Genomic DNA, 65752 nt, shown 5'->3' with positions numbered 1-65752 from the left:
CAAATCTAATTCAGCACAAATAATAATTACTTGAGCTTGCATAATGCTAGTGGCATGATGCGGTGCGGTTCAAAATAGAACATTAGGGTTTGGAGCCGTGTGAATAGCGGTAAACAGTTGATCAAATTGTGGCTCCTGGATTGGTAGGTTGAATACTCCAACACCACCAATTGCTGCAACTGCATTTTGGTATTGAATGATCAGAGTATCATTCACATCAATCAAAATGAACCGCTTCAATGGAAATCTATCGGCTAACACATGAGTTGTTAAAACACCGAGTGGACCAGATCCTATACAACATATGCGAGTCAATTCATCTATTCCAGGCACCTGCAATAAGATAATAAGAGGATTTATCGACTACCTTTCATAGAAGCATCTCACATGAGTATTTATTGAAATCTATACTATAGTGCTCTGTGCTCCGAAAGTAAACTAAATCAGCAGAATCTAAACGGCTAACATCTTCTCTTGGAAGATGTAATGATAACATGGCAGCCAGACGGTTGACACAATTGTCATTCGGCCTGTTGCGCCAGGGTTCGTGGATCTGCCGAATAGTTCCATCTGCAGGCGGTCCAGTTCGGTGAAATCATCATCGCCGATGCTTGACATGGATGGGTCTAGCTTCCTGACATAGCGAGGCCCCCCGAAGTAATTAGGGTGGCTCTCATCCGAAGGAGCTCGCACCCAAATCCATTGCGCCCTCCAATGTTTATCCGAGGTGTCGTTCGGATAAGAGGTCAGATAACCTCTTTCGTCTTCTATGTGCCACCAGCCTCGGCCGTGTATTCTGCTGGACTGGGTGTTCAGCGACAGCTTGTATGCACCGAAAACAATGAACGCTCGGCTGCGGCCCATAGAAGATACACACCTAGAGATAGGTCATGATTCTCTTGATGCTGACAGGGGTTAATTGGGCCAATGAAATATTGTACCCATTCAGGACGTTGATGACGAAGGGGTGCACTGGAAATCGCAGCCCGAACTGCAGCTGCCGAACATAGACCCCAATATAACCAGGAGGGGCCCGATAGATCCTCTCCAGCACTGTGGGCATTCGGCACCAATACCCATCGGCTTCCATTATGCCGTAGTAGACCTCCAACTGCTCGGCAAAGTGGTACCGAGCATCATTTGCAAGCCACCATTCGGCTGGCTCGGTCTTCAACAGACCAGAGTTCTCGTATTCATCGGTCCATTCCCTCTCTTCAGGGGTCAAGGGCCGAGATCTGGTAGGAGCCCTTTAGCTTGAAGTACTTGCTTCGGCTGGCTCCCTAGGAGGGGCGCTGTGTAGCGGAATAACCCTTAATCCTTCTCCCCTCGAGGATGAACCAACCTCAATTCGGGCGTTTGGGTTTCGGCCGCTCAAAAACGGCATTACTGGCAGAGGACGGTTCCTCCTCAGAACTAATTGCGGCACTTCCTCCTCAATAGTCTCGTCTTCAGGCTCCATTGGCCTTTTGCCAGGGTTGCCGGCCATTTCTAGGTCGACGGCGACGCGAAAAAAGTGGGAAAAAGGGGAATAGCTTAAAAGAAGGGGAAATCCGAATGAAATTCGGAGGAAATTACCTTTATCTGACTCGGAATTCGTCGATTTAGTGGTTCGGAGCAACGAATTCTGCTGAAAAGCTTCGGAAAAGGCGGAAATGGGTGGAAGAGAAAAAGAGCTTGCGCGAGTTCGCTGGAAAAGTGAGAGTGAAATGCGAAGAGTGTTTGATTTGGGAATGCCGGAAATGATTATGAAAAATACAAATTAAATACTTGGTGCAAAAACCCACTCACTTAATGTCAGTTTACAAACTATTCAAATTCTTCCCAAACCAATTGCAAAACCGCCAAAACTTAATTTTCCACTAAGTCCACTCCACTTCCCCACTAACATTAGTTAACCGTCATTAAGGTTAATTAATCATCATTAACGGTTATATTAACTGTACTGAATTATCAAAAACATTTAAATTATTTTCATTTATTTTCCTCCAAATCCTTCAGCTGCTGAAACCCGACCCGTTATCCTCACAAATCGGGTCTGGGGGGCAAGTTATTTAGGGTCCAAAATACTTATATTCGGGCCCAGTCATAATGAAAATAATAAAAGCCCAATAGGCAAGGTACAACCCTCCATGCATTTGCCAAGTCAATTATAGCAAGGCCTAATAAAATGGCAGCCCATTTGGTTGATCAAGCCCAATCTAACTAATGGAATAAAGGTATAAAAGCTTTCATTTCAATACAATTACATACCTTCACATTAAATGTCTTAAGCAACAAATACTCTTGCATAGCTTTTCTCTAATACTTTTGCATCCGTACTGACTTCGACATCGGAGGGGCCTTCCTCGGCACACCCACCGAGGCTAGTTTACGTTTGCATTGCTGTGCAGGAAATCCCCAATTCAGTTGTCACTCGAATTGGGCTTCATCTCCACTCATCCGAAGGGCCAGCCGAAGGCCCATTGTTTTCTGACCGAAACAAATATGTTGTAGATGGTCACCCATCACATCATCCAATTTATTCCCATCTAGAGGGGGAAAAAAGGAAAAGTCGATTACGAGTTTCCTAGAAATAGCATGTCGACGAACCATTTTTACTGCTTTCTCCCAATCTGATAAGTCGATGTTTGCTAAAGCTCCGATCCTTCTAGTTTTCTTCTCCAAATCTAATTCAGCACAAATAATAATTACTTGAGCTTGCATAATGCTAGTGGCATGATGCGGTGCGGTTCGTAATAGAACATTCGGGTTTGGAGCCGTGTGAATAGCGGTAAACAGTTGATCAAATTGTGGCTCCTGGATTGGTAGGTTGAATACTCCAACACCACCAATTGCTGCAACTGCATTTTGGTATTGAATGATCAGAGTATCATTCACATCAATCAAAATGAACCGCTTCAATGGAAATCTATCGGCTAACACATGAGTTGTTAAAACACCGAGTGGACCAGATCCTATACAACATATGCGAGTCAATTCATCTATTCCAGGCACCTGCAATAAGATAATAAGAGGATTTAGATCGACTACCTTTCATAGAAGCATCTTACATGACTTCCACATTTTTACAGTGGGATTAAAAATTATTACCAACAATAATATTCATACCCACCGGATACAAAACATAAATTTAGAATGATAATTCATGCAATAGTCATACAGAAAGAAAAAAAATTATACCTTAGTTGCATCGGCTAATATGTTGGCATCCATTGTTTCTGACTTTAGAGTCTGATGGAGTTGGCTTCTAACACAACAGGTGGTGCCTATTGCGTTCGTGGTGGTGCTTCAGGATTCCACTGTGCTTCGTCCAAGATCAGAACGAGCTTGCCTAGAAGCTATCGTTTTGGGTCGAAGCACTAAAAAAAAAGGATTGGCACTACAAAAACCAAAATATACATAAAAATCAATTCAATTAAATATTACTCAATAAAATCTAAAATTTTCAGGAACAATTAAACAAAACAAATTGAAAGTAAACAATGTAGAAATAAAATCGAGGATAAAGTAGAGCCGACAATCAGGTTGAGTTCGGGTTCGATTTTGATTCGGGTCATACTTAAACGGGTTGAAAACCCCAAACCACAACCTATAAACAGGTTCAAAAATATGAACCCTGAGATCGACCCAAACCCGACATGTTCAACCTATTTATTAAAAATCTTGCTATAAACGGGTCAACCTGATCTGCTCAACCCGTTTATTTTGCAAACAGGTTGATAAACGGGTCAACCTGATCCGCTTAACCCGTTTATAAAAAGTTTGATATTTGCTTAAGTTCAAGTTGGCACTTCGGTAGCACAAAAGACTTGTTGTCCCATGTTTGCTGTTCAAACAGTCAAGTAAAATCTAAAGAAACTCCAAGTTAAACAATTATTACATCCAACTAAGTAGCCACTTAAATACATCCAAAGTTCAAAAGTAAAACACTTGAAAATGTTACAATATCAACAACAACATTAATAACAGTAGCTACAACATCAACAACAATAACACCAATAGCAACAAAAATAAAAACAAGAACGACAACAACAGCAAAAATACCAAAAACAGCAGCAACTACAACTTGTATCCTACAATAACACCAACAACAACAGCAGCATCAACAACACCAACAACAATAACAACATCAAAAACACCAACAACAATAAAGTGGCAACAACAACAACAAGAAGACAGCAATCAACATTTCACAACGATTGTTTCAACTAACACCAAAGAAGAAACAAAATATTAACTTCCTTAAGTTATTACCTCTTACCTTAAGTTCAACATTTTTTTTTGAGAGGAAAGTTATTACCTTAAGTTATTCTAACTTAGACTTATTATTACTCAATTGATTAACTTATGGTTCATACTTAGAATTTAAAAGAAATTGAGTCCTTAAAATTTATGTCCATGAGTATTTCTAAGTCTAATTAGTTCTAATTAAGTCATAGGATAATTGAATTGCAAATTTGAAGTCCAATTGTCATTTTATTTCAATTTTAAGTTGCCGAAAATTCGTCGGAAAATGTTCAAATTCGTCGTCAGAAATCAGTTGAACTAGTCAACTTCCGGGACGCTTTTCCGGGGCCTCAGGCGTCCAAATCCCGATCCGAAAAGTGCCATGGACTCCCTGCAATATCCTCTATCCATCCATGTAGAAAACAGTCCATCCAATACATAACCAATTCAGTACGAGCGTCCAAAGATAGCAAGTCACACAGAAATGTCGGAATTTTGAAAGTGCTCTAAAAATTCTGAAAAATTTACACCAACAGAATAAGCCATACAAATAGCTCATACTCCAAAAATCAGTCGAAAATTTCAAGTAGAACACCTTCAATTAATTATTCCAAGTCACTGAAATTAACAAATTATACAACCAATATACTTAACTTAGCAATTACAGATATACAAATCCATAGATAGTACATGTATCTAGTTTATGCTGGAAATTAATTAATTGAGGAAGGAAAGGAGGAAGAAGGGGAAGGAGAAGGCAGAGGAGAGCGAGGACGGCGTGAGGTGGTGTGATGGAATCCAGCAGCTGACAGCTTGAATAATTAATTTTAGCAATATAATTTATAACCAGCTCAACTTCCAATTGAGGAAATGAGAGTTGGATTAATCAATCCAGTGATAATCCAGATGAATGAAGGGAAATCACGAGGATATTGACTAATATTAAGCAATATAAAACTTGATCAGAAGATAAAGAGAGAGAAAGAGCAGAATAGAGGAGGAAGATGGTGTATTTTCATTACTGACTTGGCCGTTGTAATTGTTGCAAATCTTCCTTCCTCTTCTTCATTCTTTATGAAACCCGAGAGGAGAGAGAGAGTTTGGTTTTGTTGAGGGTTTTTGTGAGGAGAGAGAAATTGGGTTTTGTTTCCTACGTATATATGCCAAGGTTCTCAAAGCTTAATTAATACAAACTTAACTAACTAACTAGATTAACTTAACTAATTAAATGAATTTAGGAAGTTTTCAAATATGACAATTACTAATTATAGTAGTTACTATAGAAATAAGCTTTAAAAAATAAAGCTTATCATTTAAAATAGAAATCAAAATAATTTATGCTTAACATATTAATTAAAACAAAGCTTATAAAACAATTATTTAATATATATATATATATATATATAATTAAAATAATAAAAATAATAAGGGTTCAATTAAAATAATAATAATATTAAGAATAATTAATAACATTAGAATAATTTAATTACCATGTTTAGGTAATTAAATCGGCTCAAAAATTTTGGCCTGTTACAAAATTGAAATAAAATTCGACAAAATATATTATGTTGAGTAACACGAGGAAATTGTATGAAGTCGTAAAACAATTCAAACACCAACAACAGCAGAAATAACGAAAAAAATAAAGAAAATTGAAATAAAAACATACCTGAGCAGAGATGTGAGAGAAGAGGGCAGAGTCGGAGAGTGACGGAGAGCCGAAGAAGGACGGAGAGGGGCGGAGAGTTGGATAGGGCGAGAGGGAGATGAGACTTGGAGAGAGAGTGAGAAAACAAATAACAGACAGCAAGTGCAAGAGGCAAGAGGAGGACAAATGAAAATTTGAAAGCGAAAAACATAAGTTTTTACATTACGGTTAAATGGTCAATTTCGGGTTAATCCGACTTGAACCTAACACAATTAGTTAAATAAATTAGGCGGGTTATGATTTTCAACTTTAACCTTTTATAGCCTTTGTCAGGCAGTCAATTTGGGCAAGCAATAAATTTGAGGAGCTCTTGTTCAAGAGTTAAAAACTTTATTTTTTTTTCTTAGTTTGAATGAATGACGAGAGCTACAAATGTAGGAAGGGACATTCTTAAATTTTCAAGCACTATTGCACTAAGCTGTAAGCTATACACAAGACACATGACATACATAGTGCAGATGAACTGAAGATTTGGAATTTGAACAAGCTAATGTAAGTTAGGAACTAGTTGAAATCAGTACAACATCACAAGCAAAATCAAATAAACTAATTGATACCACTTACAATCACATGTTTTAGTAAACTAGCTGCTTAAAATGTGAGATTCAATATTATCTACTAATTTAACAACAATATCAATGGGATACAAATTGAATAACCCATCACCAAGGACTGCAGGCAGTATGTTCTCTAAGGCTTCTAAGTGGTGTCCATCTCGCATACATACACAAAACTAAGGTCGCATCATTGGATCAGAATGCACAATTGCCTAAGCATTATTTGAGAAACGGGACTCCAGCCTGCAAATTTGCTTAACTCGTGAAATGTGCCTGCAACCTGAAAACCAACCAAATAAATGAAAATTCCAGGGGAAACAATAGTGTACTAGAGTGGGAAATGATAGTAAACAGATGAAAACATGCCTGGTTGCGCATTTATAATATATTGTTTCTGGGGAATAATAGGTGCGTTGGTTTTCAATATTCTCCAGGAATCAGCAACAAACATCGCAAATGTAATACATCTGAATCCACGCTCTTTGACATTGTTTTCAGACCTGCACCATAAAATTTGTGATTCTAGCATCTCATTAAAACCTTCATATAACATCATAATTAAAATCCACCAGTTGTGCTGTGAGCAAGCTCAAAGTTGAAGGAAGGAACATGAAGCATTTGTAATGAAGTAATTCCACTTTGGTTCAAACATGCAAGTATTCAAGTACGCAAGTGAAAATTACTGGACAACCAAAAGAAAGGGATGGGGGAAAATTTATTGGGGATGGGAGATAGAGAAGAGGAAAATAAAAGGAAAAAAAAGGCAAAAATCCTCCTTGTATAAGCTGGTATACCCCAAAAAACGATATTCCACTAGTGTTCAGTCACTCAAGCGTAAATCACAGCTACCATTACAGACATACTCCAAACTTGGGCAAAAAATAGTGTCTTTATAAATGCCAAAAAACAGACTATTATGATGTTGACGCCAAAAGAAATTTGAACTTCACAGAAATTACATTTACCCATAGGATTCTTGATGATATCGTAATAATCAGGCACGTCTCATCCATCAACTGGTTTCTTAAATGGCCATGCATCGGAATGGTCTTGCATAGACTACTTTAAGGAGAGTAGAAACATATCATCACTAACTACTCAGCGCTTCAGCTTTAATCAACCATTAAAAAATGTAAACCAGGGAGGGGGCATTACACCACAATCAGAACAAGGTTTAAGTAGCTGGTTCCTAAAATGGTCAAGTATCAGGATGGTCACGCATATAACTGCTCAAAGAGGAGACACATTTTCTTACGTAAGAGGCTTTAGCATTATTTAAGTATTAAAAGAGCAAATCATGGCAGGGTGTTGCAACACCATCATAGCAGGATTCACTGATGCTTTGAAATTTTGAATGATCCAATAGCTTTTTAGGTTTCTAAACAAATATTTATAATCCATGGGCAGATGGAATATGTGAAACCAGATGTGCAAAAGACAAGTAGAGCACACAACTGACTAAAAAAGAAAATAATGACTAGCTAGGACAATTATTGCACCCAAGCCAGCTTAGCAAGCCCCTGGCTAATCTTGGTTAATGGTTCTCTTGAGCTCATCACCTCGACCCTCAAGCTTTATTGAGCCCAAGTCTAGTTAGGTGTTTTTCACTAGTTTTATAACTTCTATCATAGTTTCTTTATTGTCAATAGTGTTTTAAAGCAGTTTTCATTTACTTAATGTAACATATTCTTTTATGAAATCTTATACACCCCCCCCCCCAAAAAAAAAAAAAAAAACAAAAACAAAAAAACAAAATGTAGTCAAGCCATTGGTGTCCAAGTCAAGCACATGCTTAAGCATGGTGTAGCTTCAAGACAACTCGAGCTTTAATTTTGCTTTTCGTTCCAAGCAAGAGCTTGACTCTTGTTCAGCTCCACCACTACAGAAAGCCTTTGGAAAGGCACACGCAGTACGCCTTGCACTGGTGCCCAAATACTCAGAAGGATCCTGGGGACGGCGTTTTCCTTGAGGAGCACAAAAGCGCACTGCAGCACACCGAAGCACAGTAGCTAGAGCCTAGAGTCCATGGTCCGCAATCACTTTTTCCACATAGAACCTTTGATATGAAGAATTGTGCCTCACTCCTTTTCTTTGCGCCTAAGCTCAAGGACCACTATCACCTTAGTGCACTAGCCGTTTCATACACTGCTAAAAAGCAAGGGAAAAAATCAAAGATGTGCAAAAGCAGGAGAACCAACCTTCAAGAGTGTGCTCATGAACATAGTCAGAGATTTCTGATATGAGGCACTGTCCCCCGGTGCAATTGACGGTTTAAACCTTGAATATCCATATTGATCAGGTGTCCACCCAGCCTCTTCTACTTTTCAGGTGTCCACCCAGCCTCTCCTATAGTCAGACATTATATTACCCTTTCTCATAATTTATGGTATGTGTAACATGAGTAAGTACAAAAGAAATCTTCTAAAAGTTGCAATAACTATCAAGAAAAGGCATGTTGGAAAACAAGGAGAGACAGAGATAAAACAATAGGTTATAAGCCAATGCTTTCTTCAAACATTTAGATGAGAACATGTTACTTAGATATTTTCTATACATTCACAAGTAAAGATAAATGTACACAATACATTAAACCTATCGTCTAGCCCTAATGAAAACAACCAAGTGTACTGATACCTACGTTAACCTTTAAATTTGTATCCTTAGCTTTCATTACTTGGAAGATCACGCTCAATGCTGATGATTTTAATGCATAAATCAAGAATTACCATAACGCTCGTGATTTTAATACATAAATACCGCAAATTCAGCAATTGAATTTTGCATGAATCTCAAGCAAATGCGGATATATCAATTAACAAGACTTTTTAATACCTTTTGCTCTTTTACTTCACTTTATTTTCATAGCAAGCATATACTTATGCCGTTGAAAGCTATGAAAAATACTAATGTATTTATTTATTATCACTTTCGCAAACAATAACAGTATATTTAGGCTAACTAAAAAAAATGATATTGTAGAAATAGGGCTGATATGCGCTCGACCCAACAACTAGTTTGTTTATAAAGTTATAACTTATAAGTTGTGAATAGGGGTGGCAATGGATCGGAGGTGGGTCGGGTGATGCTTCATCAGCCTCCATCCGCTTATGTTCCATCCGTCATCTGACCCATTCATCATGCACCCGATTTATCCTCCATTCACGTCCGCTTTACTTATCATTCACATATGAATCAGGGTCCATCATAAAGACATAATGTTTTAATGACATTTAGTAGGAACAAGTATAAATTGGATTCATAAGAAATACATTACTGGTACATTAAACATTTATATAGATATATCAAGTGAATAATAGAGGTATAATTCGAATTGAAATATAAAAATCTTATATTAACATTGACAAGAAGGATAAAAAAATACGGAATTCTGAAAAGAGGAAAGAGAATTTGGAAGAGATTTCGTAGCTGATGAACTATGAGTCAAGATATAGCACAACTAAATCCAAGTTTAATTACGAAATTCAATGAACATCTAAAAAAAATAAAATTCAAATTGATCCAAAATTTACTGAATTGAAGATTGACATGGACAAAAAACTAAGAGAAAGAGATTGGAGGCCAATTTAAAATACCATACCTAGTTAATCAAGAGTGACAACAACCAAATTACACTAGAGATCCACGCTACCAGTTGATAAATAACTCGAAAATCATCTTTTATTTTGCTGAATTGGGATAAAAAAGGTCATTCTCAGCCATGGGCATACACATGGCATACATGTGATATATATACGTGGGATGAGTGAAAATGGTTGGGCGCTGGCCGCCATGTTGAACTTCATCGTGAAGCTCAAAAAGGGGAGAAAGAAATCGGGAGAGAGAGAAGATGTGAGATTTTTTGGGTTATTCATGTGGTAGGTTGGAAGAAGGGAAGCTAGTGCGTATAAAATTACCAAATATGCCATTATTTACATGGGTTTTTTGTTTTTTTTATCTGATAGATTAAGTTAATTGAAGGGATATAAATGCTTCTCACCCTTCTCACCATAAGTGTGCTTGTCATATGAGCCTAAATCGAAGGGTCGGGATTCGTTGAGAAGGGTTCTTAATATGTGAAGCGAGAGAAACCTAGATATATCAAGTGTGCAATGTAAATACATTAGTTTAAACTACAAATGCATTGATGTTATTCTACTATGACATCAAACTTTTATCATTTTTAAGTATCCTAGATACATGGAGTAACCACTACAAGACTGTTTTGTGTGGTTTACGTATTTTTGTTTTAAATTTTCTAAGAAACAGAAAACTGGAATAAAAATTCAATTACAAACGAGCCCTTAGATTTACCAGGTTGTTTGTTTAGAAATGAGAAAGAAAATCCCAATTAAAACCATCACAATCACTGCCCTTCAGCGCAGCCCCTCCCTTCCCCTCTTCCTCCGGCTGCTGCCCCTATAGGCCCTACTCTTCTCTGTCACTGCAGCCGTAGTTTATCCTCCCTTATTCTATCTTTTTTTTTTTTTTTTTTTTTTTTTTTTTTTTTTTATAAAAAATCTATCTTAGATCTAGAATTTTTGTGGGTGGTGGGTGGAGATTCTTGTTGGTTGGTTGGGTTTTCAGGGGTGGGGTGGGGTTTTCGTAAGTGGAAGTGAGTTTTTCAGGTGGGTGGAGATAAGGTTTTGTGGTTAGAATGGGGTGGGGTTCTCGGTGGCTGGAGTGGATGATGTTTTCGGTGGTTGGTGGCTTAGAGAAAGGGAAACGGGGGGGTGGGATGGGGTATCAAAATAGAGGAGTTTGGGGGGTATGGAGAAAGGGAATGATTAAATGACTTTGCAAACAACAAAGAATAGAATTAGACACGTTGATTCTCTTTCCATTTCCTGAATACCCCATACCAAACGCCCCCTAAGTTCATAAAACAAATGTTTTGTATACATCAATCCATGAACCTTTCGTGTACCCATCGGACAGCAGCCCTTTCGGGGGTAGGTCGAAGCCAGAGGCTCCCTTCTTTTGGTCGTTGCAAATAATACATTAAACAAACATTTATGTATATTATGAAAATCATTAAAAATACATTAAAGAATCAAGAAGTCATTCTAACTTATTAGACCAAATCCTCAAATTCAATACCAGTATACCTTAAGAAAATCACTGAAAATTTTAAAAGAAAATAATTTAACACAGACAATTAAATACAAAAAAAGCTCAAGATAGCACATTGTTCAAATGCAAGTTCTATTTCCTTGATCTTCAACTTGCTAAGTTCCTCCATACATTTCAAACACTTCAACACTCCACAAACAGAAATCACAAACAATAAAGCTAGGTCTCTTGGGCAATTTGGGTTGTAAAGCGGGGGGATTGAAGAGTTGTAAAGCGAGTACTTCCACTCATGGGAAAACTGCTCAGTTAGTTGGGTTGGGGAAGGCAATTACGGGAGGAACAAAAAGAAGCAAAGGAACAAGAACATTGTGCTAATTTGGGCCGTTGAATTTTTATCCAAGGGACACAATGGCCCAAGTATTTAATCGAGTGTGAGAATTTAGCTAAGGCCTTGTTTAGTTCACCTTATTTTTACTTATTTCAGAAAAAATAAGTTCAGATCAGAAAAAATAAGTTCAGATCAGAACATCGTTTTATGTGCGGTTTTTTATCGCTAAATATTCTTAATTTCGTAATGAAAAAATTTGTGAAAATTACATATTAATAAACTACACATTATTACGAATCTAACAAGATCCCACTTGATATATTTTTTCCTTATAGATTATCGTACACTTAAGGTCAAAGTTTGGTCAAATCAGACAATCAGATCAGATCAGAAAAAATAAGTTCAGATCAGATCAGATCAGAAAAAATAAGTTCAGATCAGATCAAATCAGCATAAATAAGGTGAACCAAACAAGGCCTAACATATTATAGTTCTCTATTGCTTGAAACTTTAGGTATAGAGAAATGCAACTCACTTTTGATCCAGCTCATTGATAATGGTTCTCGTGGTTATAAATTCACTTTATATGAAGTTTGATCATTGAGATGGACATTTTTGTGTTCCTATACTGACTGAAGTTTAAATTTTTATATGAATATTTTCCTGGTTTTTTTAATTAATTCATATGGCAGTTTGTGCAGTTCAAATACTCGGTGAAAGGATACTTGTAATTTACTTTGTCTTTTGATATGCATCACATTGTTTGATTTATTCTGTCTTTTGATATGCGTCACACTGTTTGATTTATTCTGTATTTTGTACCTTTTTGAATTAAGTTCTTCAGAATCCCTCGTTCAACAATTATATGGTGATCATCGTGACTTTAAGTTTTGACATTGCAGGTTACCTTCACTTAGGAGTCTGTTGAACTCGCACTTGGGGACGTACGACTTCAACTCTTTCTTTTTCTTCTGGGACGGCTGACTAGAATTGTCCGCCACCTAGACTTCTTTTCTTTTCTTGCTCTCTTCTTTTTTGGCCGACTGAGCTAACCGACTCTCTTTTTTGTCGGACTTTTTAGGGTCCGACGTCTGCTTGATGGCACAAAGCTCCGTCGCCTATATATAGGCTTCGACTTCCATCAGAGCTTCTTGGAGGGTAGCCACCCTCTTTCTAACTAAGTCGACTTTGAAAGTCGACCCGTCTTTCAGACCCTTGAAGAAGTCTGTGTAGGCCACTTCGTCAGACAGCCCCTGGATCTGAATTCTCATTAGATTGAACCGCCTGACACAGGACCTTAGCTCTTCTCTATCTCCCTGCTCAAATCAAGACTTGTATTTTTGGATGGGATGTTCATAGAGAAGTTGGATGCGAACAAGTATGCAAGCGTCTTGAAGTTATTGATGCAACCGGCTGACAGATTGCCAAACCATCGTTGGACTATGCCCTTCAACGTCGCCCGGAAACATCGACACCAAGTGGCGTCATACAACCCCTTCTTAACCAAGTGGCGTCATCGACACCATGAGGTTGGTATAAGCCATTAGGTGGTCTTTTGGGTTAGTGGTACCGTCATAGGTACCAACCAACACATTCTTAACCTTGGCCGGCTGAGCCGCCTCGGTTATCTCCCTGGAAAACGCAGACGGTTGTTCCCCAAAGTTTAGTAGCCGGAGCTGCTAGTCCATAGGCTGGACATTCAGTGCCGCCTGACCCCCGAAGGGTCGGCTGCATGTATGGTGATCCATATGGCATGTATGGCTGTTGGGGGCACATACGGAGCCGGCTGGATAATCTGAGAGCCAGTTCGTGCGGATATGCTGCGTGATTGATTCTCTCGGTTTATTTCCGAATACTTCATTGAAGTATTCTGGAAACTATCTGGGTAAGTCGACGTTGAGGCCGACTCAGACAACTATTGACTTCTCTTCTGCTGGATTAACATCCGGGCATCTGAGTAAGTCCTTTTTTATCCATCCGGCTGAACTTGCCGGATGGCCTTCCTTTTCCCTAATTTAGGGAAACGAAGTTTTGAAAGGTCGATCATGGGCCCATCCGCCCCCTTTGGTTTAGGGTGAAGAGTAGGCACACGATCCTTAACGTGCTTCTTCCCTGAGGGAGAAGGCTTCTTGGCCGACTAACCCTTGTTGGTGTCAGTTGACTTGTTAATTAGGTCCTTGATTTCCCCTTTGAAACTCTTCATGAGTTTCATGAGTTTGTCTCTAGTAACGGGAGCAGCACCCTCCGCCGCCTGGGGTAGCCCAGCCGACTTGACGGTTGGGTTGGTTGGACCAGCTTTGTCTTTGCCCCGTTCCCTTGTTTCCTTGGAACGGGTGCGTCTTGTTCTGAATGACCCGTCTGGGGCCACATAGGTGTTGACCTCAAGGTCGTCACTACTATCTTGGTCCGTGTGAACATCAGCTTCGGCTGCAGGCCGTTTTCCCTCAGCAGGCGGTACAGACTCTGATGCCATCTTAGAAGTACTCTCCCCACAAACGGCGCCAAATGTTTCGGGGTTTTTGGAGTCCCTCGGGAGAGTTACAATTCCAAGAATGCGCGTCGACTGTCCGTACCTGCAAAACCACGGAAACTCCGGTTGGGTGGAGTTTCGCCTCCAACGATCAAGTTAGAACGTGTCCGGATGTATGAAAGTGCGGAATGTAAAGGTTTTTCAATTCTCTCGGATTTTTAGAGAATTTTGCAATTAATATTGCTCGGGTTTTTTGTGTGTATATTTTATGAATGAATGTCCAATAAATGAGGATTTTCCTCTATTTATAGTGAGAGGGGATCCGTTCCCCTTTTATGGGTTGGAGTGCCACGTGTCCCTAGAGGATTGGTTTTCTCATAACCTCTCTGATGTTGACACGTGTCAGCACACGATTAGTCCACGTGGACTGGGTATTTTTACCCTAAACACTATATAGTTGTATGCTGCAAAGAGGATTCCTTGGCACTTTAGTGATTCAATGTTGCTGTTGGTTGCTTATTGAGCATTATGGTTGCTTTAAAATCCGAAAACTCGACTACCTGGATCTTTGATTTTGAGCCTGATTTTGTTTTTGTTACATTTTTTGTAAGGATTTAAAGAGTATGGTGGTGTTGTCTTGGCAGCTGCAGCCAGGGCTGTTTGATCCAAGGCTGCAGCTGCCTCGGCTGTAGCAGCCTGGGAAGCAGCAGCAGCCAATGCTTAAAAATGCAAATGTCAAGGTTTGGTTACATGCAAGTGTTTTTCCTTTTGCACTCTTAATCTTGTGAGCATAGTGCAATGAGCAAAAGCTTTCTTCTATGTCTCATCATACAGAATTCCTACAAAACATGATGCTGACATCTTTCTCATATATTTGTTCATTACTACATTTGCATTACAAGTGTTGTTTTTATTAATTTAGGTTTGTCTTAGTGAGCTTGTAAAGATTGTCTTATCTAGTTTTTACCCTCCTTTCTTCATATGTGATAATTGTGAAGTGACATACGATTCTAATCCTACTACATACATGTACCAATTGATCAGGTTGAATTTTGAAGATGTACGAGCAGTGTTCTTTTGTGTGGTTACTGCTTATCCATGTCCATTAAATCAGTTATTTTAATTGTGTTTAATGAATGAGAGAAAAAACTTGACTTTGTTATTTGTAGTAGTTATGCAGCAATAATGGCCTTGAACTAATTGTAATATTTTTTTTCTACTAGCGTCCTCAAACAATGTTATTTGGTAGTTCAATACTACTATATGATTATATGATAAAATAAATCAACCTAGTTTATTTTTATAATTTTCAACTATTTTTCTTTTGTAATTCTTAGTTAAACCTTGTGTAATAGTTAAGTAATTATAATGACTAAAGAGTACTATGCCTCAAATTACAGGTTGTTAATGCAGAATAATGGTATTCAAATACAGAGTAACAAATACACTCCCTAAAATAACAATATTAAACTCCCGAATAAAAGTAGTTGTCTCAAATCTATACTTAGTATTTAATAACTCAAACCGAGAAAAACACATGTCCCCATCCTATTACAGTTCCCAATCTTTTTTTTCAAACTAATGTATCACATGGCTTCTTATATTTTTAATTTTTTATTACACTATTTTTCTTAACCTTTTCACTAAACACTTCATCTTCATCTTCCCTCATCAATTCAACCTTTCTCTTTTCCCTCTTTTATTTTACTCCTTCCACCTTCTTTTTTTCAAGTCTAATTTAGAAAAAAAGTCTCAAATTTAATTTTTTTAATTCATGTTTTCAATTACACATTGCACCCATATATAATGATTTATTTTATTGGTATTTCCTCACTCATCTCTCAATGCAATTTTCTATGAACAACTCGTGCATTGCACAGGCTAGAAGGCTAGTTATATGTAAAATCCTACTCCCTCCGTTTCCAAAAGTTCTTCCCTTTTTTTATTGTGCGCGTTTTCCAATGCAAGAATTTGACCATAAATATCAATAGTTCCACATTAATTAATAAAAAGGAAATAATTAAATATTACTCGTAATATAATACTCAATAAAGCGAACAAACAAAGACTCAGCTTGATTATGTTATGTTGTATAGATAAAGAATAATTGTGAAGATTCAATCATCTTTTTTATTTTTTTGAATAGGAGTTGCTATCAACTTATGAATAGTATTAAGATTTCAAATGAAAAGAACAAAAAGGAACGGTGAAAGTACTATATAGTTCAATACTACTACATGATAGGAGATTCTATTTTTTTTCCCATGATTGTTAAATAATTATAATGAATAAAGAGTAAGATGCCTCAATTATAGTATGCTAATGCAGAAAAGTTGTATTAAAATACAATGTAACAGTATATTCCGTCAAATAATAGTTTGCATAATCTTAACTAATACTAAAGTAGCAGCCGTTGATGTCATTTTTTCCCAAAACTGTACACGTAGCGCTACCTCATGAAAAATTTTTCCGCTCAAATGTTAAGCCCGTCTATCTATATACCTAAATTATATTAGAACTTTTTTTTAGGGAATTTTCCCTCCTAAACTCTATAATGTTCGTTTAAATTTTTGAAAAATTATTAAGGTGTCTAGAAACTTTATACTTTAATTATTTATTATTATGATGGACTTTTATATCACATTTTTCATGAGACTTCTATATTTAATTTCAATTACCCTCATTAAAAACCGAACATGGCTCGGGTATTACCTAGTAAAACAATAAAAGTAGTCTCAAATTGTTGGTAAATCCCACAAGTTTCGAACACTGAACCTCATAAATATAAGATCATACTTTTTACCATCTTAATATCTTATAGCCAATACTATAATTTATGTTCTACATATACTCATTCTTCTTCACTCATATTTTCCAAGTAAGTAAGCAAAAAATATATAAAATAATTATATAGCTTGGAAAAAATGAGTAAAGAAGAATAACCTCAACAATTTCAAGACAAAGAAGAGTAATTCTCTTTAAATCCTATTTTTTTAACATTATATCTTAAAGTAACAATTCAGTGCAACATCCATTTTACACACTATCAGTTTGTTTTAAAACCGATGCTTAATGAGTATTATTTTTATTTCACCAATATTGATGGAAATCTCTCTTTGTTGTCAAACTTAATTCGGTGGATATTCCACATAATTTCCAATAAACTTGATAAAAACATGTAGAATATTCCACAATTATACAATTAACTTGTAATAATACATAGTTCCAAATCATCTTAATGATAAAATATAAAGCGTATCTCAAATTACAGTATGTTGAAGCACAATAATAGTTTTAAAATGCTTAATAACAGTTCCAAATATAGCCTCAAATTTCATTTTTATTTTCTACTCACTTTGTTCTTTATTCTATTTTTTTTTATCCCGTACTACTTTGACTATCTTCCCCTTCAATCCTTCATTCTATTTTTAGTATATTACTTTTACTATCTTACCCCTTTAACAGTATTCTCAATCAATTCACTTTGATTTTACGCAAACCCACCTATTACATTCTTAACATAAAAGAACGGAGGGGGAACTTAACATATTTATGTAGAAATAACATTGCTAAAAATGCAAGGTACCAGTATTAAATAACAAAATTAAATTGCTAAATAAACATAACTATGTATCAAATAACAATATAAAAGTGCAGAATAACCATAGGTAGGTTAAAAATAACAGTATTAAAATGTAAAATGAAAGTAGCTACCACCTTCATTTTTTAATAAGTGCTCCATTTCTCCTAGGCACAAATGTGCGATGCAAGTTTTAAACCAAAAGTATCTATAAATAACCTTAAGTATAAATCATAATAATTGAAAATTAATAAGCTATGTATTAAGACGATTTCAACAAGTACCTACTAGACTATATTTATTCTTATGTATAAATCACAAACATTAATCAAAGTAGGTAAGATGAATAATACAAAAGTGCCAATGGAGCATTTATTAAAAAACGAAGGAAGTATGTCTAAAATTGTTGGAAAATTCTTAATCCCTAACTGTGATAATTTTACAAGACTACATTTTAACATATTATCTCTCTCTCCCCCACTAAAGTACTAAACCCATTATTATTATTATTATTATTATTATTATTATTATTATTATTATTATTATTATTATTATTATTATTATCATTATTATTATTATTATTATTTATTTCACCTCATATATAATAGTCAAATCCATTACTTTTAAATAAAATATTAACCCTATGTTCTTTCATTTACAATTTTGAAATACTCCGGCTACCCCCACATACCTCTTATTTGCCTAAATTTATGTGCCGGTCAAAATGTATCACTAAAAAAAATAAAAAATAAAAAAAAAATAAAAAATTGAGGACCACTGTATCGCGATTAGGAATTGGCCAACCCTCCAAATTGTTTGGAGAGTAACATGAAGAATGAAAAAAATTGTAACATTAATTGTTTATAGATTTAAGCACAGTAAAAATAAAATAGTAGTCAAAGTAGTTTGGCCATGTTTAGTTCACCGGTATTTAGGACTTTTAGATCACAGAAAATAAGTTTACATTAGATTAGATAATTTCAGATCATAAATTCTTGATCTTAGCACCAAAAAAAAAAAAAAAAAAAATACTACATGATTTATCATGTGATATTTTCAAATGGTTTTAATTGAACTTCAAATGTTCCAGACCCTATAAAAGTTCATTATTCCCCGCTTGAACTCTTTACGCACAATTAGATAGATCTTGATTTGTTTTGGCGATAATCAACTCAGTTTGAAGCTCCAGCTCCAGTATACTAGATTGTGGTCCTCTTTAAGTTTCCCGCAAAGAACACAACCCAATCATGAGACATTGACTTGAAAACTTTTTGTGTAAATTATATATATTTAAAGAAAAAAAAACAACATTACCAACTCCTATTATACAATCTATTAACAATGCAATCACATTAACACAATATAATTAGCTAATAAGCAAGCTAAAATCTAAAGGCAGATGAGCATTAAAAATAGCATACAAAGATAGCAAACCCAATCACTTACTCTAGCATCTCAAATAACGAAATGTGTCTCAAATTTCTTTAGTAAAGCAAAGCTTTTACGGAGTAAGATATAAACTAAACACAACATGCATATGTTCAAAACATAACAAAAATTTCTAAACTCTACTTTCTACATTTTTTAACCACTTTGTGATCTATATGTGTCCAGCAAGAAATAAAATATAATTCATTTCTTTATCTTTGTCATATTAGATTTGTTTTTTGCATCATTATCTAATGCATAACAAAAAAGCAATTCAATAAACAAACAAGATAAAAAGCAAAACATTAGCACATTTCAATCAATTGGAATTGAAATTTATATTAAATACTAATCAGAACATAAGCACACATCATAACTATGAATTTTCTACGTTATTGATTAGAGCATATCATAATAAACAAAAATAAACTTATGGAAAATTTTAAAACCCAATTATGCAGTATGAAGTTATACACATAGTATTTGATAAAGGTTAAACAAAATAGGGTTTCAATGGGTTTAATTAAAGAAGCTTTAGAATGTTTAAAGACCTTAGGTTCTTATCATCTTGAAAGCTTTAGACGATATGCAAAAGGAACAAGCCAATTATAAGAACAAGCAAATTATGCAAAGGAACAATCGAATTTTGCAAAACAATTATAAGAAACTCAACCAAAGTTCAATAACTTTACCAATAATAGATAAAAGAGCTTTGGGAGGTTGCTTTATTTTGGAATTCCTAGCCTATTCTTAATTAGGTATATTATGTGATAGTGGTAGTAAGTTATTCAGATTTTAATCATCTAGTCTGTAGTTTAGGGTGCACAATAGTGTTTTCCATGGCATGATACCACAATAATCCCGCGACTCTTCTCTAATAAAGCTTCATGAATTGAGTTTCTGTTCTCTTCCTCACTCCCCCTCCTCTTCCCTTTCTTGTGGATGCACTTGTGCAAAAGGAACATGTAATTACATAATATACACTAGTATTTATTTTGCTGACCTATAAATCAATAATGGCTATAAGAGCTCTACCAAACAATTACACTGATTTATGCAAGCTCAATTACGCAAGACAATTTCAATTATGAAAGTTTTCTCAAATGAGCAATATTACAGTAATTCAACACAACCAAACAATTACACTAATTAAACACAACCAAGCAATTACACTAATTAAACACAATCAAGCAATTACAAAAATTCAACCAAACACTAATAAGAACTCAACCAAACTTACAAGAGCTCGGGCCTCTTTCAAGACAAATATTAAGCTGAAGATCAATAAATTATATGTAGAATCTGAAAAGCCAATTATGCAAAATTAAGAACTACCTTCTCCATATTCACAAAACTGTATTAGATCTTGATAAAGACCAGCCTTTAATACAACACTGCCGCCCTTTTACCCACAAAATTTGAACAAATAAACAAACCTTTTCAACAACTGCGCGTCTACCGCTTTGACCTCCCCTTCCGCCCCAAACCCTAATTAACAAAACAATTTATTTCTTTTTGGAATAATTCATACAAAAATTACAGCTTCGGGTGTTTACCTACCATCGCAATAGGCTTACTTCAATACCTTCGATCTTTACTCACTAACGGAAACTTCGAACTTAGCCGCAACACCTTACGAAACACTACGATTCAACTTTCACAACTACTTTTACCAAAATTGAAGACTTACACCAAGACGAATTCCACCAACATCAACAAATTCGACAATTTCCACCGCTCTTAAGCTATATTTTTGCAATTTTTTTCGTCGAGAGATTTCCGGTGAGGAACCTTAGAGAGAGGTTTTCCACAGCAGTAATTTCGAATGGAGTTAAGAGAGACTTTTTACAGTCAGTAACAAGTTATGACTTACTGCAAGGTTTTTCAACAAATTGACTATTTTGCCCCCAAGTGTTGGACACACGTGTCCATACCGGGTAGGGGTGTTCATATCCGGGTACCCGGATATTCGATTCGGGACCCGAACCTTCGGGTAGTTGATAACTCGGTCCGTGTCCCGTCCCGGATAATTCGGGTACCCGATTCGGAACGGGACACGGGTACCTGGATTTTATTTACTTTAATTTTTTAGATAAGTTTGTAGCTAAAACTTACTGTACTTTTGTACAAAAAATTTGCTGTATATACAATAATTAACCTTGTTTAGGGTAAAAATACCCCTAAGACACGTGGCCCTATAAAGGCTTGCCACGTGTCAAGTTTGCAACGGTCAGCAAAGGCCCAATTCCTTTGCGACACGTGTCATTGTACCCTAATTGAGGTACAACTCTCCCCTACTATAAATAGTAAGGGCAGACCTCATTAATGGGGATCGAATCATTTTCAACCAACCAACCAAACACAAATCCCCTTGCAAACGCTCTCAAATTGAGAAGCATTTATTGTCTTATTTCCTCATTAAGAAAGAGACTAACTTAATCTTCGGAGGCGGAACACCCCAGCCCCAGCCGGAGTATTCCGTTATTTGTGCAGGTATAGGCAAAGGAAGGAGCATACTAGGAAATTGTAACTCTCCCGTAGGACACATAAAAAACCCCCAAACATCTTGCGCCGTCTGTGGGGAGAGTACTTCCTAGATGACTTCAGAACCGGTACTACCGGGTAAAGGTAGTCAACCTGCTGGTGAGGCTGAGGTCCACTCGGACCAAGATATAGCCGACAACCATGAGGTTGAGACTTACACAGCTGCCGATGGTTCTTTCAGAACCAAGCATACTCGTTCCAAAGACAAAAGGGAACGAGTAGAGTAGCAGGCAGGCCCAAACCATCCCATCAGGGGACCGCTTGGGTTAACTCCTGCTTCAGAAGGGGCCGCCCCAGTCTCCAGGGATGAACTCATGAACATGATGATGAGTTTCAAAGGGGAGATCAAAGGCCTTCTGGATAACACAGCTGGCCCCCGTAAGGGTCAGGCGGAATGAAGGCGTCTTGGAAAAAAGACGGCCAGAACAGTAAAGGGTAGAGCATCTACCCCGCATCCGAAGTCAAATGTGCCGGCTAGGCCCATTGATTTCACGAAGATACACACTCCCAGGGATGGAGCCAGAAAACCCGCCCTGCACATACAGCTGGATGGAACCAAGAAAGTCTATTCTGATGCCCGGACGCTCATACAGGATAAAAAGACTCAACAACGCTCCGAGTCGGCATCAACATTAACCTTTCGAGACAACTTCAATGTCACATCAGGGAGGCACTCGAGAACAAACAATGGCAGCCGGACGAGCGAGGTTTCCGCTCGATCCGGCCCTCATATCATCCTACCGGCATTGCATGGGACACCATACACGCCTTTTGGATCTCCCTATGCACAACCAAGTCTTTTCGGGGGGCAGCAACAACCGCCTGTCCAGCCTATGGACTGGCAGCTCCGGCTGCTAAACCTTGGGGAACAACCAACGACGTTTTCCAGGGAAATCACTGAGATGACCCAGCCGGCAAAAATTAAAAACGTGTTGGTAGGTACCTATGACGGAACCACCAACCCGGAAGATCAGCTCATGGCATACACCAACCTGATGTATTTGCAGGGTTTGGATGATGCCTCATGGTGTAGGTGCTTCCCAGCAACGTTGAAAAGGATAGCTCAACGTTGGTTTGGCAACCTCCCAGCCGGATGCATCAACAATTTCAGGACATTGGCCTACTGGTTTACGTCCAACTTTTCTATGAATATCCCTGCCAAGAAAACAAGCCTTGATCTAGGGGCAATTCAGTAGGGAGATAAGGAAGGGCTCCGGTCATATGTCAGGCGGTTTAACCTGATGAGGATCCAAATCCATGGATTGTCTGATGACGTTGCCTACACTGATTTCTTTAAAGGCTTAAAAGACGGGTCAACTGTTAAGTTTGACTTGGTTAGGAAGAGGGTCTCTACTCTTCACGAGGCGCTTATGAAGGCGGAGGCTTACATTCAGGCAATGGAATTATGTGCTGTGAAACTTCCAACGGATTAAAAAAGATCCGACAAAAAAGAGAATCGGTCTACCCAGCCAGCCAAAAAGGAAGAAAATAAGAGAAAGGGGGTATGGGCAGCTGACTCATCCGGACAACCTTTCCAGAAAAGAAAGAGGTCGGATCCGTATGTGCCAAAGTAAGAATTCAACAAGGATTGTGCCTCCATTCTCAAAGAAGTAAGGGACCGGTTGAATCTTGAAAAACCGGCTCCCATGAAGAGTCTTGTAAGCGCCCGGGATAAGAGCAAATTTTGCCTTTTTCATGAAGAAATTGGCCATGACACTGAGGGTTGCTTTAGCCTCAGGCGGCTCTTTGACCGGCTTGCTGACGAGGGGGCTCTCAAGTCCTATCTATCCAAGTCAAAGGGTGCTCCCAAACAAGTAAAAGGACCACCCCCAAAGACGCCGGCTACTCAATCGGATACGGATGAGGATACCATCCTGACCATAGCCGGTGGATTTGCAGGAGGTGGGCCTACCATCCGGGGCACAAAGGATAACATTCGGAAACTGGTCAACTCAGTGGATGAGGGCCAGTCGTCTGAATATTCATTTCCGGAAGTTAACATCTCCGAGAAAGATAGAGGAGAGGTCAGGCGGCCTCATGATGACCCCATAGTCATTGAGTGCAAAATCGCCAATCAAAGAGTTGGCCGGATCTTGATTGATACCGGGAGCTCATCTGACCTCATAAGTTACCGGTGCTTGGAAAAACTCAAGTACAAGCCCAGTAGCATGCATCCGGCCTCATACCCTCTTGTTGGTTTTGGGGGAGGAGTAGTACATCCGGTGGGCATGATTGATCTACCCATCTGGTTCGGAGAAAAGGGAAAGGGTCGGCACATGGTTGTCAAGTTTCTTGTTGTAGGAGAGTTGACTGCCTACAACTTGATTATTGGCCGCCCAACCCTTAACATATCAAAAGCAGTCATCATCCCATCCCTAATAATGAATAAGTTTGAAAGGGATGATGGCACAATCGGTTCCTTAAGTGGGGACCACAAGATGGCGAGAGAGTGTTACCTCTCGAACATCAAACCAACGCTTGACACAAACGGTTAAGAGAAAGAAATAGTTGAACTTGACGACTGCGATCAAAGCTCACCGGCTACTAAGCCAGCCAATAAAAAGAGGAAGACGGACCAACTGGCGCCTGTAAAGGAGAAACAATAACAATCACTGTCAGGGGAGAGGCCAGACGACCTTCGCCCTAAGCCGGCTGGAGAAATAATTGACATTGTCCTTGAAGACAATCGGCCAGACAGAACCGTCAAGATTGGAACGGTTGCTTTTGAAAGTTTAGGACCCGACTTGCTCCTTTTGCTGAAGGAGTTCAAAGATGTGTTTTCCTTTGAAGTAGAAGAGATGCCGGGTGTAAGCCCGGATCTCGTTGTTCATAAAATCGTTGTGGATCCTAAGAGGAAGCCGGTCAGGCAAAAGAAAAGGAACCATGGCGAGGAAAGGTCCCAGGCGGCAGCAACCGAGGTCAAGAAACTCTTAGATGCTGGGTTCATCCGGCAATGCTACTACCCGGATTGGGTAGCCAATGTTGTCCTTGTGAAAAAGCCGAATGGAACCTGGGAGATTTGCGTAGATTACACGGATTTAAACAGAGCTTGTCCAAAAGATAGCTACCCGCTTCCAAAGATAGATCATTTCGTAGACTCTACAGCCGGCCATGCCCTGATGAGTTTTATGGATGCCTACTCCGGCTTCCATCAGATACCCTTGTGGAATAAAGATCAAGAAAAGACGGCTTTCGTCACAGATCAAGGGCTATACTGCTACACGGTGATGCCGTTTGGGTTGAAGAATGCGCCTGCCACTTTCCAACGAATGATGAACTCGGTCTTTTATGATCGGATTGGAAGGAATGTGGAGGCCTACATCGATGACAAGATAGTCAAGTCAAAACTACAGGCGGATCATCTAGCCGACCTCCGAGAAACCTTCACCACCCTCAGGCTGCATAAAGTCATGGTAAACCCGAAAAAATACGTCTTTGGAGTTGAGTCTGGGAAGTTTCACGGATTTTTGATTGATCAGAGAGGCATAGAGGCCAATCCGGACAAAGTACAGGCGGTGATTGACATGCAGTCGCTTCGTACCGTCAGGGAGGCTCAAAAGCTTACCGGTTGCCTGGCGGCATTGGGGAGATTCCTAAGCCGATCAGGTGACAAGTGCCTTTACTTCTTTCAAGCAATCAAAAAGAGGTCGAGGTTTGAATGGGGTGAAGAGGCTGAGGCGGCATTTCAAAGGTTGAAGCAACACTTGCATTCTTTGCCAAGATTAGTGAGTCCCCTACCCTAGGAGGCTCTCTACATGTACTTGGCCGTCTCAAATCATTCCTTAAGTGCCGTTCTCCTTGCTGAGAGAGACGACAATCAGCTCCCGGTCTACTTTATAAGCCACGTCCTCCGGAATGCTGAACTTCGCTATCCTATGATCGAAAAATTCGGCCTGGCTTTGTTCAAGGCAGTCAAGCGGTTGAAACCTTATTTTCTGGCTCATCCGGTTACCGTCTATACTGACCAACCGCTGAAAAGGCCTATGACCACTTTAGAGTCATCCGGAAGAATGATTAAATGGGCTGTGGAAATTCAAAGTCTATAAATCACTTTCGAACCTAGGCGAGCAGTGAAGGGTCAGGCGTTTGCCGACTTCATTGTTGAAATGACAAGGCCGATACAGCCGGATAAAACAGAGCAAGTTTGGAAAGTATATGTAGACGGGAGCTCTACTGTGAATGGTTGTGGGGCAGGCGTAATTTGTCATTCTCCAGAGGGGGACAAATACGAATATGCTCTACGATTCAAATTTCAAGCTTCAAATAATGAAGCTGAATACGAGGCCCTGCTAGCCGGTATCCGCATGTGTAAGGTAGCCGGGGCAAGGAAAGTTGACGCTTGTTCTGATTCTCAACTCATTGTTAGCTAGTACAACGATGACTATGAGGCCACCCATCCGGTGACGATTAAGTATCTTCAGGCGGTCAAAGAGGAGGCTGGGGCATTTGATGAATTCAATCTAAGTCAAGTACCCAGGTCCGAGAATAATCAGGCGGATGCACTATCAAAATTGGCATCATCCGCCACATGTGATACGCCTAGGTCAGTCTTCTGGGAAGTCATGGAAAAGAAAAGCATTGAACATGATCCCATTGGAGTTCTAGATCGAAGCTCCAATTGGATGGACCCCATCCGGTCCTTCTTGGTAGACGACACTCTACCGGGTGTCTCATTAGTGGCGGCTGCTCTTAAAAGACGAGCATTAAGCATCGTAATGCACAAAGGTGAACTCTTCCGGAAAGGTTACCTGCAGCCGCTATTTAAATGTGTTACCCCAGAAAGGGGAAAGGAAATACTGGAAGATCTGCATGCCGGCTTTTGTGGATCGCACATTGGCAAGAAGACCCTTGCCAAAAGAGCCAGGCGGCAGGGATACTTTTGGCCCACTCTCGAGGCAGATGCATTAGATCTAGTAAAAATATGTGACAAGTGCCAGAAGTTTGGCCGGCTGATCAGACAGCCGGCCACTGATTTAACGGCTATTCACAGCCCTATTCCCTTTGCCAAATGGGGCATGGATATTTTGGGGCCATACACTCCTGCCCCAGGCGGAAAAAGATACATTTTAGTGGCTGTTGACTAGTTCATTAAGTGGGTTAGGCCAAGGCGGTAAAGGGCATCAAAACTAAGGATGTCATCTCCTTCATCTGGAGAAATGTCATCACCCGGTTCGGTGTACCTATGTCAATGGTTTTTGAAAATGGCCCCTAGTTCGAAACGCCTGTCCTAAAGACTTGGTTGCAAGATCAAGGGATTTCCCATTACTTTGCATCTGTTGGCCGTCCTCAAGCAAACGATCAAGTTGAAGCTTTTAACAAGCTCATCTCAGGCGGCATAAAGAAAAAGATTGAAAAAGCACGCGGTCTTTGGGCAGGAGAACTGACTCATGTTCTTTGGTCTATTAGAACTACTGAGAAGGGGTCAACCGGTGAAACTCCATTTCTTATGGCATATGGCACAGAGGCGGTGCTTCCCATTGAATTATATGAGCCAACACTTCGAATCATGTTATACGATGAAGAGGCAGATTGGGAAGCCATGCGCCTGGCTTTGGATACTCTTCCTGAAAGAAGGGGCAATGCCGCCTTACGTCATGAAATCTACCGGTTGTGAATGACGAGGGCCTACAACAAAAGGGTGCGCAAACGCCCCCTCAAAGTTGGATATTTTGTTTTACGAAAGCTTGAGGCAACCGGTAGGGCGAATGAACAAGGGAAATTAACCCCAAACTGGGAAGGACCCTACCGGATTTTTGAAGAAGTTAGAAACGGCACATACCGCTTGGAAACCCCAGACAGAATGCGGCTGCCTCGTACCTGGAACGTAGATAACTTGAAAAAGTACTACTTCTAAGGAATATGTAATTTTTTGTAATTAATGTTGAATTTGTAATTAATATTGAAATGAGAAAGCCTATATTTTCCATTCATAGAAATTGTATTAGCACCTGTCTAGTGCAAAAACACAGACGGAAGAACATTTATTAAAAAAAAAAATGCTCCAAAAAGAGCAGTCATCCGGCGACATCCATTCGGGTGAAATCGTTGAAGAGAACAGCTCCCTTCCGAGTGGTACATTGTTCTAGCGATCAAATGACTCAAACGACATTTACTTAAAAAGAAACTTGTAGCCGTTAGAAATGATCCTTCGCATCTAGGATTCATCCGGCAAGGACCCAAAAGTGGTCCATCCGGCAAATTGAAAATCCTAGTGGGTTAACGCCATCGGGTATTATTTAAAAGCCACACAAACAGTTTGATCACCCATCCGGCTGCCAATGAAACGGCTGCCTGTTTACCGTTAGAGTAAACAGTTGGCCATTTCAAGGGAATTTTATTGTACCAGCCGGGGCAGGAGTAGATCAACCATTGATCACCCATCCGGCTGCCAATGAAACGGCTGCCTGTTTACCGTTGGAGTAAACAGTTGGCCATTTCAGGGGCATTTATTGTACCATCCGGAGTAGGAGTAGATCAACCATTGATCACCCATCCGGCTGCCAATGAAACGGCTTCCTGTTTACCGTTGGAGTAAACAGTTGGCCATTTCAGGGGCATTTTATTGTACCAGTCGGGGCAGGAGTAGATCAACCATTGATCACCCATCCGGCTGCCAATGAAACGGCTGCCTGTTTATCGTTGGAGTAAACAGTTGGCCATTTCAGAGGCATTTTATTGCACCATCCGGAGTAGGAGTAGATCAACCATTGATCACCCATCCGACTGCTTGTTTACCGTTGGAGTAAACAGTTAGCCATTTCAGGGGCATATCATGGTATCATCGCTTCATCCGGCGAAAAATAGAACGACTGATCATGTTAACCGGATGAGTAGTATAAAAAACTTGTAAAACTTTTAGAAAATGCATAAAAAAATGCAAATAGTAGAGTAGCAAAACCGACTGCGTCGGTTGGTAGATTAAAAATTTATATATAGAAATGTTAACCGGACCCCCGTCCGGGAAAGTTACACTCAAAGATACTCGGCTCGCAGGCCGGAAAAGAAGATAGAAAATGTTTATGGTTGTTGCTGTTGAGGTTGTTGTTGTTGTTGAGCTTGATGCTGCTGATGCTCCGGCTGCTGAGTTGGATCGACTAGAACTTCGGCCAACTGCTCCACCGCTTGCTGATCCTCCACTTGCGCTTCTTGATTAGCCCCATCTGGCTGAATCGCATTGTTGCGCTCAACCCACTCGTCAAAAGCGGGAGGAGGGTCATTCCCGAGTACCTTTGCCTCATAAACCTCAGAGGCATACTGGTATTGAAGATTCCAGTATTCGTAGTCGAAATCCGGATGGATCAGGTTCCAAGCGAGCTTCATACGCTCTTCGCAGTCGGCCTCATTTTCTGCAATCAGGCGGAGTTGTTCCTCTTCCAGCTCTTTCTTATGAGCCGCCTGATTGTTTGCAAGTTCAGTTACCAGCTGGTTGTTGTCCTTCCGGAGATTGACATTTTCCTTGTCAGCATTCTCAAGGGCTTTAAGGTCAGTTTGAAGATTTTTGACTTGGAGCTCAAGCTCATCAACTCTCTTCAAGGCCGCCTCCCCAGCTTTAGCCGCCTTCTTCAGCAGTTCCTCCTGTTGCAACTTCCTTTGTTCAATTTCCAAGTCATATGAAATGGCATTGAATTGGCAAACGTCAATAAGATCAGATGCGCGCTTCTGAGCGTCTCTTACCTCCTCCTGCTTCTTGCGAAGAGGGACGCTAAGCCCATCAACTCTCAGCAGCGTCTACAATATCAGCCGGAAAAAGTGTTAGAAAAGATCAAAAACAAAGTACTTGCATCCGGTAAAAAAGATTATTGCTTAAACATAGGCCATCCGGTTTATGTACCTCAGCAAGAAGAGAAGTGATCCGGTCAAGATTAACCGTGTGCACGGCTTGCACAACTTCTCTCTCAGACCGAGTGATGGTCTTGACCATCCTCTTAGCATATTGCTGGTAGTTTGGACGGCTGGAGGTTGTATCTGCAAGCATAGAATCATCTGTAAGGTATTGGGCATATGCCTCGCCAATATCCAGGCGGTGTCCAGAAGAATCCCTAGATTGGCTTGCTTGGGTTTTTACTCTCATATGCCCAAGCGACCAGGGGGGATCAAAGGCAGAAGTTTTACCTTTTTCGGACTGTGGGGTCAAAGCCCCCCCAGCCGCTAAAGAACCGGAGCCCGTCTGAGTACGAGCATCCGGTCTTGCTGACTCCACCACCATTTCAAAGTGGGGAGTAAATTGTCGGCTCTTCCCTGCTGTTGTTGGCCTGTCCTTGTCAGGCGTCTTCTGTTTCTGACCAGCAGCCGGGGCAGGAGCCGCCACCCTAGGCACTTTGGCGGCTGGCTTGGGAATATTCCCAGGCGGTCGTTTTTGCATACTCGCTACAGAGCGAGGTATGACTTGGTTCCCGGCCTGAAAACAGTCAAAATAGGATCCGGTAAAAACCTTGTAACAAGGTAAAGGGTACATCCGGCAAAAGAAGAATAAATTGTAAACAGAAAGATGGTTAAGGAAAGACTACCCCGGCGGTTTTGGCGGCCATCGCCGCCTTCTTCTCTTCCAGCTACTTATTTCTCAAAAGAATGGCAGAAGTAGCCGGTGTCTTCTCTGGTGGCACCATTCGTTTTGCTTCTTCTACAAAACAAGAAAAGAAAACATGGTTAGAGATCATACAAAGCATACCCATCCAGGAAAGACTTGATCAAACAGTGAACCTACCCTTGTTAAACATAGTGCTTAAGTTACAAAGGGACAAAAAAGCCTCATCCTTAAACCAATCCGGATGGGGCACCCAAAATTGGGGAACTATGATCTCACCCCCGTCATCTAGTGGGGCAGTTGTCTTCAGAAAGAGACCCTTCTGCATTATTTGGTCCCAAGCCTCAACCGGTACTCTAGGGAGAGCTTCTTCCTAGCAATGCCGGGTGCTTATTGTATCTACCAGCCGGCGGTTAAGTTGGGGGGATGGGGAAGAGACGACATAAAATTTACTCTTCCAATTACTCCATTTGGACGGCTTGTCCAAAGTCATCATATACTCCGGAAGCGTGGTGAGAGTGTACCACGCATTCCACCCACCCGGCGCTCTGCTTAAGTAATGCATATGCGCAAATGCTTCCCAGCTCGGCTTGACACCCTGCAGCTCGCAGGTGGCAATATATCCAAGAATGTTGACCCACGAATTAGGGGTCAACTGCCATACACCCAAGTCATACCCCTTTAGTATGGCTCTAACGCAGTGATGGAGGGGGAACCAGAGGCCGGCTATAAATGCCGCCTCGTAGCAGCCGAAGTAGTTGTCGACATTGTCCACGTCGTCGGTCCAAACGACTCTTGCCTCTACAGTCGGGACAAACACCTCCCATTACTCCCCAACTGGCTTCTTGTTTAGGAAAGCAGGGAGTGTGGCGTTTAAAGTGACCACATCCCTGGCGGACATGGTCATATCAGTTGGGTCGCCCTTAGCTGGCCATTTGTAGGCCTCTTCATCAATGGGAGCCGCCTCTTCAGAAGACTCTTCATCAGGGCCAAGGCCGGACTCCTCATTATCAACTGACCCCTCTCCGGATTTTTCACCGAATCCCTCTCCGGATTCCTCAGTGTTGGAACCAGAGCTATCCAAGATACTGTCACCCGGTGTGCTAGGTGTATTCGGGGAATCTTGCTGAATCTCTTCATTAGGACCCATCTCAGCCGGTTCCTCGGCTTGTTCTTGATTTATAGGGTCAGATGGGGGTACATTGAACGCATCTTTAAATTTGAAGAGGTCGCGAAAAGACAAGAATGAGGACCCAACCGGCTTTAAAACCGGTTGGGGTTTTTGAATTCATTTCTTGACAAAACAAATACCCAGGCGGTGTAATACCGGATGGGGATGCTTTGAAATCCTTGTTACCTTTTAAAAAAAATAAAAAAAAAAATAAAAAAAAAACTGCTCAAACAATATCCAGACGGTGAGTCACCGGATGGGGGTGCATTGAACGCATCTTAAAATTTGAAAGGTCATGAAAAAGACAAGGATGATGACCCAACCGGCATTAAAACCAGTTGGGGTTTTTGAAATCGTTTCTTTGTAAAGGCTCAGAAGTACGCCAGACGGAGTTTCACCGGATGGGTACTTTGAATGCCTGGTTATATAAAGGACAAGTCTATTTGGGAATGGATCAGAGATCCCACAGACGGTGTTAAACCGGATGGGGGTGTTTAGAATGCATAATTCTTAAAGGTTGATGATCCCTCAGACGGAGCTATGCCGGCTGAGGGAGAGAATTCAGCACTGGGATATGGGTTAAAGGCCCCCCAGGCGACAAGTAACCCGGATGGGGTAAAACGTTCAAAATCCTCAAAAATGGAAGTTAAAAGTAGAAAGAAAAGAACAGCCGGTACCTTAGAGATTGGAGAAAGAATACTCAACCAGTCGCCGGATGTGCTTGATTCAAAAATGCCGGATGCAAGGAAACTTAGGAAATTATGCAGCCGGTGTCAGAGCTCTCTCAGAAAATTTTTGAAAAATTATGCAAAGTGTGGAGGATAGAGAGAGTGTCTCTCATTTATAGAGAAGGAGCAAAAGGCGAAACGATGCCTTCTGCCCTAAAAACTTGAAATTTGAAAAAAGGAGGGAAGAAGACGAACTGTCTCCTCCTATGCGTCTGACACTTGTCACAGGTGACACGTGGACATGCCACTTCACACCTGTGAGGGGCAGATGTTTAGGGTAAAAATACCCCTAAGACACGTGGCCCTATAAAGGCTTGCCACGTGTCAAGTTTGCAACGGTCAGCAAAGGCCCAATCCCTTTGCGACACGTGTCATTGTACCCTAATTGAGGTACAGCTCTCCCCTACTATAAATAGTAAGGGCATACCTCATTAATGGGGATCGAATAATTTTCAACCAACCAACCAAACACAAATCCCCTTGCAAATGCTCTCAACTCGAGAAGCATTTATTGTCTTATTTCCTCATTAAGAAAGAGACTAACTTAATCTTCGGAGGCGGAACACCCCAGCCCCAGCCGGAGTATTCCGTTATCTGTGTGGGTACAGGCAACGGAAGGAGCATACTAGGAAATTGTAACTCTCCCGTAGGACACATAAAAAACCCCCAAACAAACATGTTGCTTTTTTTAAAAAAAAATTGCTGTTGTTTTTTTTTAAAAATAAAAACCTGCTGACCTGCTTGTCTGTGGCCCCGCAAATCAACAAAATATTATCTTTTGGTGTATAATTTTGAGCTACTATCACTTTTACTAATACTGATAACCATAGAATCAAAGCTGGTTTTCTTCTCGTTTCATCAACATCTTAACTTTTTTTTTTTGGGAGCTAAATAATTCAATTCACATGAAATTCAAGTAGGAAAAAAAATATTAAAAATTGGGGAAAACTACAACTAACTAGGTAAAATAAAGCTGAAATAGAGCTGAAAATGGAAAATCAGCAGCAAATTGAGCTCAGAGAAACTTAACTTTGACGATCTCAAAGTTTAAAGAAAGAAGCAGAATCCAACCCCAGATGCAGAAGCTAAGAAGTCTAGAAAATGGAGAAAGATGATCAAATCATAAGCAGAGTCAAATCATAACTAGGTAAAGTAAAGCTAAGCAGAGTCAAATCATAACTAGGTAAAGTAAAGCTAAGCAGAAGCTAAGAACTTTTTTTTTAAAAAAACGGGTATCCGGGTACCCGATTATTGCAAAGCTTGTCCCATGTCCCGGCTGAAGAAAGTGTTATTTTACCAGGACAGGTACCCGACCCGAAAAAAACAGAAAATTTTGAAAATTTCCTTTCAGGTTTTTTGCGGATCATCGGGAATTCGGGACGGGACAACCGGGTCGGGTTTTTTTTAACACCCCTAATACCGGGTAGCGATCCATCACGCCTCGCCAACCTCATCGGCTCATCCAATCCTACGTACTACTCCCCTTTATATAATCTAATTCACCACCTTTAAAAAATATCCAATAGACTTAATCAACAAGCCCATTGATGAAGCAAAATAGCAGTGACAACAAGCTCGCCCGGTCAGGCCGCACTCCACTCGATCGGCCCAGCTAAAAATCACGCCGAGCAGGAACATTAGTAAGCTTGGGCCGTTTAATGCTTTGGCCCAATCTTCTACTCTTTTGCTTGGTCTATGATTATAACTTGGACATTTGTAACTCACTTAATCAAGCCATTAATCACTTAATTAAATTCCTTTGATTAGGCCTTGGACTTCAAATATACGGTCATAAAATACGATCCGACTCTAATATTTGTAGTGGCTCAATAAGCACGGAAATTATTATAATTCTGCAAATTCTTACAAAATAATACCAACTCTACAAAAACACTAGAAAACGTATATTAGTAATAAAAATAGCTCTGCATAGCTCAAATAAGCACAAATATGACCGTGGGACAGGAAATATGTATATGCATATATATATATATATATATATATATATATATATATATATATATATATGTATGTATATATATATGTATATATATATATATGTATATATATATGTATATATATATATGTATATATATATATGTATATATAGATATAGATATAAATATAGATATAGAAATAGGATCATGTGAGAACACATCCCTTATGTGAGAACACTTTATAACCATTAGATCAAACAAGATCCAACGCTCCATCATCTATTCCTTTCAAAATAATGGCATTATTGTAAATTTTAGATTGTATGTAAGAAAAATCTAAAAAAACATTGTCCAGCTTTTTTTCTCTCTAGATATTGATCTAGGTCTTGCCTTTCTCTCTCTTCTTTCCCCAAAAATTTCTGAACGAACACTGTTTTGATCGTAATGCTGAGATATCTTTGAATTTCGACTTAAATCTACAACTATAGTTAGGTATTTGCTGTTTTAATTATTTTTCCTTTGATATTTGGCTTCAATTGTTCAAATTTTGGTATTGAATAAGGTTTTTGTGATTTTGTTGAAACCCTAGAAATCACGAATCTTCATCAAATGGATTCAACCGAAGCTATTGTTACATATGAACAAATGATGTAAGTATCAATTTATTGATTTTGGGCATTTTACTTTGTTTTTATGTGATTTTTAGTAATTTGTATCATGTGATGATAGTACAAAGCAATTTTATGAGATCTTGATTTAATTTTGTTCATTTTCTGGTTTCTTAATGTTTTATACTCGTCAATTGCCAAAATGTTTAGCATGAATCTTTAACTTTTCTGTGTTGGTGGTTGTCTTAAGCAGTATTACATGAAGAAGTTCACGACATACATAGTGGACCTGATGAAGAAGGAGAAGCTTTTTGCATCACAAGGAGGTCCAATCATCATGGCTCAGGTACATTCAAATTAAATATTGTTTAAGCAAGTCCTGAAATGGATGTTGCACTACATAGTAAAATGTTAAGGTGTTAGAAGTAGCAAGTAAAGCAGAACTTAGTTCAAAAGCTATATTTTTCTGTTCTTACAAAGCATTTGTATATTTGAGAAGTTAAGTGATATAGGATTATAGAGCACTTCTGGTAGTGAGTTGGTTCTGTTCTACAAAAATTCTTTTATATATAGTGTTGTCTTGCATTTGAGCACTTTTTGCTTTTGTTTTACAAGCTCTTTGTGGCTCTATTGGTTTTGTTTTCCTTCTTGTAATGTCAATACAACTACAGTATTCTTGTAATACTTGGTATTATTTTTCTTTTTTCTTGTAGGTAGAAAATGAAATATGGTTATTATGAACAATCATATGGAAATGGAGGGAAGAAATATGCCTTGTGGGCTGCCAATATGGCCCTTTCTCTGAACATAGGTGTGCCTTGGATAATGTGCCAGCAGTGGGATACACCTGATCTTGTGGTGAGAATATTTGGATATGCAGGTTCATTTTCCATGTGTGAATTCTGTGATTTCTTTGCTTCCCATGTATTTTGCTCGGAAAGGTTTATTATCTAAACCTTCACATGTGACATAGCTGCAAACATATAACTACTTCTTGAACTATTTTGCTGATCTTGTCTAGTTGTGTTTCATGTCTGTCCATATGTGTCTGCTTATTATGTTGTGTTATAGTGTCTTGATCTAATCATCCCTTTGGGCATTGTGGGTGGTTCTGTTGAGCCCCAAGCTGATTTCCTCTTCCATTACATCCTATATACATGGCTCATTATTAGATTTCTTGATTGTTTTTAATGATAACTGAAACTCCGGGATCTATCACTACTTCCTTTCAGAAATAATAATATGAAAGGTGTTGCTTCAGTTGAGGTGTTTCTGACTTTCTCTATCTTATTTTGTCCCTCTCCTTCCCGAAAACAAAAAAAGAATAAGCAGAGAGATGTCTCACCCTTTTTTTATTTTATTTTATGCATAACCATTACTAATATTTTTTTATTTTTTATTAACTGATTATGTAAATGTTGCGAGTAAAAAACTTCTCCTTTTTGGGAGAATTATATAGGTCAACTTGTGTAAAGGATGTTTCTTGCTTGTGGTAGAAATTGTACGCTTTAATACCATTACATTAAGTTTACACAGGTTTCCCATTCATATACTTGCGATTTTTTGTCTTGTTTAATGAATTTTTTAGGAACTTAACAGAAACACTACTACAAATCCCTTAGTTTCTGGACGCTATGTGCTCGACGCCATGTATCAAGCGTTAGCCAAAAAAATTATTTTCGTGTTTTTTCGACGCTTTTAAGCGTCACCATTAGATCTCGACACATAAAAGCGTCGAGAAAAATACATGTGATATGCACGTGACTGTCTATATCCCGGGACTTCAAATTTCAGGGAAAAAAAAAGCGGGCTAATTAAATTAAACCAAAAAAAAAAGAAAAAAATTAAACCGCCATTACGCAGTTAGCAGTCAGAAGAAATAAAAAAAAAAAAAACCCTTAGCTCCTAACGAACCCTAACACGATCTTCTTTGCTTGCTCACGCACAATCGCTCTCATCTAATCTCTTAAACCACTTGAAATTGTTGAATTTTCGTTGCTCTCTTCAATATTATCTTCAATTTTCGTTAATCCTCTCGCTCATGTCATCAATTTTCCGTATGTTTTGGTTGATATATCAATTTCGTAGGTTTTGGTTATCAATTTTGTTGCTAATGCTGAATTTTTGTTTATTCATTGCATGTATGGGAATTCTTTTTGCTAATGGGATTTCGAAACCACCCACGCAGAGAAGTGAAGAATTTATATCACAGGTCATGGTCTAATTAATTTTTTTTATATAATACTATTTATTATTGATTGGTATTTGTTTTGGTTGATTATGTTTATTGAATTGTTGATTTTTTGTATTAATTTTGTCAAATTTTAATTTTATTTGGGGTTTCTGGGTAGAAACTGTGATTCTTGAAAGGAGATTTGTACGTGTTGATTAATAATGAACTGGTAATCCATATGAGGTTACGTGATGAGAGAGATGGAGGTGCTGGTTCAAATGGGTACATCACTATTCACCACAGCCACTTTAGGGTGTTGTACTTCATTTTGCTTGCCTATTTTACTGTAATTTTGGTCTTCCATTTGGGGTCAAGTTTTGAGGTTGATTATAGCAAGAATTGTGATTTTATAATTTTTTCCTTGTAATTTTTCTACAAGCTGCAAGTTATCCCAAGTCTTTTTAACATTTTATGGAATTAATTTGAATGGTGGATGACCATGCATGTTGAATGTTTTGATAGAGAGTTCATATAGTCAATATTTCAGCCCATCTTTAACCCTGGGAAAAATCTGCTGAAATGTACACAATGATGATGTTCCTAAACCAATCCACTGCACGCCTAATTGGTGCATCATGTTGTGGCGGTTGCATTTGTATAAGGACAAAGGAGGGGCCTGAGTTATGACCATGGGCGCATGCACTCGGGGCTGTGTGGAGCTATATTGTGTGCACACTATATTCACACTAGGATTGTTAAGTTTGACATCGGTTTAAGGAACTCCTACTACCTCACACAAACCTGTCCTTCCTCTTTTGTTTCCTTTGTAATCCTTGATTCAAGGAAGGGTGGGAATGTGGGATAGCCTATTCTTCTAGTTAATGTTTTCGAAAGTGTTTTGGTACTTTAAACTAGGCTCCCCATAAATTAGCAGATTTGGTCCGCACAGAATCTAGTAGGATAATGTATATATATTTTAGCCATTTGAAATCTATAGAGGTTCCTGCACCTATTTTTATGCATGACAAGATAATCTTTTATTAAATTATGGTTGATATACATAGAAAACTTTTATTAAATTATGATTACTTGTCATACGCACAAAGAAAATTTTGTTTAATGTTATTTGGCAGCAACTTGATGCTCTCTCTTAGCAATTGTCAAAAAAAGAAAAAAAAAGAAAAACTTATTGTTGCCTTAATTCTTATCTCACTGATTTTGTCATGGCCTCTTGCAGTAAGTTGCATTTTATAATTGGATTCTATAACATTTTATATGCTGATATGTGTACAGAAAATAAATCTTAGTTGAGTTCTATTACTTTGAAATAGGCAGATTGTTCATAACTTTTGAAGGAAGGCAGATTGAGAAAGGTCTTATGCTAGGTACAATTGTCCATGTATTTGTGAATTATTGCCAATTGTTGGCTACTTCTGTGAAGTGACTGGTTGCACTGTCGTAGTTAGGCTTATGATACCGAGTTTATTTTTGGCAATACAATGTTAGTAGGACTACCTCAAAGGTAGTCTTAGATTGTTGTTTACACTAGTGTGTGAAAATCTATACAACTTGTGACTAATGGGTGGTTTTAGTGGTTGTATGCATGCATCTTATATGTATGCCTATCTTGTGCCATGTATGTGCCATCAATAATGTTATCCATAATCCATTGTTTGCCTGTGATTCGGAGTCATGTGTCTATATGCTAGATAAACCAGAATCTAGTCATTCATTATTAACATCGATTATGTTCCATTGATTATGTTCCATCGAATTTCTTAGTCCATTCAAGGCTTGCAGGCTCCAACTGTTCCTAATCAGAAAGCTTGTAGGCTTATCTATATACTTGTATTACTTTCAGTTTAGTTTTAATAGAATCAAGTAAACTTAACGTTGCTTAGAGTTCTTTATCATTCTTTAGTGATTCCAGGCCAAGAATCATAGCTACAAACTTTTAAATACGTTAGATTATTATACATAACTCTTTATTATCTATTAGTAAAGTAATGATTCTAGGTTTTTTTAACCGTATTTTTTATAAGGATTTCTATTCATATTGCATCCAAACTTATTATAGCTTATTATATTATGTATAGTTTGATACATTTCCATTTACTATATAGGTTGTATTAAATCGTACAAGTTTGACTTATGTAAAAAATTTATATAAATCTTAAGCCAATAGGCTAATATTTATGTTATATCTTAAAATTTGAAGTTGTGTTTTTGTGTTTAATAGGTGACAGAGGAGGAGCTTATCTAAAAATTGTTCTAATTGTGATAGTTGCTGCACTTAGCGAGTTGGCCGAGGTAACTACCCAAATTCCTAAATTATCTTATATGTCATATAATTGTATATTATATTTATTGAATCAAGAATGTATTGTTTGAATTATTATGTTTGATCACTTTGTTTGCATTTTGTCTCCAACCACAATGATAACATCATATAAAAGCTATAAAAGGGGAAACCTTGGTAAAGTATTTACTAACAGTGCTAAAAATAACCTAAGTGATGGAATATGTTGTTACACTCTTCTTAATTATAACATTTATAATATTTATTACCAAATTATTATCAGCTTATTATTGATACTTATTAATAATTATTAAATATTAAATTTTATTATGAATTCATTGTAGATATGGATACTAGTTGGATTGATTTACCAAAAGGAAAATCTGCCTATTATGAGGGTTGCATGAAATTCTTAGAGATTGCTAAGGAGACTCTTATTAATGGAAAAACCAAATGCCCATGTAATAAGTGTAAGTTAAATAAATGGCATCTTTTAGAAGAAGTAGGAGGCCATATTTTATTTAACGGCTTTTATAAGAATTATAGAAAATGGATTTTCCATTGTGAGGGTGAAGGGAGTAAAACCTTAAATCCCCCTAGTGATCATGGGAAGGAAGTAGATCGAGATGATATGGATGGGCTACTAAGAGAGGCTTTCGGGGTTCACATTCCACAATCCACTAGTGAATTCCAAGCTCCATCATCCAATGAAACGAATTTTGATGAGAAAGGTTCATATGACATGCATGAAGAGAGTGATTTTCATCGTGAGGTAGATGATAAAATGCCTTCAACTAACACTAATGAAGAAATGGAAAAGTATAAACGTCTCATGGAAGCTTCTAACGAGGGTTTATATGAGGGTTGTACTACTTTCTCAAAGTTATCATTTCTCTTACATCTGTTTCACCTTAAGCGTATGTTTCATTAGTCTGCTGAGTCATTTAATAAATTGATTAAACTTCTAAATGACGCATTCCCTCATATTCAAGAGTTTCCATCATCTTACTATGAAGGGATGAAAATAATCAAAGACTTGGAATTAGGATATGAAAAATCCATGCATGTCCAAATGATTGCATGTTATATTGGGGGGAATTTGCTGATGAAATTGAGTGTCATATTTGTCATACATCAAGGTGGAAAACTATGAAAGGGAAGGAGGGTGATAAAATTGAAAAAGGGAATGAATCAGTTAAGAAAGGTGAGCCAGCTAAAGTTATGCGATATTTTCCTCTCATACCTAGACTAAAGAGGCTTTACATGTCTTCTAAAACGGCAGAGGATATGAGATGACATTTTAACCGTGAGGATGATAAGATCCTAAGGCACCCTGCAGATGGTGTTGCTTGGAAAAAATTTGATGAAAAATATAAGGAATTTTCTGCCGACCCTCGCAGTGTTAGATTGGGATTAGCTAGTGATGGTTTTAATCCATATCGTCTAATGAATACCAATTACAGTACATGGCCAGTGGTTTTAATTCCTTACAATCTTCCACCATGGTTCTGCATGAAGTCATCATCTTTCATTTTGTCCTTGATTATTCCCGGTAAATATGGTCCTGGTATTGATATTGATGTGTACTTGCAACCATTAATACATGACTTGAAATTGTTGTGGAAAGGTGTAAATGCTTTTGATGCTTACAATGGAAAATCTTTTAACATGCGAGCGGCCTTACACTCCACAATAAATGACTTCCCTGCATATGCTATGTTGTCGGGATAGAGTACCAAAGGTTATAAAGCTTGCCCTTCTTGTGCTGATTCCACTAATTCATATAGATTTGGTGGTAAAATTGTCTTCCCTGGACATCGAAAATGGTTGCCAATTGATCATCCTTATCGTTCTGAAGCTCAATTATTTGATGGGAAAGAAAAGTACGGTCTTGCTCCAATCCCTTTAAGTGGGACCGATGTTTTGAAGCAGCAAGAAAAGGTTAAGTATGTTTATGGAACCTCGAAAAAAGCTTCTAACAAAAGGAAAAATAGAGGAACAAAAGATATTGATGATGATTATCAAGCTGATGTCGATGATGTTATATGGCGTAAGCAAAGTGCATTTTTTGAATTGGAATATTGGGAACATAATCTTCTTAGATATAATTTAGATGTAATGCACATTGAGAAGAATGTGTGTGACAATCTATTAGAAACTCTATTAGATATGGATAAAAGTAGAGATGATCCAGAAGCTAGAAAGGCTCTTGAGAAGAAAAACATTAAACCTCATCTTTGGCTTCAATCTCATCCTAATCGGGCTCAAAAATATATGCCTCCAGCTGCATACACCATGTCTAATGAAGAGAAGGAACGATTTCTAAGAGTGTTAAAAAAACTTAAAGTTCCTGATGGATATGGGTCTAATTTACAAAGATGTGTCAATTTGAAGCAGCGAAAACTTATTAATTTGAAAAGCCATGACAACCATATCCTTATGCAAGATATCCTTCCAGTTGCTTTAAGAGCATCAAATTCCACAAAATTCATTGACTTGCTTGAGGAGTTGTCGTACTTTTTCAAGAAGATATGTTCACCCGATATTGACATTGAAGAACTAGGTTCCATTCAAAACAAGCTTGTGTTAACTCTTTGTAAAATGGAGATAGAGTTTCTACCAACATTTTTCACCATCATGGTTCATTTGCTCATTCATCTAGTGGATGAGGTAAAACTCGGCGGACCAGTTCATTATAGATGGATGTATCCCATTGAAAGGTTAATATCTATATATCTCAATATTCACTCTTATATAAGAAAACATAACACACATTATTTTTTTTTTTAATATCATTAACATATATAATTTTTGTTTTAAGGTATTTAGCCTTTTTGAAATCTCATGTAAGCAATAAAGCACAACCTGAAGGATCTATAGCAAAAGGGTACCTTTTATGGGAAACAATTACATTTTGCTCAAGATATTTAGAAAGTGTTGAAACGATATTTAGCAGACCGAAAAGGAATGAGGATGGTGTTCCAAACATTTATACTTATTTATACAATTCTGGTGGTCGTGTACTTGGAAAGAAAGATAATGTTCGTCTTGATGACAAAAGTTTAATGCAAGCGCATCGCTATGTTTTGCTTCATTCAGATGAGATAAAGCCAGTGCTTGAGTAAGTAGTACTATAAGCAATTTTAGAGTGTAATTACTTTTAACTATGTAGTAACACAATTGTCCACATTTAAAAGTGATTTCATAGAACAAAAACGGCAACAAGAGAATCAAGTCGGAAGAAGGCAGTCGAATGAGAGTATTGAAAGCCAGTGGATAATCAATGAGTTCGCTGATTGGTTGCAAAACCAGGTTATATGCTTTAAAACGGTGAAAATTTGTCTTATTTATTTTTATAACTAATCTATGTGTAACTTTTTTTTTTTTGAATTATAGGTCAATAATCTAGATGATAGCACAACAGAAGGAAAAATGAGAAAGTCCTTAGCCGGTGGTTTAAGTAACCGGGTAAAAAGGATGAAAAGTGTGGTGATCAATGGTTACAAATTTGATACTATGGATCGTGAGAGATTCCGAAAGACACAAAATTCTGGAATCATGGAAGAAGCCGAAGGCCAATAGTATTATGGAAAAATCAAGGAAATATTGGAATTTGACTATTATGGTTCTTTTAAGGCTATAATGTTTCGTTGTGAATGGGTTGATGTACATAGAGGTGTCAAAACATACCCAAATGGTGGTGTTTGTGTCAATTTTTCAAAGTTGATGCACACTGGTCGAAATTTACATGACGATCCATTTATTTTCTCATCACAAGCCAAGCAAGTTTTCTTACATTTAAGATGAGATTTAAAAAGGATGGCTTCATGTTATTAAGACTAAGCCTAGGGACTTGTTTGATATACCAAGTGATGAAGAGCTTTTAGAATAACATTGTATTATTTGATTCTTTAGTTTACGTGATACATTTGATTATATGAGTATGATATTTGCTTTTGGATTTATGTTCTAGCCATACTCGCTTGATGTGCCCTAGATCTTATAATAGGGACTTAACAATTATTACCTTAATGTTTAAGCTGTCGGGATTACGAGCTTAGTAAAATAAGAAGTCAAAATGACACTGTAGTTTAACCTTTATGGTTGGTTTTGTGATCATGGCATGATCTATTTATTACTTAGTATTATGTTGTGTGTGATTTGTGAAAAAGGAAGATAATGAACTGTGTGATGTTGATAGCCCGTTTTGTTATCGAATTACTAAGTTACATTTTTAATTTCTGCAGAGTACAGAACAGTCTCAGGAGTTGCAGGACCACTAGTTATTCTGGAGAAGGTTAAGGTAAGTCTAGTGTCTTTCATATTTATTTTTCTTGCCCAATTAATATCTATCTGGATCAATCTTACTTTTTTTTACTGTTAAATTTACATTTCTTATGAATTGTGTGCCTATTTCTAACAGGGACCTAAATTTCAAGAAATCGTGAATAGTTGTTTAGGAGACGGATCAACTCGTAGAGGTCAAGTTTTGGAAGTTGATGGTGAGAAGGCTGTAGTTCAGGTACTTAAAGTTTATATCTTGAATTGTTTGTTTATCTTTTACATTTTGTGACACTAGTTTTTTCTGACCTGCTGTCACTCATCCTAACTATTAGACAATGCTTCTACAAATGGGAGAATTTTAAGCAGTTTTGTCTTAGGAAAAGAAATTCACTCACGCAGTCTGATTTATATTTCTGACAGGTGTTTGAAGGAAAATCTGGAATTGACAACAAATATACTACTGTGCAGTTTACTGGTGAGGTAAGGAGACTCAGACTATCAGTGATTTTCATTAACAAGACTAACAATTAAAGTTGTAGCACTAAATGGTTGATTGCATGAATGTTGTGAGATTAGATTCTTTGTATTTTATCAAGAGTGGATACTCAGTGTTTTAAAGTTGTATCTATATCTTCATTGTGTGTAATTTATTACTTGCTAGAAAATTATTTTACCTGATGAATAGATAAATATGGTTGATTACTATTTAGTTTTTAATTATAACTTGTCTTTTTGCTGTGTCTCTATCCTTTTCTTTTTTCTTGCTTTGTTTGAACTTAGTGTACTATAGATTTGGGTATTGGTGGTCTTAAATTCTGCTAAGTTTAAAACGTAGTGCTCAGGAAGCTCCAGTTCAAGCCTATTATTCTGCCCAAAAGTCTGAAACCGAGGTCCTTATGGTGCTTCATAGTAAGATATTCTAAGAATTTATTGAATTAAGAATGTATTGTTTGATTCTGTAAATGTGCTGGAAACATTTGTATCCTGTGAAATCTACAAATCAAAAATATAAAATACTTAGTAGCTGTTATGTTCTTATCTTGTGGTCATGTAGGTATGACTTATCGATTAAAAAGAGAAAGGGCTGCAGCTACTGCCCCTCGTGCATATATGAGTGGAGATGCATCACATGATTCACAACCAACCAAAAAACAAGCTAATGAGCGAACGTCCCAAGTCCCAACGACAACTGTTAAATGGGGACCGTTTTCTCCACTAGCTGCGACTAAAGTAAAGGTTGTACCTCCATCTTTGAATACATAAACAAGTGCACAAATGCCTATGAAAGATAACAAAGTAGGAGCTATATGGAAAAACCCACCAACTGGAACATCAAGCTCACAAAAAGCACCAGCATCAACTTACAACTCACATAAGGCACCTTCACCTAATGTACCAACATCATCAAACGCACCCCCATCAAACGCACCTGGAAATCTTAAGACTCCAACTTTAAGTTCTCATAAGGTGGCTGAAGAACCATCAGGTTTTGGTAAAGAAAATCCACCAACACTTTCATCCATGAGCTCACCTAACATCCCACCTTCTATTACATCAAAGTCACTAAAATTCCTTTTACATCTTCTTTCAATTCTGATCAGCCCTCCTCCTTAAACTTACTCAATTCAAATGAGAAAAGCAGAAAAGAAGATGTTAATATTGAAACAGAGGAAAAGAATTGTGAGGAAACAAAAAAAAGCTCAAAACTAGTAAAGTCTCTACGATCAAAGTCGCATCCTGATTGGCCTATGACTGTAGATGATTTTGATGACAAAGAAAAGGTCTTGACAATAGGTATGTTTACTTTTTGAATTTTTTTTTTACATATTCTTAATTCTTTTTTTTTTTTGGTAAGTAAGTGATTTTATTAATACCAAAGAGAAGAGGGCAAGCCCTCAAGAATACAATGGCTAAACATCCAAGCGCACACACAAGCCTCACAGCACCTATACATGCGAACTAAAAACAAGCTCACAAAACAGGTACACCATGATCCTTAGGTTGGCAGACTGAAAACCAGGAGCCAAGAAGAAGCCTCCCACAATCCCACCAGAATCAGACCACAGCACCAGCATAAAGCAAACACTATTGTCATACACCTAACATATTAATAAATATATTATTGACCTCAATTTGAAGCTTTATTCAATTTTTAAGTCCCTTGCTTTTGTGCAGATGCTAATGGTAACGTTGTATACTTGAGTGGTTCTATTCAGCCTATTGATGTTTGGAGTAATAACGGTGTCAGATTCTATGTTGAATTTAATGAGTTTCACCAGCCGATTCGAAAAGGTGGACATATTTTAATCCGATTCCTTGGTAACATTGCGAAGATAGAGACGTATTGTCCACTTGGAGAAGAGGATTGGCATGCTGTTGATGAGCATTTTAAAAAGAAGATAATTAATGAGATGAGAGTATGTATCACCTTTTTTATATTACTTCTCATAATAAACTACTTTTTCATTCATGAATTTATTTATTTTACTAACCTATAAATACTCTTACTGAAGTTACTTGTTTTTCATGTATAAGGACCGCTTTGTGATTCCCAGTGGTGAACTATATAACAAAGCAGCCGTCAAGCGTGTTAATAAAAGTTGGAGGCAATATAATTTTAATCTTAAGAAGGATTACTACAAACCAAAAGAGAAAACTTTAGAAGAGATGTGTAGCACTACACCACCGCATGGGATTAGTAGTCAAAATTGGATAAAGCTACTTAATTATTGGGATTCAGAGAAGGGAAAAGTAAGTATATTTCTTCCTATTAAGATATCATACATCTTGCTTTCTAATTCGAGTTAAATTATTACATAATTTAATTTATGACTTTGAATATGAGTCAATGAGCCATAGTTTATGTGACCATGCTAATTATTTGCAGATAAATACTTGTAATGGATTCTATTGTGACGACTTTACTCCAAGTTCTTCCAAAAGTCCGAAGATTTGGACTGAGAACTGGCCTGGATGGTAACTTTGCTAACATGTTTTTTGAGTTGCCTTTCAAGATCTAGAGCTTTCCAAGTTTTTAGATTATTAAGCATCTCGTTATAAGTAAGTTCATGATTGAACTGACTATTTGACTTCTGCTCCAGGTTCAAAACATTTGGCGACGTGGATCCTCACAGACCAGTCGAAGATGTTACCTATGTTGTTGCTCGTTTTTTTTCAGAAGGGTGGCAGTGTACACAACTATTACATGGTTAGTTTACTCGATCTCTGTGTCACTGATTTACTGTATATGGCCATTGTCGAATAACTCTAGTTAGGTACTATGATTATAGCAATTATACAGAGATTGGCATAAAAAAAAAAAAAAAAAAAAAAAAAAAAAAAAAAAAAGAAAGGTCAAAGATTCAAAGGAATGAGAAGGTACAAAAGAGAAAGGAAGGTTTTTTTTTTTTGTCAATGTTAAACAGTGATAATGGTCAAATTGAGAAAATTGATTATTTTTTGGAATCTGAAATTCTGAAGTGGAAATTTTGCAAAATTTTGAGTTCGGTGGTGCATCCGGTTAATTTTTAGCTGAAAGTGTACCGTATAGTTTTCAATTATTCATTACCAAAGTAAATGAAATTTGAAGGGGAATGGACAACTGAATCCATTGTATTTTGTCGTCTTAGTTTAGTGTGCACCCCACTAAAAATGTAATGAAGCATGTTACTCAAACTCTTGTGTCAGGCATTCAGGCACAATCATGTATCAGACACTACTATTATATGAAAATAGCCTACATTTAGCTTAAAGGTGTGATGTTAATAGGAACATTGTAACAGACCTTAAAGCTGTAAGCCTGTAATGATACTTTTCTGCTCTTAAGAATGGTAGGTTTTTCCGTTTTGGCTGTGGAAGGTAGTGTGGTTGTGGTCCTTGAGGGTTCTCTTCCACTTTAGGCACACTTGCCCAGGGACCTGTCTCGGAAGAGGAAATTAGAGCTGTATTGCAAAAAGCGCCTGTAACCACATTAAATCTTGTGGACACCATTAAAGCAAGACTAAAGACACAAAAGGTACATATAATTTCCTTTTTACCTGAGACATGTTGGTTACTTGGTTACATGATGTTATGATTGAATTGCTAGGATCTGAATTTTGATTCTGCTAGAAATATATTTCCAGTTGGGGTTATGATATTTATCTTGAAATAATCATCATAATTCCTCAAAATACACCAAAATGTAAAAAAGTTCATGATGAGACAAAGGCCAAATAGTAATAAATTGATTGTCATTTCCCAAATGATCAAAGAAATGTTTGCTTATTTTACAAATGAGTAATTAATTATTTGCTCATTTGACAAATGAGCAAACTAATGTTTGCTCATTTCACAAATGAGCAAAGAAATGTTTGCTCATTTGTGAAATGAGCAAAGAAAACCTTGTTGATTTAATTAATGATTAAAGAATGTTTGCTCATTTGACAAATGAGCAACTAATTACTTGCTCATTTGACAAATGAACAACTAAGTTTTTGCTCATTTGTTAAATTAACAAATAAGTATTTGCTCATTTGACAAATGAGCAACTAACTATTTGCTCATTTACTAAATGAGCAAAAAAATTGATTGCCTATTTCCCAAATTAAATGATCATGGTTGCTCATTTCACAAATGAGCAAGGAAATTAATTGCTTATTTGACAAATGAGCAACTAAGTTTTCGCTTATTTGTTAAATTAGCAACTAAGTATTTGCTCATTTGTCAAATGAGCAGATAATTTTGGCTCATTTTGTCAAAAATTAATATTTATTCTTTACTAATTTGTCAAAAATGAGCAAATAATTTGTCAAAATGAGCAATTAATTTTTTGCTCATTTGTCAAATAAGCAATTAATGTTTGCTCATTTGTCAAATGAGCAAACTATTTAATGATCATTTGTCAAATGAGCAAATGATTCTTGCTCATTTTGTCAAATTAATGCTCATTTGTGAGTGTGTTTGAATGTTTTAAATACGTTAGTCTACTAGCTCAAGGGTAGAGCATTGTGCAAATGCACCAAAAGATGTGGGTTCGAATCCCACGTAGGTTCATTTACGTAATATGGAGACATAAGTTTGTATGAGAGTTTAATTGTAACAAAGTTTATATAGTTACAAATAATTTCAAACCATTTTTTTGCTCATATAATTTAGTACGAATTTGATATTTTTTTTTAATTAATTTTCTTTATAGAGATAACCTATGTAGGAATTGAACCTACATCCCCTATGCATTTGCATAGTGCTCTACCATTTGAGCTAATAGGTTTATCATATAATTTAAATCATTTTCTATGTAACTTGTCACCAACATATACATAATTACAATGTCAGGAAAAACAAAGATGAGTAGAAAATATCTTTTGGGGGACACACAGGTCTTCCAAAACACAATATGTAAGAAATATCAAATTCAAGGTATTAACAAAAGAGGTAATAGACAGACAAAGAGAATATTGAAGGATCTTATTTTGCCATTGTATTCTAGACAAACTTACTTAATAGTTTCCTGAAGTGCACTTGGAAAGTTGGAAGTTTGTGCTCTTCCTTATATTTAGGAATTATCAAAGATATGTACTTCTCAGCGGGATCAAATATAGAAGAGGAAATGTATTATAACTTGGTTAAGTGGAAAAGGTAGCAAATCTTACACTATATTTTGTCAAATTAATCGCTAATAGTTGAGATTATTAAAAAGAAATTTTGAATTTCAACACCATAAAAAAACGCTAAAATGGATTCTTACACTAAAAAAAAAGTTTTATTTTAACACCATCAAAAACTTAAAAAAAAATTGATTTTACCACCACTTAACGGTTGCCATCCAAAAATCTGTTAAGTGGGGTCCATTGTACCACGTGTAGTCATATTAGTAGTTTAGAAAAAAAAAAGACAAATTTAAAAATAAAAAAAATAAAAAAACTCGAAGCTAACCCAGCTAACCCCATTCCCACCGCCGGCACGGCGGCGCCAGCCACTGCCCTATCCAAACACCCCCGTTCCCAGCCATAGCCACCACAAACTACGTCCCCTCCTTTCCCCCATCCCCAAAACCGACAAAACCTCCCAACGACCGCTTAAAATGGGCGACCGTTTTTACCGACCACCATCAATGACCACTAAGGGTAAAAAACGACCCGTTTAGGGCCTAAGTGGTCGATTTCGACCACAAGCCAATCGTTTTCGACCCTTAGAACTCGTTTTTGGTTGGCGGTTTTGGGTGGTTTGATAAACGACCATCCGTTTTTGGTGGCCGTTGGGGTAAAGTTGCCGGTTTTAGTGAGGGGGAAAGGGAGGGGGTGGAGAATCCGGTGGCTGTGACTGGGAACGGGGGATTTGGGTGGGGCAGTGGTCGGCATCGCCCAGCCGGTGGTGGGGATGGATGGCTGGTGTTTCGGGTGTTTTTAGTCCCTCGGGAGAGTTACAATACGGAGTATGCGCGCCTGACTTCTATACCTGCAAAACCACGAAACTCCGGTTGGGTGGAGTTCCGCCTCCGACGATCAAGTTAGTATGATTTACGGATGGGTAAATGTACGGAAGGTAAATAGGTATTTCTCACTGATTTAGAGAGATTCCGCAATTAATATTGCTCGGGTTTTGTGTATGTATTTATGAATGCCCAATAAATGAGGAGGATTCCTCTATTTATAGTGGGGGAGACATACTCCCTGATTAGGGTTTTGATGCCACGTGTCAGCATCCGATTAGATCCCGTTGGGCCTCTGGTGGGCTTCCACGTGCCATGATTCTACTGGACCACGCGGCATAGGGTATTTTTACCCTAAACATTTGCCCCTCACAAGTGTGACGTAGCATAGCCACGTGTCACCTGTGACAGGTGTCAAGCACAGGGGAGGCGACGATTGAGTTGCTTCCCGCCTCTCTCTCCTGGATTCAAATTTTGGAAAGTTAAGGTAGAAGGTGGCGATTCGCCTTTTGGACTTTGCCTATAAATTGAGGCGTACCCCCTCTCTCCTCTTCACTTTACAAATTTTTTTTCAGAAACTTCTTGAGAGTTTTGACACCGGCTGCTAATTTGTGCAACCAGTTGCTTCATTCAAACGCATACGGATACCGGTTGAGGACTTCTTCACTTAATTCACCCAGGTACCGTCTGACTTGATTTTCTTTCTTAGCTTGAGTAGAACCACAGACGGTCATACACCGTCTGGGACTCCATAAGCCCTTGCCCTTTTCATGTTTTGCATTTGGTAGACCCACAGACGGTGTGGACCGTCTGGGGAATCTTCAAACCATGATCCTCAAAGATAGACCCTCAAACGGTTGTGGACCGTCTGAGGTATCCTTAAACAAGGGACTATCCACTGAATGCATACCATAGCCCCACAGACGGTGAAATATCGCTTGTGCATCTTTAGACTGGTCTTCATGGAATTGCACTCAAAAGACCTACAGACGGTTACATGCCGTCTGGGGAATCTTCAACCCTTGCTCTTCAAATGATAGGACCCACAGACGGTTTGGACCGTCTGGGGTATCTTCAAACCTTGGCTTTCTATAATGCATTCCATAGGACCACAGGCGGTGATATACTGCCTGTGATATCTGTAATCAATGGTCTTCAAGAAATTGCATTCAAAAGACCCTCAGACGGGTACATGCCGTCTGGGGCATCTTCAGACAATTGCCTATCAAAAACTCATTTCATAGACCCTCATACGGCAAAGAGCCGCCTGGGGTATCTTTAAACAAGATTCTTCAAATCCAGACCCACAGACGGTTTTGGACCGTCTGGGGTGTCTTCAGATAATCTATGCTTCAAGACTTGGATCCTTCGCACCCTTAGCCGGGCTTATACCGCTTGGGGGGTGTTTGAGCAATGGTCTTCATAGCTTGCTCATGACCTGCTCTTCGAACACCCTCAGCCGGCTCTCATGTCGTTTGGGGGGTCTTTAAGCAACCCTCAACAATTAACGCTTGAGGCATCCTTGGTTTTTGATAACCATTCAATGGACCCTCAGACGGAGATGTCCCGTCTGGGGCATTTCTGAATGGTCTTCATTGATCCCGCATGGGGTATCTTTGAATAAAACTTTGTGATACCGTTTGTGGTATCTTTGAACAAGCTTCCTTGATACCGCCTGGGGTATCTTTGGGCAAGCTATTATGATACCGCTTGGGGTATCTTTGGCTGAGATGTTTCCACAATGCCTGACTGTCTTTGTGCTTCAGGCTTTTAAGACTCAAACGGGCTTCTCCGCCTGCAGCATCTTCAAGCCACATCTTTGGAAACTCAGCAATCAAGTCTTCTTCAACCGTCTTCATAAATTCAAGGTATCGCCCTTGCCCCTTTTGTAACCTCTTGAGTTTACTGGTTGTATAGGTTAGAGCAATGGACTCTCCCAATACACACACGACACGGCCTAGGGCAGTTGTCAACCGGTCACTGGATACGGCTAAATCTAGGACTGGGGATGCCGTCTGGGGGTGCACGGAACACCCTTACTTTTCTACGAATCCGACCGTCTCTGTTCATGTGCAGGACAGAATGGCTCGGACAAGGAAAACGGTTGTGGACCCCGAGTACAAATCAGATGATTCAGCCGGTACACCGGTTGAAGACGTCCCCTTTGATCAACCAAGCGTTCCAAGTACGCTTGTGATGAGATTTCAGAAGAATCCAGGAGCTCAAGCGGCGAAGAAACCGATCAGGAAGCCGGATCTTCAGAGTCTACCATGACACCGGATGCCCCACAAAAAAATGAGGAGGCATACAACTGGCCTTCAGTAAACAATCCAATGGAGGCGCACATGAGCGCTCGGGATGTTGTGACATTAAACGCAACACTCCCAGCATTTTGAAAAAGCGTCTAGTAGGGGACGGCTGGGAGTTGGGTGTCCCACCTATGAGCTCATCAGTCGTCTGGGAGGATGACTTGAATCATTCCGACAATTATTTCGGCTGCTATGAGGCGGCATTCAAAGCTGGCCTCCGGTTCCCCCTTCACAGATGCATAAAAGCCATTTTGAGAGGCTATGACTTGAGGGTCTGGCAGCTTACACCCAACTCTTGGGTGAACATCATTGGCTATATTGCCGCCTGCGAGATGCAGGACGTGACGCCTAGCTGGAAGGCGTTCGCGCATATGCACTACTTGAGTTGTGCCTCTGGCGGCTGGAATGCCTGTTACACTCTCACCACGCATCCGGAATATATGATGACCTTGGAGAAGCCCTCCAAGTGGACGAGCTGGAAGAGCAAGTTTTATTATGTCTCTTCTCCTTCAACGGCTGCTAATCACCGGATGCGCCGTTACAATAAGAACCCGACTCTTCTAGGAAAGAAGTGCGCCCTACCAAGGGTTCCGGCTGAGGCTTGGGATGCCATAATGGAGCCGGGGCTATTTAAGAAAACCACCGAGCCTTTGGATGATGGGACACAAATCATTGTCCCTCTATTCTGGGTCCCTCATCCGGACTGGTTAAAAAACGAGGCGTTCCTCTCCGCCTACGGTCTCAGCACTTTTTGGGACAAAGATCTACCGCTTAACCAGCAATTTATGTCGTTTGTATGATGTTTAAATGATGCTAACATTTTCTTGCTATTTTTGCAGAGAAAGGGCTAGAAAAGACTCCTCCTGAAATGATGCCGGCTAAGCCCGCTGCTGAGATCAGGAAAGAGCAGCTTAAACAAAAACGGGCCCAACTTGCAACCCGGGCCAGTGGGGTAAGCACCAGCTGTCCGGATGACGTCTGTATATCTTGCAAATAATCTTTGATACTGACTTGTTGATTGTCTTTTACACACGAGAAGCCAGAACATTCCCCGCTCCATTCGCCAAATGGTGAGGAGGCCGGGTGAGGAGCTTCCCCAACCGTCTTCATAGAGGCGCAGGGTCTTAGGCGGCCCTGCACCACCATCAGCCGGCAGAACACCGGCTCCTGAGAGGCCCACAATCGCAGGAAAAAGTCTGCAAAGTCTAAGCCTAAGCACTGAGCCGACTGAGACCGAATCTAGGGAGCCTGCTCCTTCTAGCTAGGTGCCAGCTATTGCTTCCGGCTCCAATGCGGCTGGGGGTGGTGGCACCCCTCAGCCTGATGACCAAGGTATGGACTCCGCTTTTGACCCCCCCTGGCCGCTTGGGCCAGTTCGAGTCAAGTCTCATACTTCTCAGTCGGGGGACTCGGTCAGGAACCGACTGAATGAAGGAGTCGTTTATTCCCAACACTTAACCGATATATCTCATGATGCAGATACCACTTCTCGCTGGCCAGACATGCAAAACTATGCCAGGAGAATGATAAGGACCCTAACTAGGTCCGAGAGGGATGCTGTGACGGGCGTCAACCAGGTCAACCTTGACCGGATTACCTCACTGCTGGCTGAGGTAAGTTACCGGATGTAGTAGTTTTGCGCAATCTACTTATTTACCGGATGGGGTACTTTTGTGCAAGACTTACTAGCTGATGCTTTTTAGTTCAATTTTGCTAACTCCATTATCGGTTGATCTTGCAGGCGATGCTGAGGGTGGATGGGTTGAGAGCCCCCTTGCGGAAGAAGCAAGAGGAGGTAAGGGATGCCCAGAAATGGGCAGCCGAATTAATTGATGTCTGTCAATACAACTCCCTAATGCTTGAAATCCACACTAAGGCCCGGGAGATGAAACAGGAGGAACTCATCCTGCAGCTGATGGCTGCTGCCGATACTGCCAACAAGAAAGTTGTCGACCGACAGCTCTAGATCGACCAGCTCAAAACTGACATCCAAGCTCTGAAGGATGCGGAGAAGGAGAAAGCTGGTTTGAAGGACGAGGTCGCCCGGTTGGAGGGAGAGCTGGACAAAGCCAAAGATGATTTGGTTAAGTCCAAAAAGGAGGCTCTGGACCAGCTGGCGGCTGAGCAGACCCGGCTGGTCAATGAGAACGAGCGTGACTGCGAAGCACGCATGAAGATGGCGTGGTCCATGATCCACCTAGAGACCGACTACGCCTTTTTCGACTTGAGGTACAAATACGCAACAGAAGTATTTGATGCTCAAGTTCTCGGGCTTAAGCAACCGGCGCCATTCGAGGAGTGGGCCGACGTTGGGGAGGAGCAGACAGATGGAGAGGTGCCGGGTGAGGAAACTCAACCCCAGCAGACCTAAGACGCCCCTAATGCCGGTCAGGACCAGCAGCAACAGTAGGATATATTTTTCTTTCCTCTCTTTTTTTACCGGCCTGCGAGCCGTGAATTTCTGTATCACTTTCCCGGACGGGGCTCCGGTTAACATTTAGATTTAATATTTTAATATATGTATATACCGACTGTGTCGGTTTGCTTCACATATTTTCAATTCTCTTCATTTTTTGCACTTTGCTTTGCATCAAATCATGTGATATGCCGGATGTGTGAGCCCTACTTGCCCCTAGATGGTTGTTTTCTTATAGTTACCAACTCTAAGCAGGCAGCCATCCATAAGCATCCGGACGGAATATTAGGCGGTCTTTGACCGTTGTACAACAGGATTGGTTAGTTGAATTTGCCGACTGCGCCGGCGCAATTCAATGCTTATGGTGGCATGCAGGCAGAACTGAGCCGGACGTATTCGCTTTGAATGGTATCTGGATACATACAAATATGTGGATAACCGCCTGTATTGCTTTTAAGCAATAACCAAGCACAAATATAGCTGTGACGCTTTTGACAATGGTCGGCTGTATTACCTAGGGGCAATAGCCGGTTGCAGTATATGACAGTATACCGGCTTTATTGCCTTGGGGCAATAGCCAGTTTCAATTTTAAGATGTAGTGAAATTCGGGATAGAAGCCGGCTGCTTAGCAAGATTTAAGTCACCGTCTGTATTGCCTTGGGGCAGTAGCCGAATTTATCTTGCTTGCGATAGGTCATTCAAACGCACATGGGTTATCTTCAACCTAGACGGTTAAAGCCGTTTGAGAATATGACGCGTAGAACAATGTACCACCCGAAAGATGTTCTCTTCAGCGAATTCACCCGAATGGGCGTCGCCGGATGCCTGTTTAAAGTTAAAGCAGGCGGTTTAAAATATGTTTGGCTTTATGACTTTAAACGGCTAAGTTAGGTACTTAGCATTTTAACGTTTGAGCAAATGCATGCCCGGTTGTGCGCACAGGGGACTTAAGAGGTGCCCGGTTGTGCATTGCACATGAGACTTTAAAAGGTGTCCGGTTGTGCCTTGTACATGGGACTTTAAAAGGTGCCCGGTTGTGCATTGCACATGGGACTTTATAAAAAAAATTGAAATAAAGTATCCTTTTGTTCATTTACTCTATTTACAAAAAATAATTACAATTTCCCTAAAATTAGTACTTTTTCAAGTTGTCTACATTCCAGGTTCTGGCTAACTGCCTGTCGTCTGGTGTTTCCAGGCGGTAGGTGCCGCCTCTAACTTCTTCAAAAATCCGGTAGGGGCCTTCCCAATTTGGGGTTAGCTTTCCTTGCTCATTTGCCCTACCGGTTGACTCCATTTTTCGTAGCACAAAGTCCCCCACTTTGAGGGGCCGCTTGCGTACTCTTCTGTTATAAGCCCTCGTCATTCTCAGACGGTATTTCTCATGACGCAAGGCTGCGTTGCCCCTGCGCTCTGGGAGAGAATCCAATGCAAGACGCATGGCCTCCCAATTAGCCTCTTCGTCATAGAGCATGACTCGAAGTGTTGGCTCATAAAGCTCAACTGGCAAGACGACTTCAGTGCCATATGTCATGAGAAACGGGGTTTCACCGGTTGCCCCCTTTTCAATTGTTCTGATGGCCCAAAGGACGTGAGGTAACTCATCCGCCCAAAGTCCACCGGCTCTTTCAATCTTCTTTTTTATGCCGTCTGAGATGAGCTTGTTGAAGGCTTCGACTTGGCCGTTTGCTTGGGGCCGGCCAACAGATGCAAAACAATGTGAGATCCCCTGATCTCCCAACCAATTCTTGAGGGTAGGCATTTCAAATTGAGGATCGTTGTCAAACACCATAGACATAGGAACCCCAAACCAGGTGATGATGTTCCTCCAAATGAAGGAGATGACATCCTTTGTTTTGATGCCTTTGACCGCCTCTGCCTCGACCCATTTTATGAAGTAGTCTACAACCACCAGAATGTATCTTCTGCCGCCTGTGGCAGGCGTATAAGGACCCAGGATGTCCATGCCCCATTTTGCAAATGGAACCGGGCTGTAGATAGCCGTAAGATCGGTTGCCGGACGGTGTATGAGCCGGCCAAATCTCTGGCACTTGTCACATTTCTTCACCAATTCCATGGCGTCTGCCTCAAGGGTGGGCCAAAAGTAACCTTGCCACCTATATGTGAAGCACAAAGGCCCGCATGCAGATCCTCTAGCACCTTTTTTCCCCTGTCCGGGGTAACACACTTCGATAACGGCTGGAGGTAACCCTTTCTGAAGAGTTTTCCCTTGTACAATTCAAAGCTCAAAGCTCGTTTTTTAAGCGCTGCCGCTTTTGAAGAGGCATCCGGCAAAGTGTCGTCTACCAAATAATCCCGGATGGGGTCCATCCAGGTAGAGCTTCAGTCAAGAATTCCAATGGGGTCATGCTCAATACTTCTTTTTTCCATGACCTCCCAGAAGACTGACCTAGGCGTATCACAGGTGGCGGATGAGGCCAATTTGGACAGAGCATCCGCCTGGTTATTTTCTGACCGGGGCACTTGACTTAGATGGAATTCGTCAAGTGTCGCTGCCTCATCTTTAACTGCCTGAAGGTATTTGATCATTGTCGGATGGGTGGCCTCATAGTCACCATTGAATTGGCTAACAATCAATTGAGAGTCAGAACAGGCGTCAACTTTTCTTGCCCCTGCCGCCTTACACATGCGTATTCCGGCTAGCAGGGCTTCATACTCAGCTTCATTGTTTGAAGCTTGAAACTTGAACCGTAGTGCATATTCATAAGTATCTCCTTCCGGAGATTTGCAAATTACGCCTGCACCACAACCGTTCGAGGTAGAGCTTCCGTCTACGAACAACTTCCAAACCTGATCGGTATTCTCCGGCTGTGCTGGCCTAGTCATTTCAACAATGAAGTCGGCAAACGCCTGACCTTTCACTGCTCGCCTAGGTTCAAAAGTTATTTCCAGGCTTTGCATTTCAACAGCCCACTTGATCATTCTGCCGGATGACTCTATGGTAGTCATTGGACGCTTGAGTGGCTGATCAGTATAGACAGTCACCGGGTAAGCCAATAAGTAGGGCTTCAACCGCTTGACAGCTTTGTAAAGAGTCAGCACAAATTTTTCGATCATTGGGTACCGGAGCTCAGCATTCCTGAGTATATGGCTGATGAAATACACCGGGAGTTGCTTGCCGTCTCTCTCGGGCAAGGAGGACGGCACTAAGGGAGTGATTTGAGACAGCTAGGTACATGTAGAGAACCTCCTTAGGCAGGGGGCTCACTAGCCTTGGCAAAGAATGCAAGTGTTGCTTTAACCTCTGAAATGTCGCCTCAGCTTGTTTCCCCCATTCAAATCTAGACCTCTTCCTGATTGCTTGGAAGAAGTAAAGGCACTTGTCACTTGACCGGGTGAGGAATCTTCCTAATGCCGCCAGGCATCCTGTTAGCTTCTGGGCCTCCTTGACAGTGCGAGGTGACTGCATGTCAATCACCGCCTGTACCTTTTCCGAATTGGCCTCTATACCCGAATCAGAAATCCGAGAAGCTTCCCAGACTCAACACCAAAGACACACTTCTTAGGATTAAGCATGACCTTATGCCACCTGAGGGTGGTGAAGGTTTCTCAGAGGTCGGCTTTGTGACCCGCCTGCAGCTTGGATTTGACTATCATGTCATCAATGTACGCCTCTACATTCCTTCCGATTTGATTGATGAAAACCGTGTTTATCATTCGTTGGAAGGTAGCAGGTGCATTTTTCAACCCAAACGGCATCACCGTGTAGCAGTACAACCCCTGATCAGTGACGAAGGCCGTCTTTTCCTGATCCTTCTTCCATAGGGGAATCTAGTGGAAGCCTGAGTAGGCGTCCATAAAACTCATCAAGGCATGGCCGGCTGTAGAGTCGACCAGGCTGTCGATCTTTGGAAGGGGATAACTATCCTTCGGACATGCCTTGTTCAGATCTGTGTAATCTACACACATCCGCCAAGTACCATTTGGTTTCTTGACAAGGACAACATTTGCTACCCAATCCGGGTAGTAGCATTGCCGAATGTACCCGCCATCCAGAAGCTTTTTGACCTCGGCGGCTGCTGCCAGAGACCTTTCCTCACCATGACCCCTCTTATTTTTCCTAAACCAGCTTTATTTTGGGATCAACAGCTAACTTGTGGACAACTAGATCCGGGCTGACGCCTAGCATCTCTTCCACTTCAAAGGCAAAGATGTCTTTGATGTCAGGGCGGCTGTCGTCCAGGACGACATCAATGCTCTCACCAGCCGGCTGGGGTCGGGAGTCATCCGGCCTTTCCCCGGCTAGTGATTGCTATTTTGTTTTTCTGGCGGGGGCCAACTGGTCCGCCTTTCGCTTTTTACCGGCTTCCTTAGGGACAGGCACTTCTTCGAGGTCAGCAGGTTCCTCGTTATGACCGGCTGCGGTAACAGTCGGCCTGACGTCTGAGAGTTAACACTCCCTAGCTGTCTTCTGATCCCTGCTTAGGACACCAACTGATCCATCATCCCTCTGAAACTTGATCATCATAAGAGATGGGATGATGACAGCCTTGGACTCGTTGAGGGTGGGGCGGCCCAGAATAAGGTTGTAGGCGGTCAATTCCTCGACCACCAAGAACTTGACGACCATGTGTCGCCCCTCCCCTTTGCCTCCTAGCCGGATGGGTAGGTCAATCCTTCCCACCGGATGCACTACCCCTCCCCCAAAGCCAACTAGGGGGTGGGGAGCCTTGTGCATGCTGCTAGGCTTGTACTTGAGTTTTGTCAAGCACTGGTAACTGATTAGGTCATACGAGCTCTCAGTATCGATTAAGATCCGGCCAACTCGTTGATTGGCAACTTTGCATTCGATGACCAGGGGGTCATCGTGAGGCCGCCTGACCATGCCCCTATCCTTCTCAGAGATGAAGACCTCAAGGAAGGTGTCTTTCAACGCCTTGCCCTCATCTTCTAGGTTGGATAATTTCCGGATGTTATCCTTGGCACCCCGGATAGTAGGACCTCCGCTTGCGAAGCCGCCTGCAATGGTGAAGATATGATCTTCATCCGTTTCAGAGCTAGCAGCCGGTTTCTTAGACGACTGTCCCCCACTTGAATTGGGATTGCCCTTGGACTTCACCAGATAGGACTCTAGGACCCCTTCATCAGCCAGACGATCCAATAGCCGCCTGAGGCTATAGCAACCATTGGTGTCATGGCCGACGTCCTCATGGAACTGGCAATACTTGCTTTTGTCTCTGTTCTTGACAGAGCTTTTCATTGCAGCCGGTTTTTCGATTGTCACCCGGTCCTTTATCTCCATGAGGATGGAGGAGCAGTCTTTGTTGAACTCGTACTTGGGGACGTACGGTTCCAACTTCCTTTGCTTCTTCTGGGACGGCTGACCTGGGCGGTCAGCTGCCCAGACTTCTTTTCTTTTATTCTCTTCTTTTTTGGCCGGCTGGTTAGGCCGGCTGTCCCTCTTGTCGGACCGCTTGGGTTCCGACGGATGCTTGGTAGAGCAGAGCTCAGTTGCCTGTATATAGGCCTCCGCCTCCATCAGCGCCTCTTGGAAGGTGGCTACCCTCTTGCGGACCAGGTCAAATTTGAAAGCTGACTCATCCTTCAGACCCTTGAAGAAGTCTGTGTATGCAACTTCGTCAGACAGCCCCTGAATCTGAATTCTCATCAGATTGAACCGCCTGACATAGGACCGAAGTCCCTCCTTGTCACCCTGCTGGATAGCCCCTAGGTTGAGACTTGTCTTTTTAGCAGGGATATTCATGGAAAAGTTGGACGCAAACAGGTATGCAAGTCTCCTAAAGTTATTGATGCACCCAGCCGGCAAGTTGCCGAACCATCGCTTGGTTATGCCCTTCAATGTAGCTGGGAAGCATCTACACCAGGCGGCGTCATCCAACCCTTGTACATACATGAGGTTGGTGTATGCCATTAGGTGGTCTTCCGGGTTGGTGGTACCGTCGTAGGCACCAACCAACACATTTTTAACCTTGGTCGGCTAAGCCGCCTCGGTTATCTCCCGGGAGAAAGCTGAAGGTTGTTCCCCAAGGTTTAGCAATCGGAGCTGCCAGTCCATGGGCTGGACCTGGTAGGCCGCCTGACCCCAAAAGGTGCCGACTGCATGAATGGAGATCCATACGGGACGTATGGCTGTTGGGGCACATACGGGGCCTGCTGTTAGATTACATGAGGGCCAATACGTGCAGACATGCTGCGTGACTGACTCCCCTACTGCGTCTCTGAATGCTTCATTGAAGCATTTCGGAAGCTGTCTGAGTAGGTCGATGTTGAGGCCGACTGAGACATGCTCTGACTTCTCTTCTCCCGGATGAATAACCGGGCGTCAGAGAAAGTCTTCTTTGACCCATCCGGCTGTGTATGCCGGATGGCCTTACGTTGCCCCGATTTGGGGAAACGAAGTTTCGAAAGGTCGATCAGGAGCCCATCCGTTCCCTTGGGTTTGGGATGCAGAGTAGGCACCCGGTCTTTGATTTACTTCTTCCCGGAGAGAGAAGGTTTCTTTGCCAACTGACTTCTTGATTATATCCTTGATTTCCCCCTTAAAACTAGTCATGAGGTTCATGAGTTCGTCTCTGGTGACGGGGGCAACACCCTCCGCCGCCTGGGGTTGTCCCACAGGCTTGCCGCTTAGGTTGCTGGGACCAACTTTGTCGTGACCCCGTTCCCTTGTTTCCTTGGAACGGGTGCGCCTAGAACGGAATGACCCGTCTGGGGCCATGTAGGTTTCGACGTCGTAGTTGTCCCCACTGCCACTCTCATGGTCCGTATGGACCTTAGGGTCAGCCGGAGGCTGGCTGCCCTCTGCATTCGGCACAACATCAGATGCCATCTCAGTAGTACTCTCCCCACAGACGGCGCCAAATGTTTCGGGTGTTTTTAGTCCCTCAGGAGAGTTACAATACAGAGTATGCGCGCCTGACTTCTGTACCTGCAAAACCACGAAACTCCGGTTGGGTGGAGTTCCGCCTCCGACGATCAAGTTAGTATGATTTACGGATGGGTAAATGTGCGGAAGGTAAATAGGTATTTCTCACTGATAGAGAGATTCCGCAATTAATATTGCTCGGGTTTTGTGTATGTATTTATAAATGCCCAATAAGAGGAGGATTCCTCTATTTATAGTGGGGGAGACATGCTCCCTGATTAGGATTTTGATGCCACGTGTCAGCATCCGATTGGATCCCGTTGGGCCTCTGGTGGGCTGCCATGTGTCATGATACTACTGGACCACGCGGCATAGGGGTATTTTTACCCTAAACAGTGGGGTTAGTTTAGGGTTTTTGTGTTTTTTTAAAATTTTTTATTTACTTATTATTTTCTTCCAATAATTTGATGACACGTAAGCATTATGGATCCCACAAACGGATTTCATCCATGAATCAGTTAAGTGGTGGTAAAAACCAATTTTTTAAAATTTTTGTGGTATTAAAATAAATGTTTTTTTTTATTTTTTTTTATTGTAGTGTTAAAATCCATTTTAGACTTTTTTGTAGTGTTAAAATTCAAAATTTCCTTATTAAAATGTATTTTTCCTTCGATTTCAAGGTTGTATCTTTTGACATTCTTATCCTCTTTTATGAGTTATTCAATTTTCAACACTTTTTCTCTCTATTTCTTGAATTATTCCTAACTACTTTTTCTTTCTCTCCATCTCTCTCTAACCCCACATCCACATATATACTTTTAATCATTAGTTTTAAGGAATCAACAGTTTTTTTTTTTTTTTCATTTCCGTATAAAAAAAAAAACATTGTATCGTGAGACTAAGGGAGTACTATTCAACTCATACTATCAACGCGACTATTATTCGTGTTCAAATGCCTATTACTCTCAATTGAACAAAGTCATAGCATTGAATGTTCGTCCAAGTCATGATCTAAAATTCACACCAAAAAAATCACATAAACACGGCATTTTGAAATAGTTGGGTAGTTCATACTACCTTCATTAATTAGTCACTCCTACACCCATCAAATCAATCATCGATCTAACTCATCAATATCAAGAGAAAGCTAACCTTCATTTTTATTTTCTTCAATTTTAAATTCCATAAATATCCACCAAATTATTCAAACAACAACATTAATATTTTAACCCCATTATTATTTATAAATAATTATTAAGATTCTTGTTTTAAAATATTAAAATCATGATTATTGAATTCTTAAAATTCCAGTCAAATTGAAGCACCCCATTAATTCTTTCTTGTAAAATTCTTGGTCTTCTAGAAACTGCTTGGAATTTCAACTTCTCTCTCTAAAAATCTTGACTAACAGCTCCAAATACTTTTCAATGGATGTTTGAAACAAAGGGAGGTTGGCTGTTGTCGCCACCCATTACGACTCTTTCTCTCTCTACATTATTACTTTCTCTCTCTAAAAATGCCATTGACCTCTGAATTTTCTCATTCATGGCGGATTTTGCTTCATAACAAGGGTATTATTATTCAGCTCCACAATGGGTTTTCTTTAATTTTCTCTCTCCTACTTTCTCTCTCTTCACAAGTAAGTTCTTTCTCACACAACCCATTGTAAACTAGAATCTGTAATTTGAGCTGAATTTCTGCTTTTTTCTTGTAATTTATTTGTGTAATTTATTAGGATTTTGTACTAGTTTTGAAGTATAATTATTGGGTTTTTCCTGAATTTGAGTATAATTTTGTACTGTTTGTATTATTGTACTAAAGTTGATCGAAGGTGTAACTTGTGTAAGGGTGTTGATTTGCCCTAATTTCTTAATTTAGAGGGTTAATTGTTAAATTAATAGCATTATTGTGAAGAATTAGCATCTGGGTAAAGGGTAATTTGTGAATTTGAGTGTAGTTGACTATTTAAGGCGTGAAAGGGGGGTTATGGTGTTTAGATCATGAACTCGAATCGACGTTTTTAATTTTATTGCCTTAAATTCGGAGTTCCGGTGATCTTGTGGCGGTTCCTGCTGCCGTGTTTGTTGATCTGTTGACGATTGATCTAGGGAGTTCTTAGTCTGTTCTTGGGATGGATTATAATAGACCAGTTCAGAATTCGTCAAAGAGTGACTCGGTTTTGTTTTCATTGTCTAAGGGGAGTAGTTTGAGATCCCCTTCACTAAGGAAATCCAGCCAACAAGCTGAAAATATTGTAAATAGTGATCCGTTTTTGATTTCTTCGTCTCGAAGGAGTGTTTCATCATATCAGTCTGTTTCTCGCGGAGCTCCTGATTCTGTTTACGAGACAGACTCGAATTCTGCTGTTGAACATTCAGCAAGGAATGATGGTCTTATGCATTCCTCATCTCGGGGAAGCGTTCAGTCGTACAACTGGAGGTCTGCTGAAAATTCTGTGAGGGAGGTGAATTATGCTGATTCGGACCCAAGGCCAGTAAGATATGGATCAAGGACAGCTGATTCCGAAGGCATGGGTCTGTCTCAGAGGGAGATAAATGAGGAGGATGCAAGATTTATCTATATTAATGATCCAGAAAGGACAAATGAGAAGTTTGAATTTGCTGGAAATACTATTCGCACTTCGAAGTATTCAGTCATCACCTTCTTGCCACGGAATCTCTTTGAGCAATTTCATCGGGTAGCTTATATTTATTTCCTTATTATAGCTGTTCTCAACCAGTTACCCCAACTTGCAGTCTTTGGTCGGGGTGCGTCTGTATTGCCTTTAGCTTTTGTATTGATAGTTTCAGCTATTAAGGATGCATTTGAGGATTTTAGGAGGCACCGATCTGACAGAGTTGAGAACAATCGACTTGCATCAATATTGGTCAATGGTAAGTTTGAGCATAAAAAGTGGAAGCATATTCAAGTCGGTGAAGTGATAAAGATTTCTTCAAATGAAACTCTTCCATGTGATATAGTGCTGCTGTCAACCAGTGATCCAACAGGTGTGGCTTATGTGCAGACCATAAATCTGGATGGGGAGTCAAATTTAAAAACACGATATGCAAAACAGGAAACCCATTCGAAGAACCCAGAAAAGGAGAAGGTTGGTGGGTTAATCAAGTGCGACAAACCGAATAGGAATGTATATGGATTTCAGGGAATTATGGAGGTAGATGGGAAGAAAATGTCACTAGGGCCTTCTAATATCATTTTAAGAGGTTGTGAACTCAAGAACACTGATTGGGCTATTGGAGTTGTGGTATATGCTGGGCGTGAAACTAAAGCTATGCTTAATAATGCTGGAGCCCCATCTAAGAGAAGCCGCCTTGAAACACAAATGAATCAAGAGATCATTTTGCTTTCTCTTTTTCTTATTGCTCTATGTACCATAGTATCCACTCTTTTTGGCATATGGCTGAGGCGTCACATGGATGAAGTGAATGAGACACCATATTACCGGAAAAAGGAGTACAATAGGGGTCCTCCTAAAGATTATAACTACTATGGCATAGGCCTGGAAATATTCTTCACATTTCTCATGGCAGTTATTGTCTTCCAGATCATGATTCCCATTTCACTCTATATATCCATGGAGCTTGTGCGGGTTGGTCAGGCTTACTTCATGAATCGAGATGCCTCCATGTATGATAGTGTCTCAAATAAAACATTTCAGTGCAGGGCCTTGAATATAAATGAGGACTTGGGGCAAATAAAGTATGTATTCTCTGACAAAACTGGGACACTGACTGAAAACAAGATGGAATTTAAATGTGCCAGTATATGGGGGACAGATTACAGAATTTTGACAGATGATGAACCGGCTGAACAGACTGCGTACTTTATTGAAGGTAAATCTTTAATATCAGTCTTATAGTATGGAGTATTACTTATTCAGGTGTAAAATAAACTGACTCTTTGTATATTAATCAATCTTCTTTGTTCCTTGGTAAATTTAGTGGATGGGCAGGTCCTGACTCCAAAGGTGAAGGTAAAGGTTGATCCTAATCTCCAAAGGTTGGTAAAGAGTGGAAATGACACTCGTGTAGGAAGACGTGTTTATGATTTCTTCCTTGCGCTAGCAGCCTGCAATACAATTGTACCTATTGTGACAAATTCAACTGATCC

At 39.9% G+C, this 65752-nt stretch overlaps 1 protein-coding gene and 3 long non-coding RNA genes across 4 annotated transcripts in view; 3 read left to right on the top strand and 1 right to left on the bottom strand.

Moving 5' to 3' along the window:
* Positions 1-6862: 6862 nt before the first annotated feature.
* On the bottom strand, positions 6863-10938 carry LOC110724592. The gene is made up of 3 exons (XR_002512016.1): positions 10091-10938; positions 8691-8838; positions 6863-6992 (listed from the first exon to the last, which is right to left on the bottom strand). It is a non-coding gene; the product is annotated as an uncharacterized LOC110724592 (long non-coding RNA).
* Positions 10939-35723: 24785 nt separating this feature from the next.
* Positions 35724-46034, top strand: LOC110724590. The gene is made up of 3 exons (XR_002512014.1): positions 35724-37092; positions 39293-39363; positions 45812-46034. It is a non-coding gene; the product is annotated as an uncharacterized LOC110724590 (long non-coding RNA).
* On the top strand, positions 43605-44112 carry LOC110724591. The gene is made up of 3 exons (XR_002512015.1): positions 43605-43655; positions 43776-43874; positions 44057-44112. It is a non-coding gene; the product is annotated as an uncharacterized LOC110724591 (long non-coding RNA).
* Positions 46035-62589: 16555 nt separating the features above from the next.
* Positions 62590-65752, top strand: part of LOC110724589 (phospholipid-transporting ATPase 1-like) — a 6558-nt gene continuing 3395 nt past the window's right edge. Inside the window, exons 1-2 of the mRNA XM_021904005.1 lie at positions 62590-65475; positions 65584-65752. The exon at positions 65584-65752 is cut by the window's right edge and continues 138 nt beyond it. Of these exons, the coding sequence (XP_021759697.1) occupies positions 63753-65475; positions 65584-65752 (1892 nt within the window). The 5' untranslated portion in view covers positions 62590-63752. The remainder of the gene's footprint in view (positions 65476-65583) is intronic.

This window comes from Chenopodium quinoa, unplaced genomic scaffold (assembly GCF_001683475.1).
Source record: "Chenopodium quinoa cultivar QQ74 unplaced genomic scaffold, ASM168347v1, whole genome shotgun sequence".
Taxonomy (NCBI): Eukaryota; Viridiplantae; Streptophyta; class Magnoliopsida; order Caryophyllales; family Amaranthaceae; genus Chenopodium; species Chenopodium quinoa.
Note: the sequence above shows the minus strand (reverse complement) of the source record. Positions and strands in the feature narration are given on the sequence as shown.